At 43.9% G+C, this 72,089-nt stretch overlaps 2 protein-coding genes across 2 annotated transcripts; both read left to right on the top strand.

Annotated features, from left to right (window-relative positions):
- Positions 1 to 35,797: 35,797 nt before the first annotated feature.
- LOC124698324 (zinc finger CCHC domain-containing protein 2-like) lies at positions 35,798 to 37,618 on the top strand. The gene is given in 3 exon segments (XM_047230814.1): positions 35,798 to 36,195; positions 36,198 to 37,099; positions 37,193 to 37,618. Coding segments are annotated over 3 exon segments (1,395 nt in total). The 5' UTR covers positions 35,798 to 35,876; the 3' UTR covers positions 37,367 to 37,618.
- A 15,275-nt stretch (positions 37,619 to 52,893) lies between these two features.
- LOC124702423 (putative GTP diphosphokinase RSH1, chloroplastic) lies at positions 52,894 to 63,145 on the top strand. Its single transcript, XM_047234564.1, has 24 exons — positions 52,894 to 52,953; positions 53,051 to 53,280; positions 54,582 to 54,767; positions 55,265 to 55,330; positions 55,444 to 55,536; positions 55,642 to 55,773; positions 55,890 to 55,991; positions 56,393 to 56,470; positions 56,547 to 56,618; positions 58,001 to 58,108; positions 58,192 to 58,289; positions 58,805 to 58,865; positions 58,963 to 59,025; positions 59,106 to 59,162; positions 59,247 to 59,348; positions 59,441 to 59,599; positions 59,715 to 59,846; positions 59,922 to 60,008; positions 60,083 to 60,154; positions 60,633 to 60,719; positions 60,789 to 61,239; positions 62,217 to 62,278; positions 62,450 to 62,518; positions 62,599 to 63,145. The coding sequence occupies exons 1-24, from the start codon at positions 52,923 to 52,925 to the stop codon at positions 62,689 to 62,691; spliced, it is 2,691 nt and encodes an 896-aa protein (XP_047090520.1). The 5' UTR covers positions 52,894 to 52,922; the 3' UTR covers positions 62,692 to 63,145.
- The last annotated feature ends 8,944 nt before the right edge of the window (positions 63,146 to 72,089 follow it).

Raw genomic sequence — 72,089 nt, 5'->3', positions numbered from 1 at the left:
CATCATTTGAGGGAACATGATGTCAACACCCGGCTTTTTAAGTCCGGATGCCCTATTACATCATACATCGCAATCCCAGGAAGATTGTTTTTGCGAGACATAATAGTAAGTCGTTCAGAGTCACCATTTATTACAACACATAAGGTCTTACAACAAGGGATCACATGATCCAATATTACACAAATAGATTGTTCAACATCACAAATAAGTAGCGGAAGCGTAGTAGTAGTGGACTATATGTTCCACAGGCAACGCTTGACGTTAGAAGACGATCCTAGTTATCGTAGACATCCTGCTGTCCGTCATCCTGATACTGTTGCTCCTCTTCAAAGTCTAGCATTTGAATAGCCAGGGCAAAGCCATGAGTACTTTTAAAGTACTCGCAAACTAATACTAAAGTAAACATATTAAGTGTAGTAAGGGGTACTAAGCTCTAGGTTTATTTGCATAAAGCCGAGTTTTTATTTGATAAACATTTAGTAAACCCCCATTATTTAATAGACTAACTCAAGTGGGAACATTAGTGTCATTCCCACAATTAATTTGGGATCCAAGTCCATTCACCATTCACCTTCATCATTTCAACATAAATTCTGATAACGGAAATAGTATGGCCTTTCCAACTGTCCATAACCGCAGACACGGCTATTCGAATAGGTTTAACACTCTGCAGAGGTTGTACTCTTGTGCCACAACTTTTGATTACATCCGTCGAGGATAACCTCGAATCATTGTAACTCAGTACGCGGATCATCAACCATAACCTTTCACTTATATGTCCTAGTATAGGCACCTCTCCCCATGAGCTTGGCCCCCCGGTGAGAACCAACTGTTAACCCGGGAACTGCACAGGGCTTGGGTCGTACATTCACCTCATATTCACATCACTTCTCATATACGGAGGCAGCCTCGGCATAACCCCTATGATGCTTGTTTAGAGGGAACCCATACTAAAATACACAAGTTTCTAGTTAAGCCCTACCCATAATCAGGTATTGTGGGGGTACTTGTATAATTGGAAAGGTATCGCATTCAAACCCATATCAGGTTTATATCAAAAATCACCATCTTCTCTCGGGTCATATTCACCTTCAAAGTCATTCAATGGAATGAACCATCATTCCAAGGTTTAAACTTCATTTCAAAGTCACATGTTCCCATCTAGAGTAGTCCAATTTTAATTGATTAGCACTAGCAACTATTTCATGAGGGGTGCTATCTAGCTTGGAGTGGTGTTAATCTAAACCAAGTATTGTTCTACTCTAAACCAAGTGAATCATAAATCAAAAAGTACTTTGAAATAAATAAGCCAAAGTAAAAATAAGTAAAAACATGGGATAGGTAATACATAAAAGTAAAATGTGAGGGTGCCTTTGCTCTTGTGGAGCTAAGCACTTGGGTTTAGCAAGGGTTAGCTTGCCTTGAGCTGAGTAGTGATCAAAGTTCTCCTCTTCTTCTTGGAAGTAAGCCTCCTCCTCTTGATATTCCTCGTTACTAGCGTCTATATACGAATACGAGGTATAAATACTAAACCAAGCTCACATACCATACTAGAAACACTTAAAAGAATTCTCACACTAATCTTATCATCAATCACACATGGCATGGTGGGTTATTGTATGATTTCTTATTATTAAAATTAATTCCTCTTATTATATTTATTTCTTAACTTTGGTATGTAGCTCCTTAGAGAAATTTAGTTCCTCTTATTACCTTATATTAAGATTTAATCTCTTCATGTAATAATCAGGTATGAAATATAGGTTGACCCAAGGTCAACATTTCATATCTATTATATGTGAGTGTATAATAGTTGAAGTACTATACTTCACATAGTTTTAATATTTATTATTTAAATGAATTAAAATCTCTAAGTAATGGCTATCAGAGGTTCATTATTCTAAGTCATCCCCTCTGGTTGTATTACTTAGGATCAAAGTTTAAATGAGAGGATAGCTCTCATATTAATTATTGAATTTAAATTCAAGTGGAAAATCACTAGAATTGACTACATAGCCTTTTTATTTCATCTTGTCCATGATCATGCAAATAACATATCTATATTATTGCATAATCAATTAGAGTACATCATTTGTGATTTATTAGAATTGGAAACAACTCAAAATCAATTTTGGTTGAATTTTAAATTAAGTTTCAAGTTGCAAAAGTCCCTGACTTGTTATTTTTAACATTTAAATTCTACTACGAATTTGGAGATGGGGCCAGTGACATTAGTTAGATAATTTCATGGGCTTTCCAATGATATAAAGTTTGCTAAATTTGGTTTGGCAGATTTCAAACTATTCAATTTTTACTAAACCATCTGCAGCACAATTCAAAATAAGTTTAAACCTATTTTTGAATCGTGGGCTTGGGCGGGAAACGCTACTGGGCCGAAACGGAGTTTAAAACTACTCGCGCGGCCCATCACGCATCTGGTGCGAGTGGGCTGCCTGACGAGCGGGGGCCACCCGTCAGTGGGTCACCACGCAGCGAAACGGTATGCTCGATTTCGACCGTAGGATCTGGGAAGCGATCGACGGCTTGTGAGCGTCGTCGTCCCCGGCGGGATTCCGGCGAGCTCACGGCGTCAGTAGGGGGTCGGAGAGTGTACCAGGCCGTTGCAGGGGTCTGGCAGGGTGCGCGGAGAAGTTGTCGTCGACGAGGAAGCTACTGGGGCAGTGGTGGCGCTCGGGGAGGCTCCAATCGAAGCAGGGCTTCCGCGGGCTCCGGCGGACCTCAGCTTCCAATTGCTGCTGCTCCGGCGAGGTGGTGCTCAATTGAGGTGGGGAGAGTGTTCAGAGAAGGGAGAGGAGCAAAGTGTGTGAAGAAGTTGTGGGCTGAGGAGCTCTATTTATAGAGGGCGATGGTGGCCGTGAGGTGCTGCAAGGGCGCGGCCATGGCGTGGCGTTTCCGGCGAGCGAAAGGGCAAGCGAAGGACGGCATCTTGTAGGCGTTGTCCTGGCGATGCTCTAGGACTAGCTGGCGCAGCGAGGGGACGAAGGAATCGCTCGAGCGCTTGCAGTGATCATTACGGTACCCGCTGTACCTCGCCGGCGAGGACGACGGTGAAAAGGCCTCTGCGCGTGCTTGAGCATGTCTAGGCGCTAGAGGGTGTGGAGTGGCTACTCGACGCGGCGATAGGTATGCAGGAGGAGGACGGTCGCGCTCGAGCGCGCGACGTACTGGCGCGTCCAGTGCGCGGTGAGCGCGCGTGCTGGCGCGTCCTGGCATGGTTTGGACACGGGCGTTCTGGGCAATGCCGTGCAATGGCGATCGAGTGAGTGGTACAGGCTTAGTCCTTATGCATCAGAGATGCTCGCAGACATGGAGAGAAAGTGAGAGGGAGGCCAGAGAGAGTTTTGGCCAAAGGTGGCCGGCATGGCCACGGCATGGTTTGTTTTTCTCACTTTTCCACTTTCCCTAACCCTAGCAAGTACTCAACTCGATGCAGGGGTCCTAGAGATAGCTAATGATCACAAGTTTAAAGTGGTTTAGTGAAGAAACCACTGGATAATAGTGTGTAACACAATTTGGGAATGATGCCTGCAAGGTGTTTGTTAAAATGGCCGCATGAACTTTTTATTTGAATTTTGAAATTATTTTTGGTGAATCTCTTTTATATAATTAAAGTGAAGTATTGGTGGTGGTGGCACTCAATTTAGAGTTGTTTTGCAAAATGTCAAAAGTGACATGATCTTCACTTTATTTCAGCATCCCTACTTGTCACTTTTATTCTGGTCAACCTAGTCAACTCTAGCCATGGTGGTCAACATCAAAGTTACTCACCTTGACATGGTCTTGGATGACAGGGTTTTGTTTGACCAAGTTTAGTTTAGGAATTGAGAAATACAGAGGGGTAAAGTGGTGAAGAAAATATTTTTGGTCCAAATGACCATTATCATATGTATGTAAGATTTTTGATTTCCTTGTGTTTGATTCTTGATCCAATGATGTAATTGTGTTAGTTTATCATATTGAAGTATTTTAGAAGCAAGGAAGCAAGCAAGTATGGCCTAGGTTGAAGAATTGCAAAATGGCATATTATGTATGTAAGTGAAATATGGGTTTTTCCCATTTTCTTTATTTCTCCTCAATTTAGGGTTTGGTGATCTTGATTAGGGTTCACATAGTAATAGTTCAACATGCTAACACTCATCATGGCAATAGCACATAGATAACATACTCAAATGCACAAAACTATATGTGGCACTATATGCATGTAAAAAGTTTTTGTTTGTTGCAAATTTTGAATAATTGAAACTCTCTCTTGATTTTATTATTGTTGAAACTTGGGATGTTACAAACCCTTCCCCCTTACAAAAGATCTCGTCCCGAGATCTTAAAGAAAACTAGGTACTAAAGAGATTGGGGTACTCAGTCTTCATAAAGTCTTCTCTCTCCCAAGTGGCTTCTTCTTCGGTGTGATTACTCCATTGGATCTTCAGGAACTTGATACTCCTGGTAAGAGTGGTTCTGAATGCTTCCTCCAGGATGCAAATAGGTACTTCGCGGTATGTCAGATCTGAGTTGATATCCACAGTTCGATGGTCGATGTTCTTGAAAACCTCGGTCTTCTCAGGTACCTCTAAGCATTTCCGGAGTAACGAGATGTGAAACACATTGTGCACCGTGGACATTTCTTCGGGTAACTCCAGTTGATAGGACACTTCCCCTCGGCGACTCAGGACTTTGAAGGGTCCGACATATCGGGGTGCAAGCTTTCCTTTAAGCTGGAATCTCTGCATTCCTTTAAGGGGGACACTTTGAGATACACGAAATCTCCGATCTCGAAGGTCATCTCTCGGCGTCTCTTGTCGGCGTAGCTCTTCTGTCTTGATTGAGCGTTCTTGAGGTACTCGCGGATCTTGTGAACCTTCTCTTCAGCTTCTCGGAGAATATCTGGTCCAAAGACTTGACTCTCTCCAACTTCCGACCAATTCAGAGGGGTACGGCACTTCCTTCCGTACAGGGCTTCAAAGGGGGCCATTTGTAAACTGGCTTGGTAACTGTTGTTGTATGAGAATTCTGCGTACGGTAAGCAGTCTTCCCACTTGGATCCATACTCCAACACACATGCTCTCAGCATATCTTCCAATATCTGGTTGACTCGTTCAGTCTGTCCATCCGTCTGTGGGTGATAGGCTGTGCTGAAGTTCAGCCTAGTTCCAAGTCCTTCATGTACCTTCTGCCAAAATCTGGAGGTGAATTGGGATCCTCTATCGGATACTATTGACTTTGGGGTTCCGTGCAGGCTGACTATTCCTGAGATATACAACTCTGCAAGTCTTGGTCCTTGGTAGGTGGTCTTGACGGGGATGAAATGGGCAACCTTGGTCAGTCTGTCGACCACTACCCAGATAGAATCATTCCCTTTACTAGACTTGGGCAATCCGGTGATGAAGTCCATTCCTACCGAATCCCACTTCCATTCGGGAATCTGCAGGGCCGTAGCGGTCATGCGGGTCGTTGATGTTCGCCTTGACTCTCTGACAGATGTCACACTTGGCGATGTAACTCCCGATTTCTCGCTTCATCCCATGCCACCAGAACTGTTCCTTCAGGTCCTGGTACATCTTGGTACCTCCGGGATGAATAGAATACAAGGTGTTATGGGCTTCCTTCAGAATAACCTGTTTCAACTCCGAATTTGACGGCACGCACAAGCGTCTGTTGTACCAAAGTACTCCTTCTTCATCTACGGTGAATCCTGGTGCCTTTCCCGCAGTTATTTGGCTTTTGACTCCGTCAATGCTAGCATTTCCCTTCTGGGCTTCTTTGATCTGACTAATCAAGGTGGGTTGGAGTTCAATGCTGGCGAGAAATCCTTTACTAACTAGCTCCATCCTAAACTGTTCAAACTCTTGGTGAAGGCTAGGTTGCTCTTCGGCGATCATGGAGTTCAACTGACACGGCAGTCTACTCAAAGCATCTGCTACCACATTGGCCTTGCCAGGGTGATAGTGGATTTCCATATCATAATCCTTGATTAACTCTAACCATCTCCTTTGTCTCATGTTCAGCTCCTTTTGAGTGAAGATATACTTCAAGCTTTTGTGATCCGAATAGATCTCGCATCGATTACCCATGAGGTAATGACGCCATACTTTCAAGGCTAACACGACGGCTGCTAGCTCTAAGTCATGGGTCGGATAGTTCTGTTCATGCTGTTTCAGTTGCCTTGACAGGTATGAGATCACTTTGCCTTCTTGCATCAACACACATCCAAGACCAATCTTGGAGGCATCACAATACACATCAAATGGTTTGGTGATGTCCGGCATGATCAGTATTGGGGCTGAAGTCAGTCTGCTCTTGAGCTGTTGAAAACTCTCCTCACACTTGTTCGTCCATTCGAACTTCTTGTCCTTTTTCAACAATTGGGTCATTGGTCTGGCTATGCTTGAGAATCCTTCAACGAATCGGCGGTAATATCCCGCCAATCCGAGAAAAGCACGGACCTCAGTCTGGGTGGTTGGGGCTTTCCATTCTGCAACGGTCTTTATCTTTGAGGGGTCAACGGCAATTCCTCCTGCGGACAAGATGTGTCCCAGGAATCCGACTTCCTTCAACCAAAACTCACACTTGCTGAACTTGGCGTACAGCTAGTGTTCCCGAAGAGTATCTAAGACCATTTCCAAGTGTTGCTCATGTTCTTCTTCGGTTTTGGAATAGATAAGGATGTCGTCGATGAAGACAACGACGAACTTATCCAGGAAGTTCATGAAGATCTTATTCATGAGATTCATGAAATAAGCGGGGGCGTTGGTCAATCCAAATGACATGACATTGTACTCATACAATCCATATCTGGTGGTGAAGGCAGTTTTGGGGATGTCCGATGCACGGATCTTCAGCTGATGGTAACCTGTCCTAAGATCAATCTTGGAGAACACGGTGGCACCGGTCAACTGGTCAAACAAGTCTTCTATTTTGGGCAATGGATACTTGTTCTTGATGGTGACGTCATTGAGCTTGCGGTAATCCGTACATAAACGAATCGCACCATCCTTCTTGTCCACAAACAATACGGGTGATCTCCAGGGTGATGCACTTGGTCTAATCAAACCTTTGGCTAACATATCATCCAGTTGTTTCTTTAGTTCTACTAATTCTGCCGGGTTCATACTGTAAGCTCTCTGGGCTATAGGTCCTGTTCCAGGGATTAACTCGATGATAAACTCGATATCCCGATCCGGGGGCATACCGGGTAGGTCATCGGGAAACACATCAGGGTATCTACAGACGACCCTGATTTGATCCAAGGTAGGTTTGGCTAAACTCTGGTTGCAGGTAAACTTTCTGGGTAGTTTTTCTGAGATGTGCTCAACTAACACCCCGGTGCTACTAGTCATGGTGATGGCCTTCTTGGCACAATCAATCAGTCCATGATGTTTAGACATCCAGTCCATACCCAGTACTACTTCCAAACCTTTTGTTCCCAGAACAATCAGATTGGCATAAAAGTCTATTTCATGAATTCTCGATAGGAACATCTTTGCAAATTTTTCTAGCCTTAGTGGTTGATCCGGTATTTGCACTACCATGACATGCTTCAAACCGATGGGTTGAATCTTACTAGTGCATGCAAACTCTTCCGTAACAAATGAATGCGATGCTCCGTAATCAAACAAGCACTCTTGCAGGTATTGAGTTAACAGAGAACATACCCAAGCACGACATCTGGGGCTTCCTGAGCTTCTTCCGCACTCATGTGAAAGAGGCGGCCGCTACGGTTGTTCGGGTTGTTGGGGGCGAACTTCTTGTTGTTGGCGACACGGCGTTGCTGCTGAGCAGGCCCAGTGGTGTTGGCGGCCATCTTGGCGAGTCTCTGGGGACACTCTTTGGAGTAGTGCCCCACCACGCCACACTCATAGCAGTTGATGGTGGACTTGTCCTTGGGGGCGACAGGGACAGCGTTGCTCCCAGTCCTTGGAGCAGTGTTGGTGTTGGGGTTGGCAGGGGCTCTTGTCGGAGCGCGGTTGAAGTTGTTGTTGTGGTGGACGAAGTTGTTGTTGTTATGATGCTGTCCTCCCGTCCTGGGGTTTCCTCCACTCCGGTTCTGATAACCGAAGCGCGACATCTGTGCCGGTGGCCTGTTGTTTCTGGGGGTGAATCCTCCGCTTGAGCTCGGGCGAAACTTGGAGGTGTTGCTGGGCCCACTCTGGTGCATCATGCGGCGCTTGCGGTTGTCATTGGCTTGGTTCAACTTGCCCTCCATCTGGATGGCGGAGTCAACAAGGGCTTCGAGGTCAGCAAAAGGGATGTTGACAAACACGGTCTGCATCTCATCGTGCAGTCCGTTCAGGAACCTCTCCTTCCTCTTCTCGGTGGTGTCAGTCTCATCCGGGGCGTACCTTGACAGGGTGAGGAACCTGTCGCGGTATTCTACCACGGTGAGATGGCCTTGCTTTAACTCGCGGAACTCATCCCGCATCTTCTTGATAAGCCCCGGTGGCACGTGATACTTGCTAAACTTGAGCTTGAAATCTGCCCAAGGCATGATTTGCCCCGCATTCAATGCGCGAGCACTTGTCCACCAGGCACGTGCAGGTCCTGCCAAGTAGTGTGTCGTTGCCTAATCGACGATACCCCGGAGGAGGGATCCTCACGAGGGGGAGAAGAAGTAGGGGCCATAGGGCGGAGTGCACACGGGACGGTGGTACGCGAGTTACCCAGCTTCGGAACACCCGCACGATGACGAGGCCTACCGCTCGCTTGTCCGGAATTATCCGGGCGCTTGCGCGTTGTTACAATGGTTGTGGTTGTGCCTCTAGGGCTCCCGGGATCCGGCTTATAAAGGCGCACGGATCTAGGGTTTACACGGAGAGTCCTAGCCGGATTACAGATTGCCTAGTCTACGTTACATTATCTTGCCGTGTACGTCAAGGATCCGCCTTCCCTATACGTCGTACTGGATTCGGGTTCCTCATGGGCCTCCACGGATCCGGGTTCCTCCAAAGGTCGGTGCGGATCCGGCTATCTGATCCTGGGCCGGACTTCATCCTTCATGATCAACGAAGCAATCGGGCCGCCCGATGGGCCACATGCCACCATCACCGTCTATGGGCCACCCGGGCTTGCCGGATCTAGGCACTGTCGATGGTACACCCATGAAGTATACCCACAACAGTAGCCCCCAGAGTTCTCCGAGTTTCTCCTGCAGCTTCCGCCATGCTTGCACCTTTTGATCTCCGGCATTCATGGATGAAGCGCCGTCATCTTCTTCCCCAATCGCGAGCTCCTTCGTCAAGCGATTGTATTCTTCTGTGCCTATTGAGGAGGCATCGTCGGAATTTGCGCTTAGGTTTCCGAGGATTGATTCCTCAGGGTTTCCGGCTTCCTCTTGTCCCGGAGCGTCGCTGTCTCCGACTGCTTCTGGCAGATCCAGAGCTACGTTGTTTCCGGGTGCCTCAACCTGCAAGGGATCGGCCTCGTCCTGGTGGAGAGCGTCTCCTGCGGTATGGGCCAAGAAGTGCACGAAGTGACACCTTTGCTTCTCTAACACCTGGGAGACCCAGGCGGATCCGCATTGGTCTTCCACCGTTTTCTCCTGCTCGGGGCGGATTGGGTGGGTTTTGATTTTTCCCGATCTAAGGCGGAACCTTCCTTAAGAAGCGCCTGCGACTCAGATCGGATCTTCGCAACGGCGTCCAGCTCAGCGGCGGACGCGTCGGCGTCACTTACCGAGTGCGTTTCCGTCGGAATCGACGGTCTCGCCGATGAAGATGTGGATGCCGCCGATTGGGACGATGGAGAGCTTGACGGGGTTTGACCTAGCCGGAATCCGAATTCGTCCGGAGGGACGATCGGAAAATTCCCGGCGTAGAGTACGCGCCCCACAGCGATCGAGTCGTCGTAGCTTCCCATGGCGGAGCCCTCCCGGTTCCGGCCTCCAGACGCCTCAGGCCCCACGGTGGGCGCCAACTGTCGTTGCCTAATCGACGATACCCCGGAGGAGGGATCCTCACGAGGGGGAGAAGAAGTAGGGGCCATAGGGCGGAGTGCACACGGGACGGTGGTACGCGAGTTACCCAGCTTCGGAACACCTGCACGATGACAGGGCCTACTGCTGCTTGTCTGGAATTATCCGGGCGCTTGCGCGTTGTTACAATGGTTGTGGTTGTGCCTCTAGGGCTCCCGGGATCCGGCTTATAAAGGCGCACGGATCTAGGGTTTACACGGAGAGTCCTAGCCGGATTACAGATTGCCTAGTCTACGTTACATTATCTTGCCGTGTACGTCAAGGATCCGCCTTCCCTATACGTCGTACTGGATCCGGGTTCCTCATGGGCCTCCACGGATCCGGGTTCCTCCAAAGGTCGGTGCGGATCCGGCTATCTGATCCTGGGCCGGACTTCATCCTTCATGATCAACAGCAACTGGGCCGCCCGATGGGCCACATGCCACCATCACCGTCTATGGGCCACCCGGGCTTGCCGGATCTAGGCACTGTCGATGGTACACCCATGAAGTATACCCACAACATAGTGGGTGGCAAACAGCACCTTGTCATTATCTTCCACTCCGGCAACCTCAAGATTGTTCTCCATTGTTTGGAGCCAATCATCAGCATCAAGGGGTCCCTCCGTCTTGCTAAACACCGGTGGGTTGGTGTTCTGAAAGTTCTTCAGCTTGGAGCCCGGGTGGTCATGGTTCCCGTGGCCTTGGTTGTTCTGTGCCAGCTGTTGCAGAGCAGTGATATTGGCCTGCCTTTCAGCGCGTTCAGCCTCTCTATCCTCCATCATAAGCTGCAGCATCTACACCAGCGCATCCTGATTTGCGTTGCGATTTGGAGGTGCCATCTGAACAGAGATATGGATCATAAGATGAGAGGGAAATGTCTATGGCTCATTTTGGGAAGTAAAAATCACATTTATTTTAAAACTTGATTCATAAGATAATAATATTACACACCACATAGTCATGAAGGTAGCACTTATTACAAGCTAACAATCCGGAGGGTTTGAAGAACTGATGTCTACGGGTGCTTCTATTCTTGTAGACAGTGTTGGGCCTCCAAGAGCAGAGGTTTGTAGAACAGCAGCAAGTTTCCCTTAAGTGGATCACCCAAGGTTTATCGAACTCAGGGAGGAAGAGGTCAAAGATATCCCTCTCAAGCAACCCGGTAATCACAAAGCAAGAAGTCTCTTGTGTCCCCAACACACCAAATACACTTGTCAGATGTATAGGTGCACTAGTTCGGCGAAGAGATAGTGAAATACAAGTAATATGGATGTATATGAGTGGTAATAGCAATCTGAATAAAATATGGCAGCGAGTAAACATGCAACAAAACAGTAAGTAAACGGTGTTTGCGGTATTGGAAACAAGGCCTAGGGATCATACTTTCACTAGTGGACACTCTCAACATTGATCGCATAATAAATACTTCTTCTCATATGTGCTACATACACTCTTGTTTGATAATGAACATCATTCGTTGCGTAGGATTACACGAACCCTCAATGCCGGAGTTAACAAGCTCCACAACATTCGATATTCATGTTTAAGTAACCTTAGAGCATAATAGATCTTTGCAAGATAAACCAAGAACTAACATAGTGCGCGCACTGTCCACATTACACTATGAAGGAGGAATAGATCACATCAATACTATCATAATGATAATTAACTCCACAATCTACAAGAGATTATGATCATAGCCTACGACAAGAACCACACGGTGCACGCACTAATCACCTTTACACACGTGGAGGAGGAATAGACTACTTTAATAACATCACATGAGTAGCACACAACTAGTAGCGATACAAAGTTCATCATATGGATCTCAATCATGTAAAGCAGCTCATGAGATCATTGTATTGAAGTACAGAGAGAGAGATTAACCACATAGCTACGGTAGAGCCCTCAGCCCCGGGGAGAACTACTCCCTCCTCATCATGGGAACAGCGATGGCGGTGAAGATGGCGGTGGAGACGGCTTTCGGGGCAATTCCCCGTCCCGGCGGCGTGCCGGAACAGAGACTTCGTCCCCCGAATCTTGATTTCGCGATGGCGGCGGCTCCGGAAGGTTTTCCGTATCGTGGCTCCCGGTGCTCGGGGGTTTCGCGACGGAAGCTTTAAGTAGGCGGAGGGTCAACGCGGGGGCCACACGAGGGGCCCAGGAGGTAGGTCGGCGCGGCCAGGGCTCGGGCCGCGCCGGCCACCCTTCCCGGCCGCCTCGTGGCCCCACTTCATTAGCTCTTCGGTCTTCCGGAAGCTTCGTGCAAAAATAGGACCCCGGGCGAAAGTTTCGTCCAATTCCGAGAATATTTCTTTACTAGGATTTCGAAACCAAAAACAGCAGAAAACGAGCAATCGGCTCTTCGGCATCTTGTTAATAGGTTAGTTCCGGAAAATGCATAAATATGACATATAATGTGCATAAAACATGTAGGTATCATCAATAAAGTAGCATGGAACATAAGAAATTATCGATACGTTGGAGACGTATCAGCATCCCCAAGCTTAGTTTCGCTCGTCCCGAGCGGGTAAAACGATAACAAAGATAATTTCTTAAGTGACATGCCATCATAAACTTGATCTTACTATTGTAAAGCACATGAGATGAATGCGGAGGTTCGAAGCAATGATGAAGATAATGAGTAAACAAATGAATCATATAACAAAGACTTTTCATGAATAATACTTTCAAGACAAGCATTAATAAGTCTTGCATAAGAGTTAACTCATAAGCAATAAATTCTTAGTAGAAAGCTTTGAAACAACACAAAGGAAGATATAAGTTTCAGCGGTTGCTTTCAACTTTAACATGTATATCTCGTGGATAATTGTCAGCACAAAGTAATATAACAAGTGCAATAGGTAAACATGTAAGAATCAATGCACACGAGTTCACACAAGTGTTTGCTTCCAAGATAGAAAGAATAGGTAAAGCTGACTCAACAATAAAGTAAAAGAATGGTCCTTCAAAGAGGAAAGCATCGATTGCTATATTTGTGCTAGAGCTTTGATTTTGAAAACATATAGAGAGCATAAAAGTAAAGTTTTGAGAGGTGTTTGTTGTTGTCAACGAATGGTAGCGGGTACTCTAACTACCTTGCCAGACAAACCTTCAAAGAGCGGCTCCCATTTTATTTTATTTTTGGGTGGCACTCCTTCCAACCTTTCTTTCACAAACCATGGCTAACCGAATCCTCGGGTGCTCGCCAACAATCTCATACCATGAAGGAGTGCCTTTTAATTTTAGTTTTATTATGATGACACTCCTCCCCACCTTTGCTTTCTCAAGCCATGGCTAACCGAATCCTTCGGGTGCCGTCCAACAATCACATACCATGGAGGAGTGTCTATTTTTGTTAATTAATTTGGGACTAGGAATCCCATTGCCAGCTCTTTTTGCAAAATTATTGGATAAGCGGATGAAGCCACTAGTCCATTGGTGAAAGTTGCCCAACAAGATTGAAAGATAAACACCACATACTTCCTCATGAGCTATAAAACATTGACACAAATCAGAGGTGATAAATTTTGAATTGTTTAAAGGTAGCACTCAAGCAATTTACTTTGGAATGGCTAAGAAATACCATGTAGTAGGTAGGTATGGTGGACACAAATGGCATAGTGGTTGGCTCAAGGATTTTGGATGCATGAGAAGTATTCCCTCTCGATACAAGGCTTAGGCTAGCAAGGTTATTTGAAGCAAACTCAAGTATAAAATGGTGCAGCAAGACTCACATATAAACATATTGTAAGCATTATAAGACTTTATATCGTCTCCTTGTTGTTCAAACACCTCAACCAGAAAATATCTAGACTTAGAGAGACCAATCATGCAAACCAAATTTTAACAAGCTCTATGTAATTATTCATTAATGGGTACAAGGTACATGATGCAAGAGCTTAAACAAGATCTATATGAGCACAACAATTGCCAAGTTTCACATTATTCAAGACATTATACCAATTACTACATGTAGCATTTCCCGTTTCCAACCATATAACAATTAACGAAGCAGTTTCAACCTTCGCCATGAAAATTAAAAGCTAAGAACACATGTGTTCATACGAACCAGCGGAGCGTGTCTCTCTCCCAAACAATCATTTATTCAAACAAAAACAAAAACAAAAGCATACAGACGCTCCAAGTAAAGAACACAAGATGTGACTGAATAAAAATATAGTTTCAAGAGAAGGAACCTGATACTTTGTCGATGAAGAAGGGGATGCCTTGGGCATCCCCAAGCTTAGATGCTTGAGTCTTCTTGAAATATGCAGGGATGAACCACCGGGGCATCCCCAAGCTTAGACTTTTCATTCTTCTTGATCGTAGTATATCATCCTCCTCTCTTGACCCTTGAAAACTTCCTTCACACCAAACTTCAAGCAAACTCATTAGAGGGTTAGTGCATAATCAAAAATTCACATGTTCAGAGGTGACACAATCATTCTTAACACTTCTGGACATTGCACAAAACTTCTGAAAGTTAATGGAACAAAGAAACTCATTCAACTTAACAAAAGCGGCAATGCGAAATAAAAGGCAGAATCTGTCAAAAACAGAACAGTCCGTAAAGACGAATTTTAAGATGGCACCAGACTTGCTCAAATGAAAAAACTCAAAACTAATGAAAGTTGCGTACATATCTGAGGATCACGCTCGTAAATTGGCAGATTTTTTCGAATTTTCTACAGAGAACTGAGCCCAGATTCGTGACAGACAGCAATGCTGTTTCTGCGCAGCGATCCCAAATATAACATCAACTTTGTCATAGAAACTTTACTTGGCACAAAAACATGATAAGGAGAGGTTGCTACAGTAGTAAACAACTTCCAAGACACAAATATAAAACAAAGTACTGTAGCAAAATAACACATGGGTTATCTCCCAAGAAGTTCTTTCTTTATAGCCATTAAGATGGGCTCAGCAATTTTGGTGATGCACCCGCAAGAAATAGTATTTGAAGCAAAAGAGAGCTTCAAGAGGCAATTCAAAACACATTTGAGCCTAACATGCTTCCTATGCAAAAGAATCTTATACACAAATGAATTCATGAAGAGCAAAGTGGCAAACATAAGAGGATAAAACACGAGTAACTTAAAGATTCTCAACATAAAGAGGGGAAACTTAATATTATTAAGATGCATATAACCATATTTCCCTCTCTCATAATAACTTTCAGTAGCATCATTGATGAAATCCACAATATACCCGTCACTTAAAACATTCTTATCATGGTTCATATGCATAGAAATATCATTAATTTTGGCATAAGAAGAGTTATTCTCATTAATAGTAATTGGAGCAAGATTATTATCAAGAATTTGAACATGGTAAAGAAGTTGCATATTAAAAGAATTGTTTTTGGCAAGCCCATCATAACTATGACAAGTTTCATAAGGATAATTGTAACATGTGTCATATACATCTCTATAGCAATTATCTAAACCTGAATATGTAATATCATCATTTTCACCAAAAGTAGATGTCTCAAATACAGGATCTTCAAGCACAACATCCCCGAGCTTAGAGCTTTCAATATCATCGTTTAAGGGGACATGAATAATGCTATCATCATTAATTTCATAATCAGTACCAAAGAGATTTTCAATATCAAAGGCAGCGTGCTCATCCAAATCATGATCACTAATATGGGTAAAGGGTATAGGAAGATCATCGTACTCGGATTCATTATCGTAATAATCATTAGGAGCAACATACTTACGGTTACCTAGCGTTATCTCATTCACGCGGGGATACGCCGTTACCTCTTTCTTTTTATTCTCCTTCTTCTTCTTCTTCTTCTTCTTCGTTCCCTTCTTCTTCTTCTCTTCTTCCCTCTCCTCGCTTCCTTCTTTAGGAGGAAGAGGCTTGAAGGGTGGCTTGTCCGCATAACCTGATTTTCTTTTAGAAACAATAGAAGAAACTTGGGAAGATCCCTCCTTTTCATTAATTAGTTGAAAACACACGACGGTCCTATCATATTTTGGCAAGGTGTCATCTTCTAAAATATTTTGTATGTAAGTATTTGTATGGCAATTATTAATGCGAGTAAGAAAGACAACCATGCAGGACATCATCAATATCAAGATCGTTAATATTTAACAAAGAAATTTTTCTTGATAACTCTTCACACTTCAAAAATAAGGTAAGTTCATCGTGCTGATTAGGAATAATTTCATCATCACAATACAAATTTGCAGCACTCATGGGGTTTGAATTATCATTGGAGGAACATTGAAAATTAAAATGACCAACTCTATGGCAAAGTTCACAAATAAAAGGATAGAGGGCACACACTTTTTCTCCAAGATCATCTAGAGCTCTAGACCACTTTCTAGTTTTTTCATTTACGTGATGGATACAATATTCATCTGCTATTTGATTAATTCCACAAGGTCTATGTATTCCACAAAAATTAACATGCTTATAGGAAATAGCATTCTTAGGAGTTTGAGCATGCTTATTGCAATCATTAACAACAATGTCATTCTTCATGCAAGCCTCTTTAAAAGGTTCATGATACTTATCAAAATTCTTTTTAGGCAATTCTAAATGAGAAGCAAAGGCTTTATAAAGATTTACAGCAACTTGAGAGTCAAGCCCATAAGTAGCACTCATATTTCGAAATTTATCGGTATCCATAAAAGTTTCAATGCATTCATAATCATAATTTATACCTGACTCTTTACCTTTGTCGTTCTCCCAATCTTCGGCGTTCTCCTTAATCCGATCAAGAAGGTCCCTTTTAAACTCTTCTTTATTGCTCGTGAATGATCCGGAACAAGTAGTATCCAGCAAGGTCTTATCTTGAAAAGAAAGTCTTGCATAGAAATTATCAATGATGATATTACTCGGAAGCTCATGATTGGGGCATTTGAGCATTAAAGTCTTCAATCTCTCCCATGCTTGGGCAATACTCTCTCCATCATGAGGCCAAAAATTATATATATGGTTTCGATCTTTGTGAATTTCACTTGGAGGATAGAACTTGGAATAAAATAGAGGCACAATATCCTTCCAATCAAGAGAGTGCCCGTCCTTCAATAGTTTATACCAATGCGCCGCTTCACCAGATAGCGATATAGAGAATAGTTTCTTCTTCACTTCATCCATAGAAATACCCGCACACTTGAATAACCCGCATAATTCATGCAAAAACAAGTAAATGATTACTAGGATGGACAGTTCCATCCCCTTCATAGCGGTTATCCATAACACGTTCAATAATTTTCATAGGTATTTTATACGGAATACTTTCAGCAGGTGGATTTAAAATATCGAAGCATCATTAGAGTTATCGCATATGGGAGATAAAGCATTATCAGAGCAAAATATTTCTTCCAAAGCGGAGGAGCTAAAAATATTATTTTTATGTAAACTAGCTTCCCCAAGCTTAGACTTCTTCATAGCATTAGCAGTAATTGCATTCATACTAATAACATTGCTACTATCATGTAAATAAGGTTCCATAGGTTTTTTAATTTTCGCATCAAACCATCCATGTCTTAAATCAGGAAATAGAATAAGAAGCTCACTAATTTTTTTGTTGTTTTCCATTATGCCTAACTAGTGAAAAATAAAAACAAGAAACAAAAAGATGTAATTGCAGAGTCTAAAGGAAATAGCTTCGAGTACACACACAATGGCGTCAGAAAAGTATCGTACACGGATCCGGAGTGTGAGTACCTTTTACCTTTCCTCCCCAGCAACGGCGCCAGAAAAGTGCTTGATGTCTACGGGTGCTTCTATTCTTGTAGACAGTGTTGGGCCTCCAAGAGCAGAGGTTTGTAGAACAGCAGCAAGTTTCCCTTAAGTGGATCACCCAAGGTTTATCGAACTCGGGGAGGAAGAGGTCAAAGATATCCCTCTCAAGCAACCCCGTAATCACAAAGCAAGAAGTCTCTTGTGTCCCCAACACACCAAATACACTTGTCGGATGTATAGGTGCACTAGTTCGGCGAAGAGATAGTGAAATACAAGTAATATGGATGTATATGAGTGGTAATAGCAATCTGAATAAAATATGGCAGCGAGTAAACATGCAACAAAACGAGTAAGTAAACGGTGTTTGCGGTATTGGAAACAAGGCCTAGGGATCATACTTTCACTAGTGGACACTCTCAACATTGATCGCATAATAAATACTTCTTCTCATATGTGCTACATACACTCTTGTTTGATAATGAACATCATTCGTTGCGTAGGATTACACGAACCCTCAATGCCGGAGTTAACAAGCTCCACAACATTCGATATTCATGTTTAAGTAACCTTAGAGCATAATAGATCTTTGCAAGATAAACCAAGAACTAACATAGTGCGCGCACTGTCCACATTACACTATGAAGGAGGAATAGATCACATCAATACTATCATAATGATAATTAACTCCACAATCTACAAGAGATTATGATCATAGCCTACGACAAGAACCACACGGTGCACGCACTAATCACCTTTACACACGTGGAGGAGGAATAGACTACTTTAATAACATCACATGAGTAGCACACAACTAGTAGCGATACAAAGTTCATCATATGGATCTCAATCATGTAAAGCAGCTCATGAGATCATTGTATTGAAGTACAGAGAGAGAGATTAACCACATAGCTACGGTAGAGCCCTCAGCCCCGGGGAGAACTACTCCCTCCTCATCATGGGAACAGCGATGGCGGTGAAGATGGCGGTGGAGACGGCTTCCGGGGGCAATTCCCCGTCCCGGCGGCGTGCCGGAACGGAGACTTCGTCCCCGAATCTTGATTTCGCGATGGCGGCGGCTCCGGAAGGTTTTCCGTATCGTGGCTCCCGGATGCGGGGGTTTCGCGACGGAAGCTTTAAGTAGGCGGAGGGTCAACGCGGGGGCCACACGAGGGCCCAGGAGGTAGGTCGGCGCGGCCAGGGCCTGGGCCGCGCCGGCCACCCTTCTGGCCGCCTCGTGGCCCCACTTCATTAGCTCTTCGGTCTTCTGGAAGCTTCGTGCAAAAATAGGACCCTGGGCGAAAGTTTCGTCCAATTCCGAGAATATTTCTTTACTAGGATTTCGAAACCAAAAACAGCGAGAAAACAAGAATCGGCTCTTCGGCATCTTGTTAATAGGTTAGTTCCAGAAAATGCATAAATATGACATATAATGTGCATAAAACATGTAGGTATCATCAATAAAGTAGCATGGAACATAAGAAATTATCGATACGTTGGAGACGTATCAAGAACCCTTTCAACAATCTACGATACATGGGACGGATACAAAGGACCGATACATCTTATACTACGCAAGTGCTCAGAGGGGGATGGAAGCTATCCATCGATGCGGAGCGGGAAGGTGGTGTCCATCCCGGCAGGCAGGTGCTGGTAGAAGTCCTGGTCTCCTTCTTCCTCCTCCTCGTAGTCGTTGTCGTTGCTGACATAGGAGTAGCCATCCCCTTGGATGTCTTCCCCCTCGCCTTCTCCTTCCAGGATCTGCAGCTGCTCCGCCTGAGTGGAGATGGTCTCCTTCAGGACAGAGATCTTGGTCCTGAGGCGGTGGATGGTGGAGTCCCTCTTCGCAACCAGCTGGCGAAGAGTCCTGCGCTCCTTTGCGATGACCTTGATGGTCTCCGCATACTGGTTCAGCTGCTGCTGAGTGTGGTTGGCGGCGGCGCGGGAGTTATCCAGCGCAGACCGAGTCTCGAACAACATGTAGTCGTGGTGATCCACATGGTGCCTCAGCACGGGGTGGTATGGCAGGCTGAGGGGCAGCCCAACAGAGGAGTGCCTTGCGAAGTGCGCAAAGCGTTCCCCTTCAATAGCCACCGAGTTTTGCCCGCACAGACGAGCGAGAGCCTCCTGGAGCGCACGGCGAGTCCATCCACCCGGGTGTTGTCTCGGAGAGAGAACTGAATCGGCGGAACATGGGTGACTCCGGCTTCCCGGGAAGGTTAGCCATGATGAGCCACCGGAGCTGGCCGTTGGCTTGGTCAGCGATCTGGCCTCCGTAAAACACGGGAGGCGAGCGTCCGAGGAACTCGGTGAGAGCAAACAGATCCCTTTCAAAGATCAGATCCCCACCGTTCGCCAAGTCGTACACTTGGGTTTGGATGAAGGGCTCCGTCGGGATGATAGGCTCCATCTGTAGAGGGAGTGATAAGCAAGTTAACAATTGCAAGTGTTCAAAATTTTAAGTAGTAATACATGAATTGGTTATTTTTGAAAAAGATCTCAAAGGTAAGGGTATGATTGTATTTTCATAACTATTTCTTTAAAAACTAAGTTTACCGGACGCCCATTCTAACTAGGGTCTCCTAAGGTCAAACAATGGCTCTGATACCAACTTGTCAACACCCGGCTTTTTAAGTCCGGATGCCCTATTACATCATACATCGCAATCCCAGGAAGATTGTTTTTGCGAGACATAATAGTAAGTCGTTCAGAGTCACCATTTATTACAACACATAAGGTCTTACAACAAGGGATCACATGATCCAATATTACACAAATAGATTGTTCAACATCACAAATAAGTAGCGGAAGCGTAGTAGTAGTGGACTATATGTTCCACAGGCAACGCTTGACGTTAGAAGACGATCCTAGTTATCGTAGACATCCTGCTGTCCGTCATCCTGATACTGTTGCTCCTCTTCAAAGTCTGGCATTTGAATAGCCAGGGCAAAGCCGTGAGTACTTTTAAAGTACTCGCAAACTAATACTAAAGTAAACATATTAAGTGTAGTAAGGGGTACTAAGCTCTAGGTTTATTTGCATAAAGCCGAGTTTTTATTTGATAAACATTTAGTAAACCCCCATTATTTAATAGACTAACTCAAGTGGGAACATTAGTGTCATTCCCACAATTCATTTGGGATCCAAGTCCATTCACCATTCACCTTCATCATTTCAACATAAATTCTGATAACGGAAATAGTATGGCCTTTCCAACCGTCCATAACCGCGGACACGGCTATTCGAATAGGTTTAACACTCTGCAGAGGTTGTACTCTTGTGCCACAACTTTTGATTACATCCGTCGAGGATAACCTCGAATCATCGTAACTCAGTACGCGGATCATCAACCATAACCTTTCACTTATATGTCCTAGTATAGGCACCTCTCCCCATGAGCTTGGCCCCCGGTGAGAACCAACTGTTAACCCGGGAACTGCACAGGGCTTGGGTCGTACATTCACCTCATATTCACATCACTTCTCATATACGGAGGCAGCCTCGGCATAACCCCTATGATGCTTGTTTAGAGGGAACCCATACTAAAATACACAAGTTTCTAGTTAAGCCCTACCCATAATCAGGTATTGTGGGGGTACTTGTATAATTGGAAAGGTATCGCATTCAAACCCATATCAGGTTTATATCAAAAATCACCATCTTCTCTGGGTCATATTCACCTTCAAAGTCATTCAATGGAATGAACCATCATTCCAAGGTTTAAACTTCATTTCAAAGTCACATGTTCCCATCTAGAGTAGTCCAATTTTAATTGATTAGCACTAGCAACTATTTCATGAGGGGTGCTATCTAGCTTGGAGTGGTGTTAATCTAAACCAAGTATTGTTCTACTCTAAACCAAGTGAATCATAAATCAAAAAGTACTTTGAAATAAATAAGCCAAAGTAAAAATAAGTAAAAACATGGGATAGGTAATACATAAAAGTAAAATGTGAGGGTGCCTTTGCTCTTGTGGAGCTAAGCACTTGGGTTTAGCAAGGGTTAGCTTGCCTTGAGCTGAGTAGTGATCAAAGTTCTCCTCTTCTTCTTGGAAGTAAGCCTCCTCCTCTTGATATTCCTCGTTACTAGCGTCTATATACGAATATGAGGTATAAATACTAAACCAAGCTCACATACCATACTAGAAACACTTAAAAGAATTCTCACACAAATCTTATCATCAATCACACATGGCATGGTGGGTTATTGTATGATTTCTTATTATTAAAATTAATTCCTCTTATTATATTTATTTCTTAACTTTGGTATGTAGCTCCTTAGAGAAATTTAGTTCCTCTTATTACCTTATATTAAGATTTAATCTCTTCATATAATAATCAGGTATGAAATATAGGTTGACCCAAGGTCAACATTTCATATCTATTATATGTGAGTGTATAATAGTTGAAGTACTATACTTCACATAGTTTTAATATTTATTATTTAAATGAATTAAAATCTCTAAGTAATGGCTATCAGAGGTTCATTATTCTAAGTCATCCCCTCTGGTTGTATTACTTAGGATCAAAGTTTAAATGAGAGGATAGCTCTCATATTAATTATTGAATTTAAATTCAAGTGGAAAATCACTAGAATTGACTACATAGCCTTTTTATTTCATCTTGTCCATGATCATGCAAATAACATATCTATATTATTGCATAATCAATTAGAGGACATCATTTGTGATTTATTAGAATTGGAAACAACTCAAAATCAATTTTGGTTGAATTTTAAATTAAGTTTCAAGTTGCAAAAGTCCCTGACTTGTTATTTTTAACATTTAAATTCTACTACGAATTTGGAGATGGGGCCAGTGGCATTAGTTAGATAATTTCATGGGCTTTCCAATGATATAAAGTTTGCTAAATTTGGTTTGGCAGATTTCAAACTATTCAATTTTTACTAAACCATCTGCAGCACAATTCAAAATAAGTTTAAACCTATTTTTGAATCGTGGGCTTGGGCGGGAAACGCTACTGGGCCGAAACGGAGTTTAAAACTACTGCGCGGCCCATCACGCATCTGGTGCGAGTGGGCTGCCTGACGAGCGGGGGCCACCCGTCAGTGGGTCACCACGCAGCGAAACGGTATGCTCGATTTCGACCGTAGGATCTGGGAAGCGATCGACGGCTTGTGAGCGTCGTCGTCCCCGGCGGGATTCCGGCGAGCTCACGGCGTCAGTAGGGGGTCGGAGAGCGTACCAGGCCGTTGCAGGGGTCTGGCAGGGTGCGCGGAGAAGTTGTCGTCGACGAGGAAGCCATCGGGCGGTGGTGGCGCTCGGGGAGGCTCCAATCGAGCGGTGGCTTCCGCGGGCTCCGGCGGACCTCGGCTTCCAATTGCCGCTGCTCCGGCGAGGTGGTGCTCAATTGAGGTGGGGAGAGTGTTCAGAGAAGGGAGAGGAGCAAAGTGTGTGAAGAAGTTGTGGGCTGAGGAGCTCTATTTATAGAGGGCGATGGTGGCCGTGAGGTGCTGCAAGGGCGCGGCCATGGCGTGGCGTTTCCGGCGAGCGAAAGGGCAAGCGAAGGACGGCATCTTGTAGGCGTTGACCTGGCGATGCTCTAGGACTAGCTGGCGCAGCGAGGGGACGAAGGAATCGCTCGAGCGCTTGTAGTGATCATTACGGTACCCGCGGTACCTCGCCGGCGAGGACGACGGTGACAAGGCCTCTGCGCGTGCTTGAGCATGTCTAGGCGCTAGAGGGTGTGGAGTGGCTACTCGACGCGGCGATAGGTATGCAGGAGGAGGACGGTCGCGCTCGAGCGCGCGACGTACTGGCGCGTCCAGTGCGCGGTGAGCGCGCGTGGCCGGCGCGTCCCGGCATGGTTTGGACACGGGCGTTCGGGCAATGCCGTGCGGTGGCGATCGAGTGAGTGGTACAGTGCTTAGTCCTTATGCATCGGGGATGCTCGAGGACATGGAGAGAAAGTGAGAGGGAGGCCAGAGAGTGATGCCCAAAGGTGGCCGGCATGGCCACGGCATGGGCTGATCTCTCACTTTTTCACTTTCCCCAACCCTAGCAAGTACTGAGCTCGATGCAGGGGTCCTAGAGATAGCTAATGATCACAAGTTTAAAGTGGTTTAGTGAAGAAACCACTGCATAATAGTGTGTAACACAATTTGGGAATGATGCCTGCAAGGTGTTTGTTAAAATGGCCGCATGAACTTTTTATTTGAATTTTGAAATTATTTTTGGTGAATCTCTTTTATATAATTAAAGTGAAGTATTGGTGGTGGTGGCACTCAATTTAGAGTTGTTTTGCAAAATGTCAAAAGTGACATGATCTTCACTTTATTTCAAGCATCCCTACTTGTCACTTTTATTCCGGTCAACCTAGTCAACTCTAGCCATGGTGGTCAACATCAAAGTTACTCACCTTGACATGGTCTTGGATGACAGGGTTTTGTTTGACCAAGTTTAGTTTAGGAATTGAGAAATACAGAGGGGTAAAGTGGTGAAGAAAATATTTTTGGTCCAAATGACCATTATCATATGTATGTAAGATTTTTGATTTCCTTGTGTTTGATTCTTGATCCAATGATGTAATTGTGTTAGTTTATCATATTGAAGTATTTTAGAAGCAAGGAAGCAAGCAAGTATGGCCTAGGTTGAAGAATTGCAAAATGGCATATTATGTATGTAAGTGAAATATGGGTTTTTCCCATTTTCTTTATTTCTCCTCAATTTAGGGTTTGGTGATCTTGATTAGGGTTCACATAGTAATAGTTCAACATGCTAACACTCATCATGGCAATAGCACATAGATAACATACTCAAATGCACAAAACTATATGTGGCACTATATGCATGTAAAAAGTTTTTGTTTGTTGCAAATTTTGAATAATTGAAACTCTCTCTTGATTTTATTATTGTTGAAACTTGGGATGTTACACATGAATAGTGCTAACATCATTACTTTCATAATCGGTACCAAAGAGATTTCCAATATCAAAGGTAGTGTGCTCTTCCAAATCATGATCACTAATATAGGTAAAGGGCATAGGAATATCATTGTACTCAGATTCATTATCATAATAATCATTAGGAGCAATATACTTACGGTTACCTATCATTATCTCATACACGCGGGGATATGCCGTTACCTCTTTCTTTTTATTCCCCCTCTTCTTCCTCTTCTTCGTTCCCTTCTTCTTCTTCTTTTCCTTCTCCTCGTTCCCTTCTTTAGGAGGAAGAGGCTTGAAGGGAGGCTTCTCCACATACCCTGATTTATTTCCAGAAACAATAGAAGAAACTTGGGAGGATTCCTCCTTTTCATTAATAAGTTCGAAACACACAACAGTCCTATCATATTTTGGCAAAGTGTCATCTTCTAAAATACTTTGTATGTAAGTATTTGTGTGGCAATTATCAATGCAATAAGAAAGACAACCATGCAGGACACTATTAGTATCAAGAGCACTCATATCCACTAGAGAAGTTTTTCTCAATAACTCTTCACACTCCAAAAATAAAGTAAGTTCATCATGCCGATTATCAGTGATCATGTTATCACAATATAGATTTGCAGCACTCATGAGGTTCGAATTATCATTGGAGGAGCATTGAAAATTAAAATGACCCGCTCTATGGCAAAGTTCACAAATAAAAGGATAAAGGGCACAAACTTTTTCACCAAGATCATCTAGAGCCCTAGACCACTTTCTAGTTTTTTCATTCCTATGATGGATACAATATTCTTCTTCAATTTTATTCTTTTCACAAGGTCTATGAACCCCACAAAAATTAACATGCTTATAGGAAATAGCATTTTCAGAAGTTTGAGCATGTTCATTGCAATCATTAATAACAGTTTCATCCTTCATGCAAGTGTCTTTAGAAGGTTCATGATACATGTACCAATTTTCTTTAGGAACATTAATATGAGAAGCAAAGGCTTTATAAAAATTTGCAACAACTTGAGAGTCAAGACCATAAGTAGCACTCATATTTCGAAATTTATCAGTATCCATAAAAGTTTCAATGCATTCATAATCATAATTTATACCTGACTCTCTACCTTTGTCATTCTCCCATCCTTCAGTATTCTCCTGAATCCGATCAAGAAGGTCCCATTTAAACTCTTCTTTGTTACGTGTGAATGATCCAGAACAAGCAGTATCCAACAAGATTTTATCTTGAAAAGAAAGTCTTGCATAGAAATTATCAATGATGATATTACCAGGAAGCTCATGAATGGGGCATTTGAGCATTAAAGACTTCAATCTCTCCCATGCTTGGGCAATACTCTCTCCATCATGAGGCCAGAAATTATATATGCGGTTTCGGTCTTTGTGAATTTCACTTGGAGGATAGAATTTAGAATAAAATAGAGGCACAATATCCTTCCAATCAAGAGAATGCCCATCCTTCAGCAGTTTATACCAATGCGCCGCTTTACCAGACAGCGACATAGAGAATAATTTCTTCCTAACTTCATCCATAGAAATACCTGCACACTTGAATAACCCGCATAATTCATGTAAAAACAGTAAATGATCTCCAGGACGGACAGTTCCATCCCCTTCATAGTGGTTATCCACAACAAGTTCAATAATTTTCGTAGGTATCTTGAAAGGAATATTTTCAGTAGGTGGATTTAAAATATCACAAGCATCATTAGAGTTATCGCATATGGGAGATAAAGTATTATCAGAGCAAATTTTCTCCCCTAAAACTGGGAAGCTAAAAGGATCATAAAAACTAGCTTCCCCAAGCTTAGACTTTTCGATAGCATTAGCAGTAATTGCGTTCATACTAATAACATTGCTACTAGCATGCAAATAAGGTTCCATAGGTTTTTTAATTTCCGCATCAAACAATTCTAACTCAGGAAAAAGATTAAAAAGCTCACTAAATTTATTGTCCATTATGCCTAACTAGTGAAAAATAAAAACAAGAAACAAAAAGATGCAATTGCAGAATCTAAAGGAAATAGCTTCGAGCACTCACACACCGGCAACGATGCTAGGAAATAGCTTAGTAGTCGGAGGATGTGAATACCTTTTACCTTACCTCCCCGGCAACGGCGCCGTAAAATAGCTTGATGTCTACGCACGCTTCTATTCCTGTAGACAGTGTTGGGCCTCCAAGAGCAGAGGTTTGTAGAACAGCAGCAAGTTTCCCTTAAGTGGATCACCCAAGGTTTATCGAACCCAGGAAGGTAGAGGTCAAAGATATTCCTCTCAAGCAACCCTGCAATTAAAATACAAGAAGTCTCTTGTGTCCCCAACACACCTAATACACTTGTCAGATGTATAGGTGCACTAGTTCGGGGAAGAGATAGTAAAATACAAGTGATATGGATGAGTATGATTGATAATAACAATCTGAAATAAATATGGCAGCAAGTAACATGCAGTAGAACAGTAAATAAACGGTGATTCGGTGTTTGGAAACAAGGCCTAGGGATCATACTTTCACTAGTGGAGACTCTCAACAATGATCACATAATAAATAAATAACTTCTCCTCACTTGTGCTACTTTCAAACACTCTCTTGTTGGATAACAAACACCATTCATTGTGTAGGGCTACAAGAGCACACCTCAAGCCGGAGTAAACAAGCTCCACAACATCCGGAGTTCATATTAAAGTAACCTCTAGACTGCATAATAGACCGTTGCAATTTAGACCGAGTACTAACATAGCATACACACTCGTCACCAATAGATATGAAAGGGGGAATAGATCACATCAATACTATCATAGTAATAGTTAACTTCATAATCTACAAGAGATTACAATCATAACCTACGCCAAGGACTACATGATGCACACACTGTCACCTTTACATCATGGAGGAGGAATAGACTACTTTAATAACATCACTAGAGTAGCACATAGATTAATAGTGATACAAAGATCATGATCACATAAAGATCACACCATGGCAGAGAGATGAACCACATAGCTACCGGTAGAGCCCTCAGCCTCGGGGGAGAACTACTCCCTCCTCATCATGGGAGACAGCAACGACGATGAAGATGGCGGTGGTGTCGATGGAGATGACTCCGGGGTCAATTCCCCGTCCCGGCGGCGTGCCGGAACAGAGACTTCTGTCCCCCGAAACTTGTCTTCGCGATGGCGGCGGCTGCGTAACTTTTCTCGTATCGTGGCTTGACTTTTTAGGGTTTTTGCCCCTCGAAGAATATATAGGCGAAAGGGCAGCATCGGAGGGGTCCCGAGGGGCCCACACCATAGGGGGGTGCGCCCCCCCTTGGCCGCGCCGCCATGTGGGGTGGGGCCCCCTTGGCTCCCCTCTGGCTCTCCTTCGGTGCTCTGGAACATTCCGTGAAAAATAAGGCCTTGGGCTTTTGTTTCGTCCAATTCCAAGAATATTTCCTGTGTAGGATTTCTGGAACCAAAAACAGCAGAAAACAGGAACTGGCACTTCGGCATCTTGTTAATAGGTTAGTTCCGGAAAATGCATAAAATGATATAAAGTATGAACAAAACATGTAGGTATTGTCATAAAACTAGCATGGAACATCAGAAATTACAGATACGTTGGAGACGTATCAGTGCGCCGCCCTATCGCCGCCCCCTCCGTATACGCACGTTTTTTTTTGTTTTTTTAGGAGAGAGAGAAGGGGCGCCGTCGCACAACCTCGCGCGTATACAGAGGGGGCGGCGCACAACCGCCCCCTCTATATTACAACCTATATATAAAAATAGTTATATGTTTTTATTAATAAACACTCTCGTTCGCTCGCAGCCCTCGCCGCCGCCCTCGCAGCCCTAGGTGTAGAGCCGCCGGCAGAGCGCCGCCGCCGCCCTCTCCGCAGCAGATCGACCGTCGCCGCCCTCGCCGCCCTCTCTGCAGCAGAGCAGGTAATATGTGCCCTCCTCACCGCCCTCGCCGCCATTGATCAGTTCATTTACTTAATTAGTTTTTACTACATGCATGTCTTCAGGAGTGACATATGGGAGACGATAGAGCTGACCCGATTATGGAAAACTATGACGAGGAAGCAGAGAGACATATAACCGCCATCATAAACGGCGATATTCCTTATGTGCCGGAAGAAGATGAAGAAGAGGATGTCTCTTCTTATCTAAACCTTGACGGTGAAGGTGAAGGTCGACAAGGTGATGATGAAGGAATGGATATTGTCGATGGAGGGCAAATGTCGACAAACGACAATCTTGAATTGCAATTAGCAACCACCTCCGGCGAGGTATATATATGCGTTAAGCCTCTGGTGATACAAATTTACTGATTTGAATAAATATGTATTAACGCGACTCTCTTTCTTTTTTTAGCCCTCGGCCGGATCGTCGAAAAAATCAAGTACAAATAAGCCCCGTGGCAAAACCAAGACGACGAGACAAGGAGAAACATTGACCATCGATGTTGTCAATGAACACGACAGACCGATGGATCCCAAAAAGAACTATACAAATTTTATCAACCAATGCGGAATCGTTGTTAGAGACAACGTCCCGGTCATCCTCCAGGAATGGAATGAGCCAAAGAAGGCACGTGTTGGTTTCAAATTTGTCGACAAGAGAACGAAAAAGGATTGCTGAAGAAAGCTTATGGAACATTTCATTCTACCTCCGAAATTTAACAAATACGATGAAGAGGGTAACGAGGTTCCGGGTGGACGTGAGAGGAGGAGGCTAGTCAAAGAGTTCGCTCTTCAGAAGATGGCCGAAGCATTCCGGAACTTCAAGAAAACTTTAGCCCGTGAGTATGTCGCGCAAAACAAGACTCCGGATTTCACATGACAGTATGAGAAACTGAAAGATGATTGGCCCGAATTTGTGAAGCAAAAGCAATCGGAGCATTTCAAGGCCATATCGGAAAAAAATAAGGCAAATGCGGCTAAGAAAACGTACAATCATATTATGGGGCCAGGAGGATACCGCCTTTCGGAGCCTAAGTGGGAGAAGATGGAGAACGACCTGAGGGAGCGAGGAATCCCTCTAGGTATAGAGGGATGGAACCCAAAGGCCAAAAGCTGGTGGTACGGGCATGGGGGATCGCTAGAACCGGTGACAAGGAGGTGTGTTCACCGGAAGAAAGTGTTTACTCCCACCCAAGCCCTTATTGACGCAATGACCCAAGCTCAAGAGGGGAAGATCAAGTTCAACAGAGAGAACGACGCGCTGACATTAGCCCTCGGGAATCATGAACACCCAGGACGTGTACGAGGCAAATGTGCCATTCCGTGGAAAGTAGGGTTTCCCCAGGACAATGACCCGTACAATTACATAAGCCGTAAGAGAAAGATGGAACGGGATGCAGATCGTATGGGGAGGATGGAATCGGAACTATTTGGTTTGAAGGAGATTGTGCATGAACTAGTAAAAGAAAGATCGACAGGGCCGCATGAAGATCATGCAGCGGATATCGGAAGCCGGCAGCAGAGAAGCAGCGTGGCTTCCACGGAGGCCCCGGCTGGTGCTAATGCACCCCTGCTAGCCCCAGCTGGTGCTAATGCACAGACGATCGAAATTACTGCACCGAAGCCTCGCTACCCCGTGGACGATGTACATGAGATGAAAGAATGTGAGCTGCATTATCCAATGGGTAACATTTCCATGAAGATAGCGATCGGCTCCGCTTTACCTTGTACACCTGGAGCACTCCACCACAACAACCCCATTCCAGATGGCTATGCTCGTGTCACGGTGGAAGACATAGTCCAAGGGTGCGAGGACCTGGAGATTGACTATGCTACACCCGAAGGGGATGTGAAACTTCGAGATGTCAAGCGCCAATTCGTTCTATGGAAAAAGAAGTACATCAAGTTTCCAGGCGAGGCGCCAAGGCCACCGACCCCGAGGAATCACCCAAGTCTAGCACCCTTCGGTGGTGGTGGGGGTTCACGTACACCTCCTTCACGTCAGCCGACGCCGACCCCCAATCCACCTCTGGCGGGTAAGCAGCCGCCGCCCCCCAGTCCACCTCCGGCGGGTACGCCTCCACCCAGTCCACCTCCGGCGAAGAAGCAGCCGCCGCCCCCCAGTCCACCTCCGGCAAAGAAGCAGAAGCAGGCGGTTACGGGGGACAACAAGGCAACCCCCTCCTGGACTATTAACCTGAAGCCTTATGTACCTAAGACCACAAGGGTACCAATGCCATCACTGAAGCCTCTCCTCCCGAGACCTTGGGAACTTAGTGTCGAGGAAACCAACATGGCCGCGGCTGCTCACCATGAGAAATGGAAGGCGGATATCAAGGCGAAAAAAGAGCCTGAGCCCAAGCCGGTATTTACTGAGAAGCAAAAGAAGTGGGCTAAGGATTTTTTGATGACACCGTCCCAAGTCCAGCAGAATCTGCGAGACGACTATGGACGTGAATTTCGTAGGCAAGTAGCAATATTGGAGAAGAAAGCCTCGGAGGAGAAGGAGAAGAAAGCCTTGGCGGAGAAGGAGAAGAAAGCCTTGGAGGAGAAGAAAGAAGCAAGTAAAAAATACGGGAAACAAGTTGCCCGGCTCGGGGAACAGAAAAAACAATCAACCCCCCCCCCCCCGCTCATAGTGAAAGCCGGTCCTTCCGCTATGACGTCGTCCTTCAGAGCCGATATGGATAAGGACATGCAACTATTGGACCCCGCTATCCTATCAGCTGCTAGAGAACAGGGAATGATTGTAACAGCGGCCAAAGAAAAAGCGGCCGAGCTCGATATGACTCTTCGTGCATTGTTAGGCCTTGAGGAGGCGCCAATAAGTGAGGTAACATTTACATATGTGCGGAATGAGCCTCTCGTCGAGCCTGCGCAGGAAGCGAGTCTACCAACACAAATGAGAAATCTGCTACGCTGGTACAAGGATTTCATAAAAAATCATCCCGACGAAGAATATATTTATGCGGAAGTTAGAGAGGAGCACCACTTCAAAGAGTACTGTGTACAACTTCACATGAGTGAATTGTTCCAGTTATTCAATCTGCGCGAGCTCGACAAATCTATCCTGAGTTGCTACGTTCTGTAAGTGATTTATTTCTATAATTAAATCTCTACATCATCTCTTTCATTGCCTGCACTATATTGTATTAACTATATTCTTGTGTACGCTATTATGCAGAATGAAGCTTGGGGAATGCAAAAAGAGGAACATCCTTGATGTTGGATTCATTGACCCACATATCGTTAATGGATATGTGTTAGAAAAACACCCCAAAGACATGGAGAGAGACCTGTACGAGTTTTTTACAAAGCAGGAACTCAAAAGTGATATTCTATTTCCTTACCATTTTGGGTGAGTGTTTCTATCTTGTGCACATTCTCTTTTGTTTACTTCATGTTATGTCTAATCGATGAGTTGTTATGCATGACTGTGCATGTAACGTGTCCACAGGTTCCACTGGATTATGCTAATAATTCAGTTTGACAACTCCAGAGTTCTCGTCATGGACTCTCTGAATATGCATACAAAGAATTGGATCGGCATAAGATTAATGCTGCAAAAGTAATTATTTTCAATCATTTGCGCACTATATCGATCGGCCTCTTTCGTTCATTTCCTGATATCAAGTAACTAATAACTCCCTTTGTTCATTTAATTTCTTTGCCATGTAGGTTTTGGAAACGGTTCAAAGAAGACATAACCGGTGAATTCAAAGATGAGCTAGCATTTAGAAGGTTAGCTAAAGTGGATACTCAGCCACCGGGGACCAGTTTATGTGGATACTATGCTTGTGAGTTCATCCGGGGACTCACCTCTGAGCGGAGGGCTCAGGATATCGATTTGCAGATGCATGACTTGCGGAGGAAGTTTAGTCCAGAACCTCGCTTCCGACCAATTCAAGAGGAATTAGCAGGATTTTTGCTGAGGGAAGTCCTCCATCATAAATGAGAACACTATTATTACGAGGATTAAGAACTTCTGCTGCCGTAAATTGTATATGGAAACTTGTTTGAAGTTGTATATGGTCACCCGAGATTGAATATTATATATTCCTCTTGAATTCTTCTTGTTTGAAATTTCAATTTTTTTTGAAATTTTACATTCATATGCATCAACGTGTAACGTGTATATAGTAGCGTAGTGTAATTAAAATGAAACACAAAATAAAATATAAAAAAATGAAACACAACAAAAAGAAATCAGATTTAGGGGGGCTAAAACCCTAAACCTGCGGAGACCTTTAGTCCCGGTTGGTCTGGCCAACCGCGATTAAAGGTCCTCCGCCCCGATGGACGCCTGCCGCCCACGTGGACGGGCCTTTAGTCGCGGTTCGTAAGCAACCGCGACTAAAGGGGGGACCTTTAGTCTCGCATAATTAATTCCGGTTGCGCAACGGAGATTAAAGCCAGTTAACAACCGGGATTGAAGCCCCCTTTTCTACCAGTGTGCACCCCTCAGATCAATATAAGTTTTATATATAATAGGATATGCTATGTTTCTATTCCAATAAATTATACTGGACTTCTACTCCTTACTTTATGGAAGCTAGACATTTTCGTAATGGGTTGAGATTTTTGTTTTCATGAGTTTCGCTTTTGCTATTGCTTGATATAAGAATTTTCTATTATTTATGGTTTTGTGCTATATATTGTTCAGTTACTACATTGTGGTCTATGATACTTTTGCTCTCAAGTTGAGCAATTTGCCAACATAAGAAATCATTTATGATGTAGTACATATATGTACATATATGTACATATATTTACTTATAGCTAAAGGTTGACAATAATATTTTTTGCCTTCATAGCTAGGTATTTTGGGTGCAGGACGAGATGTAGTTGCAACCAGATTACCAGACCATGCTTGGTTGCAGGTATCAAGACTTTGAAGAGAAATTGTGGAAGGTATATTGAGTTTTCAGAGAGTCTAGGCATTTGACTAATTGTTCTTTATGTATCAGCAGTATATTTGATATTTTTCTCTTAACAAAGCTAAATTAGAATTGCAACTCTCCACAGAAGTCAACATTTGAAGTACAGTACAAGTTTTTGTTCTTTAACGGGAGATTATTGACGGAATTACACTTGCTTCTGTCCCGAAAACTAAATGCACCATGGCTTTTACATTTCATCTTAGGTCACTTGCGATCGATTGAGTAATCGTCACTACAAACACATAGTTGCGTTGCGTTTCTACAACATCTGAAATTTTAGCTCCAACATTTTCAATTCAATTTCATCTCTATTTCTTTCTTTCTTTATTTCGTTGTACATGTTGTTTCCAACTATTTATATAATGCAAAAACTCCCGCAGCAAGGCGTAGGGTATCATCTAGGTGTTACGAATCCACTCTGCCTTTTTTGGAAAATTATTTCCTTTTCTATTTAAAGAAAACCTTTTATTTCTACCTTTACGTACAAAGGAAACCTATTTTCTATAGCTCTAAAAATTCTTCAAAAATTGGGGAACGTCCCCTAGGTATCATATAGCCAATATTTGAAATGAGAGGAATGCAGTATTCTTTTAAGCACATCAAGCACCCCCTTGACCAACATCACATCAACAATCAAAGAGGAGGCAACAATTTGGCGACTTGAAGGAGCCAAACACTTGAGTAACTTGATGTTGGGATAGTTTCTAGTCCCATTCTTTTGTAGCTCATGGCCATCACACCTTTTTTTTTTGCGAGTGAAAGACTTATATATTAAACAGGACTTGCTCTTACAGAGAGATCCACAGGAAAAGAAAAATAACACAAAGGCCCTTCTTCTTCTCCACCTAGATCCCGACCTCGCTGGAGATCCAGATGCGCCGGTGGCGCGCCGCTGCCTCTGCTCCGCAAACCTTGGATACCGGAGCCAGCTCCATGGCAGCCGGGAAGTCGCCGACGAACCAACTCCGAAGAGTTGACACCCAGGACCTCCAACTCCGCCGCAAGTCTTCGCAACTTCGTCTTCCACGCCATCTTCAAGGTCCAGATCCGCCGCCGACACGGATCTGGTTGGAGCTTGACGAACTCGCGAGATCCGGAGATCCACGAGCTCAGGGAAGTCGACCTCGCCACGCCAAAGCTCCGAGAAGCATCGCCGCAAGAGGGAACACAGGTCGACGGCAAAACCCACTCCGGTGACGCCTCCACCTCCACGACGCCGCCAGCTGGGGACCAAACAAACCCTACCATATATACAGCCCGGGAGACAAGGTTCCCCCGCCCTCCCGCCGCCGGAGCGGCCGCTGGAGGACGAGGAAACCAGGCCTCACCGGGGTACGCGGTGGATTGGCTGGTGAGGTTCAGAAAAACGCCTCCGCTCTGTTCGCGAGAGAGAAGGGACGGTCCAGGGTCCGACTTGTGTTTCGTAGCTCATGGCCATCACACCTTCATCCCATGTTCTGTAAATGTTGGCCATTCGCCCCTTGTATACTCTTTTGACCCCTCTAATGTGTTTCATCATCTCATATTCCATTCTCATGTTGTTGCCTCTCACCTTTTCGGCATTTCTCTTGTCATTCTTCTTCATGAGGTTAGGATATTTGGTTTGAGATTAAGTTTGACCGAGGATGCCATACATGAGGTTAGGCAAGATTTTTTTTTCCAGCAATTAGGTCCCACATGTCATAGCAAACAACACCATAAGGCCGATTTAGGGGAAGACATGATGTGCAGGAACCATGAGAAGATCCTACAACGTTCTTTGTTTTGGGGCTGACACGTGTTGGCTTCTCGTACGTTTCGTGGGAGGATGTTTCCTTCGCGAAGGTTGATCTCTAGGTAGTACCCTTACCTCTTTTATACGACCCACATGAATGGGCCTCCTTTGAGGAATACCAGATCAAGAGATGAATGCGGTTAGGCAATATTACTTTCCCAACAATTAGGTCCTACATGTCCTACACTATGTGAGGCAGGATTCCCCTAAAATTGCCAACTTGCGACTCCCATTCTGTTGAACTAACATTAGGCAAGTTACCAAACAACACCATAACGCCGATTTAGAGAAAGACATGCCGTGCAGGAACCATGAGAAGATCCCACGACGTTGTGGACTGTCCACTCCAAAAATGAGAAGCTGCCTTAAAAAGCATAACGCTGAACAATTGGGACAGAAAAAGTTTGAATCTCACCGACGAAAATTAGTCCCAGCACAAACCAATAAAATGAGGCCCAACAACCAGGCCCGACAGCGCACACTTCCTGGCGGCACCCACCTATAATGCTTCCCACCGCAGCTCCCATGGAAGCAACGAGGCACCAGAAAATACCAAAAAATAAAAATAAAAAGAGAGAGGAGAGCCACCCCCCATCGCCTCGTCTCTCCTCTCCCCGCAGATCTTCCCCGTCGCCGGCCACCATGAACTCCTACTCCGGCGACCGATCCTCCTCCCGCCCCACCACCACCACCTCCTTCGACTCCTACAACTTCGACTTCGGCGCCAACTCCTCCCGCTCCTCCGCCTCCCGCCCCCTCCGCGACCAGCGCCCAGGCGGCGCCACCAACCCCTCGCCGAGGCCAGCCGCCGCAAACACATGGTCGCACCAGCCGGCCAAGACGTCCTGGACCCACCAGCCGTCCCCCGCCGCCGCCTCGGCGCTCGGATCCGGGCCCGTCTCCATGGTCGGCGACATCTCCGGCCGGAGCTGGGGCGCCACCGCGCCCTCCTCCGGCATCGGCCTCCCCAGTCCAACAACCCCAACCTCTTCAGCGACCTCCTCGGCCCCGCGCTCGGCTCCACCCGCGCCCAGTCCAACGCGCCGCTCAGATCCCAGCCCTCCAGGCCGGCAGGCGCCAACCCTAGCACCAACAGCGCTCCCTTCTCGATGGGCGGCATGGCGAGCACGCTCCCGAAAACCACCGGGGCGCCCATGGCCTCAGCTGGCTACGGGGTTGGTGGCCGGCCGATGAAGCCCGTGGGCATGGCGTCCGCTGCCGCAGCTCAGCAGCCCATGGGGCAGAAGAAGGATCCCTTCGGCTCCATCGATCCCTTCGCGCCCAAGCCTATGAATGCCGCAAAGCAGCCAGGCTCGGTCAAACCGGATCAGGGATTTGCCGCGTTCCAGGGCGCCGACGCCGGGTTCAGCGGTTTCCAGAGTGCCAGCGCTGGATTCAGTAGCTTCCAGAGTACCCCGAAGCCTTCCAGTGTTACTCCTCCACCTGCACCCGCTCCGGCGCCTGCTGCGGCGGCGGCCAACTCTGGCCTGGATCACTTTGACACGCTGTTCCCTTCATCTGCACCAGCTGCGAGTAATGGTGGTGGTGACATGTTTGGTGAGATGGACGATTGGGTCGACGTGGAGTCGGACTATGTTGCTGGTGGTGATAGCGGTGGCACAACCACAGAGCTGGACGGGCTACCAGCACCACCGTCTGGGTTGACGGCATCTGCTGCCAAGGCAAAGGGAATGGATAATTACAAGGGTGGGCAGTATGCTGATGCTATCAAATGGCTGTCCTGGGCTGTTCTTCTCATCGAGAAGACTGGCAAAACCGCCGGCATTGCAGAGGTGTTATCGTCAAGGGCCTCGTCTTACAAGGAGGTCGGCGAGTACAAGAAGGCTATTGCCGACTGTTCCAAGGTATTCTAATGTCTCTGTAATGTAATTGTTAAACTCCATATCTACTGGGAAGCCTGCCCTGTTTTATTTATGCTGGTTTTATGTACTGTGCAGGTGCTAGAGCAAGATAAGGAGAATGTGTCTGTGCTAGTGCAGCGGGCTCTCCTATACGAGAGCAACGAGAAATACAGGCTTGGGGCAGACGACCTGCGTTTGGTTCTCAAGATTGACCCCAGTAATAGGCTCGCCAGGAGTATGATTCATCGGTTGAACAAAATGGCTGACTAGGGATTTTTCTTCAAGTTCCCTTATGTACTATCACTGTAATCCATCCCTGACATGGAAACTGTGAGTTACTTCATATTGTTTTTACTACTATACTTGTGGCTTTGGGGGAATCATTTGCAACTGTGTTGTTATGAATCACCATCATGACATCTTTACACAGTATATTCTTTGATTGGTATTGTATGATCATATATTGTATTAAACTTATTTCAAGAGTTTATGTGTTGATATGAAGCCTTCATTAAGTTCCAACTTTTTCCATGTTAGTAACATCAGGATATTGGTATGACCTTGCTATCGGAGATACAAATCTTTTGCATAAATGGTGATGTTATTTTATACCTTGATGAATTTGCCTGTTCTTTATGTCAAAATGTTCTCAAGCATTTGTATGTTCAATTAACATTTCTCAAGCCTTGGGTCTTAACGCGAGGCTTAATTAGAACATATAGGTTCTGGGAACATTGTATTTTTGGCATCATCTATATGCTTGTAAGATGTGAATGCTGCTTCCTCTATGAATTGTAAATGTAGAAGTGTACCTTCATAGTTGTAGTGTTACATATTTTGAACGCTTGTGCGTAACTGATAGTTGTCTAGTTATAACGAGTTTCTATTGCCAATGTTATTCCGATCTCCAGAGTGTGAAATTATGATTTTGACCAAAATGTATACTGCAGAAAGGATCAAGCTAGCTTTCATATTTGAAGATCATTGTGTCAGTCACATACATGCCAATAGCAAATATTGTATGGTGTTATTTTTGTGATGAAATAGTTGTTTTGCAGTCGACGAACATTTATTGTTGACTTCTTTTCATGAGCTAGGGAAAAGCCTTCTCTGCTAACTCCAGGGTAGATGTACTGCTAACCAGGGATGTCGAAATTCCGTGCTATGCCAATAATATGTTGCCCAAAAATTTGTTAGGAAGGAGGCTATTGAAAAGTTTTTCTTTTATGACTATAACTAGAAGCACGGAGAGCTCCCAACATTTTATTTTTGTAGGTACTAGTTTTGCTAATTAAGCTTGCTGTTTGTATCACTTGACATGGTCTTCAGCATGGTGATATTCCCCAAGAGCGTTATGGGCAATATTACCAGAATTGCTGGCATGCTACCTCAGTTATAATTTTGGCTTTAGCTTCATTAGACTGCACATGTGGCCCGCCTATGCATATATCTATATATCAGAACTAATCCATTGCATTAAGCTTGGTGATAGTGATAGTGTCAGCTTGTTGGACCTTCTTTTAATACTAGTATACTACCTATGTCCATAAAAGGATGTCGCAAATTTGTTTCAATTTAGATGTATCTAGGCACTCTTCAATATATAGACACACGTGAATTTAGACAAATCTCGGACATCCTTTTATGGACAGAGGGAGTAGTTGTAGTTAATTGTGGACTCAACAGTTATTCCGGTCATATAGCTCTACTGGCTCTTTAGGTATTTCTTTGTCACTTTTGAAGTAACGTCACTATTGATATACAAGCTCATCTGAATTACTCCCTCCGTTTCACGAAGGTTATCTGAGATTTGTCAAAATTTGGATGTATAACCTTGGCGGGAAGGAGGGAGTACTTAATCATCAGAATAACAGTGGAGGATTACGTCTGAATTACTTACTGAGAAGAAGAGAGAGAAAGAGTACTTCTGAGTTAATATCGTGTAGATTGAAGTGATTAAACACTATTTCGACTAGTGATGTCCTTGCTGCGTATCACCGCTGATCTTATTTGTCTGTAACAAGGAGATCTCTTGCATTCGTGGTCTTGGATACAACCTCACAACGGTGATGTGAACCCCGTACGATCTTCAGTTTGTAGAAGTACACATGTTAGCCTCTTGACAGTGCGGTTCACCGTTGTGTGCTGCACTTCTTCAGGCTTGGGCAGTAATGAATCCGTGAAGACCTGGCCCCGTGAGCATATGTCCACGAAAGCTATGTTGGGTCTCCAACTTGGCAGTTGATAGCGTTGATCTTGGTGGTTCTGAATTCTTATCTCAATTTCTGTCACAAGGTTTTCGTTCCTGTCTTCCTGAAGACCATAAAACACTTGGAAGACATGCGTTGTTCGTTTCTCGTGTATTCTGTACACAAAGCCAAGACGAGAAGTCTGACGGTGAAGAAGCAGAGGACAGATTAGAACCGTTTTTGGATTGACGCTGTTGGCCGGAGATAGAGTACTTACTACCAACCCGGTTCTCTTATCCAAAGCAGCAACAGTTTGACTCGCAAGAGCTGCCATGGTGAACCGGTAAACCACATGCCGTGCGCGTTCTTGACATTACGAACCCATGAGACCAGCACGTCTGGCTCAGTCGACGGGACGTGACATCCAGGAATCATTCACATTCCAGGATTAGCTAGCTGCCTCGTGTCGTGCCGTGACCACATTACATTACCACGAGCCGACGGCTTTTGACCAGCATGCATGATACGGCCGGTTCGGTGCGGACCAGATCATACTGCTCCCTCTCCTAGATTCCGAATCCGATAGCCTTTGTCGGTGCTGGGGCGGGGCTAAACTATGGGCGTTTAGCCGGTAGGAACGGCAACGAGATGGAGACGTGGAGTTCGGTCACCTCGCCGACGCCGGCCGGAGTGTGAGCTTAGCGCAGCAGTGAGCGAAGCCACGCTCTTGTTCAGGGCAGACATCTGGGCGATCACGCTAGGCTCTTGGCCGGCCACTTTCCTCTCTGACGAAACCCGGCCAACTACGATGATCTTAGGAGTAGGAGGGACAGGAGGGTGGTGCTTGTCACGCTCCGTCTGTGAGTTGGCAGCACAACACGCGCTGCATCTTGAATACCCGTTTTAATACGAACCATGAGAGAGCCATACATTTCTTGTTTACTTAGAACCTTTTGGATAACTGAGTATAAGAAAGAGTTTCAAGCATGAAAATTCAATTTTAATATTGGGTGCATATGCTCCTGCAGTCCTGCCACCAGACAAAAACATCTATAAATGTAAAAAAAGTTCGAAACAAAAATTTGACACGCATACCTCGAAATTCTACATGTGCACCACAAGTTTCGTGGAAAAACAACATTTTTCTGTGTATTATGTAAGAAAGATAAAGAAAAAAAGTCTTGCAAGAAGCTCTTTTTGGCACCATTTTTTTTACCAACGAGACGAGAAATATCGGTTTTCCCTGAAACGACTTTGTAGGGCGAATGTTTTTGTTTAATTTTTTGTCGACTTTTTTTGTGTCATGTTTTGACCATTTTCAAAGTTTATTTCAACATCGGGAGCAAATGCTTCCTGGTGCCAAAACGCCTCTACCAAGCACATGGACCAGGGCACCGGTCACCAGCATCCACGAACGCCGCCGGCCGCGCGGACATCGCCGTCTCACTAACCGAGGCCGCCGCCACGATTCCGGAGCCCCCACCGAGGAAGCCACCGGGAGGTCACCCTCGCCTACGGCCCAGCCAGGGGCGGGCCATCGGAGGAAGGGGGCCCTTCGAGCAGCCGCCATGGTCATGGCGATCCCGGCGCGGAGATCCTCCATCTAGAACCACGCGTGGGGCCAAGGGCTCAGTTCCCCGCCGCCTCCTTCACCGGCGTCGCGGGCTTAGCCCGCCGACATCTCTGGGGGCGACGAGGAGGGCAGGAGGGGGAGGAGGAGACGAGGCGGCGCGGCTAGGGTTTCGCCCCCTCGGTCGCCTGGAGGGGGCGACCCGAGGAGAGCGAACGAGGTAGAATTATGTATCGCCATTTGCTTTTTGGGTTCAAAGGCAATCCATAGGAAACACATGCATCATACAATCCAAAGAAGCCAAATGAACATTCTTATACTTTTACCGTGTTTTACAATCCTCTACTTTTAATGAGCAAACCTGTTCGATTCCTTTGTTTTTTTTCTTGTCTTGTGTTTTCACTCCTTCGTTGCAAAGAGCCCATCTACCCACAAATGAATAGCTAAATTTCCCCCACAGTGAAACCGACACCGGTAGGGAGGCGCCACTGTGTTCCCACCACCGGGCCACTAGCCAATGCAGTAACAATGAAGGAGGGGGTTAAGCTATCGAGTATCTTGTTTTGAAAACAATGTTAAGTATTAGACAAAATATTCAAACAAATTTGCATATAACTGCGTGTACATATAAAACCAACATTTACATCCTATTCTTTTTTAATACTCGAAAAATACCGAGTGTGGCGTTATGAAAGACGAGCTACATGTACCTCTTTATTTTCAAAGATTCAGAATTTTTATTTCAAAGTTCCAGGAAAGTCTAGAACAAAATCCTAGAGTCAGCCAATGATCTATGCTACAATGATGCCAAATCTCAACACAAAATTGATTTATACTCTCGGCTACATGAAATTGACAAAATATGGCAAATTTAATAGTGTTGAAATATGCACTATTTCTCCTATAAATGTTCAAATACTACCCGGCCATGCAAGCCATCTGAGAGGGGCACATCAATCCTGGTCGCACGTTTGTGAAACCCACCTCCCACTTTCTTCCTCAGCCGTCCGATGTGGTGAAATTTTTCTCACCAGTTGCTTCTCTGGATGAGTCTATGACGGTTGGGCCCTCTTGTGAATGGGGTCCCGTGGCTAAGAGAAGAGGGCAAATGATTCGCGTTGCTCGTTTTTTCCAATACAGTGAAAACCTAGACTACCACGATTGGTTCCACACCACCTCTCGTCCCCCAATCCGCGTACTCAGCCGCCGCCTCCTCTCCTCCTCCCCCAATTCGTCCGCTCCCCGAGGGCAGTGCCGGAGCTCGCCGGACGGCCGACATCCTCTCCTCCTGCCAAATCTCCGCATCCTCTCCTCCTCCCCAATCGCGCGGCGGACGAGGTCCACGGGAAACTCGTCGTGAAGCAGCAGGATGCGGTTGAGGTCGAGGCAGACGCGTCGGTGGAGGTTCAAGGTGCTCGACGGGCTCATCTAGAGGGCATGTGCCATGTGGTCATTGATCTGCTGGTGCACGTCCCGGAGGAGGCCGTCGGCACGGGCGGCGAGGTCATCGTCGTCTTCCTCTCTTTCTCTCAGATTTTATTTCCCTATCACGTATTTGGTTTCTCCATTTTAGCAGATGCGAGCACGGGCAAAATCGCCTCATGTCGCATCGATCTCTACCACCCCTCGTCCCTGTCGCTGCTGCTACCGGCGAAGGGCGTCGACCCCAACCGCACACCTTCCCCGTCGCGTGCCTTGTCCCCGCTCGCCGAGAAATCATGGTCTTTTAGAAAAATCATGTGAACTCATATATTCATGCACTTACATATTCTCCGTTTAACAAATACTAAAGACACCTTTGCCTAATGCTGTAATGGTATCACACATGTAGGGAGTACCAATGACATGTGCAAAATGAATACAGAGTAATCAGCCATATATACGCGCTACACATGCTTTTATGTAAACCAGGGGCCTCCCTACATGGGTGATGCCATTCCCATATTCTCTCGTTTTTCCTTTCAATTGCAACTTCAGTATTTGTTTAACTGAGAATATACTAAGGTGAAGAGTGAACTGAATCATTTTGAATTTGCTGTCTTTTTAGCGACTTACATGTTTTTTACAATTTTACTTCACCGAAGTCATATATCAAGAAGTTACGGCTCATCAGCAAAGTAATGTATCCAAAGATTACCAGTTTATTGTGCTTTGAATCAATGCAGCTTCTGGCTAATTGTATCATATAGTCGATTTATATATTACTTGGTTGAGCTACACTTTTAGATTGTCGTTATTTAATCCATGTTAAGGTAAGGAAGTTTCTCCAGTGCTTCTTTCTTCTAACTGATATCTTCCGAACATTGAGCTACAGTTTAAGGCGATAAGTGCAGTTGATTTTAAGCTCATGATTGAAACCTTTTGCAGGAAAATCATGTGTCCTTCTCGGGTTGGAGTTACTTAGATTCAGAATTAAATATTCTTGGAGATACCAGAAACATTCGCGATTAATGGCACAGAGAATAGACAGAGATACTGAAGATCTACTGTAATAATATGAGGTAAACATGATTGGTGAATTACTCGTGCTACTTTTCTTAAATGACATGATACATCAATCTTAGATTATTGTCGCTGCATTACTTGTAAGTTGCTTGCAATATTGTTTGATTTCTTTTTTCGTAACAGAAGTACAAGACCCTTTATAATATCTCGCATGGCAATGAAATAATCAGGGTACTTTTATTCGAGTATGCTTGATCCGTGAACTCGTAGGTGAAATTTTGTTGTAAGATTGCCCAAAACTTTCTGCGGATAATACTGTGGCCATGCATATCTGGATAGATGCCCTCGCAGATTGTTCTAGGTATATAAATATTTGCTTGGTTTTGTTATTTGTTGTTTATAAAATATTTTCTCATGTGAACATTCGGCTTGAAACACATATCTCCATTAATTGTGTTACTTAAATTTAAAGCCACTCTAGATAAAGTTCTCTTTACATGGATTGTCCTTATATTTTCCCTCTTAAAGCATATTTGAAATGAAGATCTGATGTGCAGTAACTCAAATCACTGTGACAAGGAGGATGTTGTGCGTTCTTCCTTGGTTTACTGATGGTGCTTCTTTGTTTGGGTTGGTGCAGGATAGTGGCCAAGTTTCTTCTATGTGTTGGTGATATTAGTCATGTCCTCGATGCTTGGAAGATATATAGCGATCTGTGGGGGTAGCAGCCGGATGTCTACGAGGTAAAAAACTGGGCGTGTGAAAAGGAAGCTGAAATTTCGTTTGCTTTAAAAACTAGGCGCATGCGATCCATTTCTATACTTTTGCTTTAATATCGTTTTTGCGGGATGAAGCGGGATGCCACATTGCCAGCCTATGATGGCCTGTGAAAAGGAAGCTGAAAACTGAATTTAGATAATATTTTTTCTGAATATTTCCCATTTTAGAGTACATATGTCCATCTTATTCCTTCCTCACTAATTTAATTCTATTTTGCAGCCAGGCTTTGGATGTCCAGGAGTTTCTTACACCCCAGCATTAGTGTTCGTGGAGTCCATCGTTGTTGCAGGTATACCCATTCTCCCCATCTCTATTTATCCCCTTTCTTCTCATGTATATTGGCACAATTTGCTCCCTAGAATCTATAGTATGCAATATGTGCTACTGACCAAACATTTGACGGTTTGATGATGAACTATAATAATCAATCCATTTCATCACATGTAGCAACTTCTTGCGATTTGAATATTTTATTTTCAAAAGGTGAATATTTGCAAGCACAGTGTGGGCATGCGTGTGAGCAATTGAAATTCCACCTCGGAAAGAGCTTTTGTCGACTGAGGTTTGCGTCGCCGTAGAGTTGTGACACAAGTCGATATGTGCTAACTGCTAAAGATATACTGAAACTTGACTTTTATGAGGCATGTTTACAAAAAGGATTTCAAATTTATATTATGACCCTTTCCGCAAGAAATATTCCTATTTCGCACCTACCTAATAAGCAAGCTCAGTTGACCTTCATGGGGCCAAAAGTGAGACCTGAGTAGATGAATATTCTTATTTTGCACCTAGCCATATCATACTGGTAAGCAAGCTCAGAGTAATTCTGTGAGCCGGGGACCTTGATAGATGGATATGCCTTTTTAAGATGCGTGTAGGTAGGTCACAACTTTGTTTTCTGTTATTTTTAATTATTTGTCTCCGAAGATGAACTTTCTTTTGCAGTTAGTTGTATTTTTGTGCATTTATGCTACCTAAAGGAAACACATATTATGGACATCATGGTTTATATATTTAGTTCTTTACAGAATAGTAAATCTTGCATATATGCAATTTTACTCCTTGGTGCTTGCACATCCATGAAATCCATATCCATGAAATCTGGATGTACTGGATTCCACATGCTGCATGCATAAGTTTGGTTCTCTCTTATATAGAGTCCCCAGTTTTGTTCTCACGGTTTATAGCATTACGAACAAGTATATTATGGCAATGAGTAGTTTCATTTTAAATTTGTATTATTCATGTTTGCTCCGGTCATATATGTTCTTCTCATTATAGCATTGCATGTATTACTCTGTTTTACTATCAAGGTGTGTCTATTGTTCTACACAGCTGGTCACCGTCAGTAGCTAGAGATTTGTCTGATACTTGCTTGTGACAGCTTCTACTTACTCATTTCCCTGTGGGTGGTGGCGGCAGTGACGACTTGGTTGGAGGGGATGCGGTAGGAGGAGGGCGCAAAGGGGCGGGAGGGGTGGCCGCCGGGAGGCGGAGCCGTGCCGGCCACCGCAAGTGAGGAAGAGGATGGAGCTTGGTGCAGCAGAAGGGGAGAGCCTCAAGGGGTTGGAGCGACGACTACTCCGCCCTCGCCGCCCCGCCGCCACTCCTCCCTTGCGCAGCCCGTCCACGGGTTCGGCGCCGTCTCGGAAATTGAGGAGCCGGTCGGCCCGCTCGTGGGCGTGGCCATCGGTGTCCGGCCGTGCCGCTCGACGGCCGTTTCTCGCAACGTAATCTTTTCCCAAACCTCAGCCCCTCCTCATCTTCTCTCTCTCCCTCCAACACTCTGATTTTTAATTGCTATAATTGATGTCATTTCTTAACACCATGTGTTCAGGTCCGAGGAAGAAGAGAAGGAGGATATCAAGCGAGGGATGTTGGGCTCTAATGGTTGGAGGTAGCCATGACTTCCAGTGGTAGCCAGAGAGGTCGTTTGGCTGCTTTGTATATGGCACAAGGAGGAAGGGAGCTGGAGACGACGATGGAACCAAACAATCCTACATCAACAACATAACCAAACAATCCTACATCAACAACAGGTGCTCCCGAGCGATGGCGGCGGCGGCAGGGAGCGCGCGCCTGAGCGAGGAGGGGGTTTGAAGTGTCCGTGCCGAGCAACCTCACCGTCTCCAACCTATCTCGCAGTGAGCAACGAATTTGAGACTTGTTCTTGGGTTTTCTGCAGCTCGTGGAGCGGGTCCGAAGCGGTTGGGTAGCAGCCCTCAAATTAGGTGGGAGTTGCTTATCGTACAGCCAAGTAGGGTATTAGCTTGATGGTCTATTTTACAAGATAAAGCCGAGTGCACATGTTTAGATTTCTAATTTTAATTCGATAGTTTTTGTAGTGCATAGCAGAGCAAGCAACCGGGCGCGCCGCCGCTGCCAAGGAGGCGCCGGAGGAGGTGCCGGAGAGGGAGGCTCGGGGCCTTGCGATGCGTCGCCGCGCGGCCCGAAGGAGGTGGCCGAGCGTAAGGCTGCGAGCGACGGCGAGGCCGCCACGGTGGAGCACGAGGCGTCCGGCTCCATGCACGTACCATGTCTGTCCCGGCCTCTATTGTTCCCTCGTGCTTGACCGTCGAAGTGCTCCTAGATCGGATTCACTCGATTGGAACGGTGATGCCAGCCCGCTGAACTACGGGTTGTCCGCCGCGCCCGCTGGCCGCAGGCGACGACCAGGTTAGACAAGTCGACCCCCTCCGTTCTCGTTTAGCTGTGTTTCATGTTTGTAAGTTTGCTATGCAGCAGCCACTGTCCCGTGGATGATTCAGAGGTCTGTGTTCTGTTATGTCCCCTCCCTCTAATTCGTTAGTGTCCAATATACATTCATTAGTGTCCTGTTAAATTTTGTGCATGTAGAATTACCCTTGTTTTATGGGAAGTTCATTTTTGTTAGGAATTTAAGTAAAGCATTTCCATATTCTTCCATTATAATTCTCGTTGTCAGTTTGTCACCTTCCATTGGATTTTTTTTTAACCCAGTGCTTTGTGTTCGGCAGCATTGATGCGGGAATACTGTGGGGAAGAAGATGCATCATCTAGGAGGAAGATCAGCATATAAATGCTGAGCTGAAGTTCAGACACCACGCTGACTATATTCCCAGGCGCCCACGTCCACGGACATGGAAGGGGCTGCAGACGGTTAGTTGCAGATTTCTATCTGTATGTTTATTCCTTCCTTAGTAGTTCTCTTTGACGCTTCAGTGCTTCTATTAAAATTAGTTTGTTGTCCTTACAAAAGAAGCAAGATTAGGTGGGTGTGCTACAAAAAAAGGATTGTTGATCCGCATATCCAGCCAACTTTTGCTCATCAGTTCGCTCTGCATAGTAACTAACTGAGATTTTCCGTCTCAAAGATGATGAGAGAGATGAAGTGTGAACAATGTCGTTTTGCTTTAAGAAAACTTTTATATATTTGCACATTTGCACTTAACTCAAATGAATATATGGTCTGATAAATAATAGGTGTGCTCGAGCCCAGATTTTCACTGTCAGTAACAATGGTTTGTGCGATGCTTAGGAGTAGCTTTACAGCTCTCTCTAAAAATGAGTAGCATTGCTGAGACAGATGTGAGCATGGGTGAAGGCAATGTATCACTCTTATAATTCACTCTACTGTATTGTGCAACTCACTAATTTTTGTATTGTATTGTCCTGAAGTATTTGGAGTTCAGTTCATAATTTACCTTATTTGTGTGGTATACAAGATTCAGTTGTTAATATCTCCATGCCCATTTATATTGCATAACTAAAATGAAAAGGTTAAAGGAATCTTTCGAACAAGTTTATTGGTTGTTTACTTTATAAATAGTGTCTATCACTGAAAAAAAATTAGAGAATTCTTTTTTGTTTTCCACCAGGCTGGTGGATGACGGCGGTGGCAGTGGGTGGATGCCGGTGGCTTCAGCTGATGGACGACGGTGGCCTCCGCCGCCAAGCGACCTGTAGCAGGTACGAGCTCGTGTTGTCTTGGTAGCGCAGCGTGGCTGCACCATTGAGATTCTGATATGGAACCTGCTGGAAATTACCTTGAGTCGAAGTTACTAATAATGGAGGTCTTTCAACTTGAATTCTGTTTGGCCATTTTCACAGTTGTATGCATTAAGATAGCTAGATACATTTTATTCTTGCATTGGAAAATTGGTTAGCTGGATACAGTTGTTTGGACAAGGAACACAAATCATAATATGGTTATGTTTCTCTAAAGCTATTTTTACTACTGTATTGTAGATACGTTTTCTTTGTTCTGTATCAATCTGTCAAATCTATAGATTACCTGCCTCTGACTAAACCAAGGGAAATAACCATAGAAGGACAAATCAACTTAAATTATTTTTTTATACAGATCTATATGGTTTTTAATTTATTAGTTTTTAATGATAGAATTTTCAAAAGGATTGAACACCAATCGAAAGTTGTGCTCTGTTTAGAGAAGCAGGGATTATAAACCTTCCAATTGCCCCTTTTCTTCTTTATTATAGGATTTTATAATAAACTACCTTTCACCTTCCAATTGCTCCTTTTGTTCTTTATTGTTGGATTTTCTAATAAACTACCATTTGTGTTTCTTATTACTTTTCAGGTTTATTGGTTTTGGTTCAATGGAAGAGCTCCCAGCTTATGAAGGTATTATTATTGGTTTCTCCACTCCTGTTTCTATGCATTTTTGTTCGTTCTCGAAATTGTTGTTTTAGAGATGCATACATTTCATGTTTGCACTCTAATTAATAATAGCTCATATCAGCTCTCAGGAGGAAGTCTTTGTACTTCCATCATCTTTCATGCTTACTACATTTTGGTTTTTTATGGTTTGTGCTCCTATTGAGAATGGGTAAATGCTTGATTTTGGTAAAAGTAGGTGGTTAGTTTTATTCTCACTTGCCTCCAGCTTACTCGCTGGTACGTGTCGGCACACAATGTCTTTCTTTTTCATGTATATTTTTGCTTTTGAAAAAAAATGTTTTCGATATGAGCATGGTTATTGATTCAGTGTTAGTTACCGGTGTTAAAACCTTATCTTCTATGGCATATGTGTGTTCTGTTCTGCTGCACGAAATAACGATTCTCAGTTAGAGTAATTTTGCTGCCTTTGCCGAAAGTGATGAATAAATACCGCCTTTTACTGTGCATGCAGATGGATCCATAGAAGGAGAAATTGTGCCATTACAATGATGGAAATGCCATAATACATGTGTTGATCTTGAATCACATTATTAGTAAATTTCTGTGGAATCATCTGAGAGCTTCAACCCATTCATAGGGGCTTCAACCTGATCCGATCATCTGGTCGTTTTATGCAGATGTTGTTGGCTGCCGATATTTCAATAGCAATTCCACCAGCTATGTTCCGTAATGTACATAGGAATTCCGTATAATGTAATTTCACCAGCTATGTGTTATGTGATACACTTATGACAAGTATTAGATGAACCGGACCTATATATGTTAGAATGTATGTTATGCATAGCTAAACCGGGAAGCTATCATGAGGCTCATCGTTTAAAGCCAATAAATCTCAATCATATATGATTACAGTACAATCCTGGATAAAACTTATGGTTACCATATTATCTTGCTTTTGCCTTTGCGCCGGGGCGCAACGGGAAGTTATCAAAGTAGTTCGTGTGTTTATTTTGGGATCCTTGTTAGCCGATGACATTTAAGGAAGGAAATCATTCTTGTACTGGATACTTGTGATGTGTAATATCATCCATGTCTTAGATGTGTTTATCAATGATATGCCTTGTCGGGAGAGAGGAAAAGCAAGCAGCGGGGTGGCTTTTGCCCCTGTACATGGGACCTACTACCTTTCCAGAAAATGGAGGAAATAGATGAAAATGGCTTCTCTCACATGGCATCTTGCACGAATCTCCAACGATCCAACATCAAAGAGTACACCCACACTCATGTTTGGGTGTACAAATGTATTTCCGTTTGAAGAATCTGCACTATGCTCGTTATGCTTTTAGTCATACTTAACATTTTGTCCTAGCTGGGCCCTCACTTTTCCCCTTGACCCCAGCCTCCCTCTTTTTGGCATAAAGTCATAGATATTATCATAACTTTGCTGCAATATGTACTGTAGATTTAATCCAGACTGACATAGGGTTCTTACTCTTCCATTTTAGGTTCATTGAACAACCTGCCGACACATGGTTGTTACTCTTCTATGTTAGGTTCAGTGAACAATTTGTGTGTGATCATGAATTAACCCTTCGGAATTTTAAGATGCAAGCATAATTTATAAAGGGCAAGATGTCCTGGCAGAATTATTAACTTTCATATTTTGTGTGTAATAAGACCTGCTTGTTGTGCTCACTCACTTACGTTTCAGGTCTTCATGCTACATTAGGTGTTCTCAAGGAAAAATACTCGTATGACAGTGTCTCGAAAGTATGTATATATGTCAGTGTTATATATATTATAGTTCATACCTAAGTTGTGCATGAAGTGATATTTCTTCAGCAAAAGTTACCTGACGGTATTTATTTATTACAGTGTATTTGATATATAAGGAACCTGAGCACAAAATAAAATGGCTGATATGTGGCATGCATCTAAGGTTGTTAGATGTTTCCGTTTTTTAGTTCCATAGATGAGAAGACGCGACTCAGGATGTACTCCTTGGACACGAGACAGACGCGCGGCCGGGCCGCTTCAGCGCTGCCTGCAGCCTTGGGCAAGCTCAGCCTTGGGCAAGCCGATATCGTCACCGGCGCAGGGCGGCGTGCGCTTGAGATTCCACTCGAGATCGACCGGATTCGACCGGATTTTGTAGTCGGTCGAGTTGTAGTGTTCAGGAATCAGAACTTGTGAGGTTGTTAAATTTCGGAGAAGATGTAAACTGGTATGAGTTTCAGAATTATATGGCCATATGCTCTGTAATTTTATCCTAAGGCTGCTAATATACGAGTTTCAGATTTTTGTGCACTACCCAGGCTAGATGGAATGGTGTTCAGTTAGACAAGATAGATGATCTTGCTTGGTAGCTTATCATATGTACTGTTCCTTTTGATTTTACTTGTTGATTTTTCCTGGCAGACCTTCTATAAACAAGATGGTATATGTCCTTGCCATGCTCTATGAAGAAAAGGGATTCCATGTTTGTGCATGTGGTATTCTCTAAACTGTAGTTCTCTCTTATTTAGCACAAACTTAACTATCTCGTGATGTTTCAGGCATTATTTTCTATGGTTTACCACAGTAGTAAAAATGTTGTTTGCAGAATAGTTATTTGTCACAGTTTATCCTGCGTGGAAGTTGTAATTAACGACTCCGGGCCCATTTTTGGCTGAGATTTTGGTTTTGGCAGTGGGATGTACACCTAGCTTAGCATGTACATCTTGAATCAAAATGGCAAATACATCTTGAATCAAAATGGCAGGTACATCTTGACATGGTTGTTTATCACATGCGTGATTTGAGGAAGATGCACGGTTTTTCATCTTGAATCAATGCTGAGTTTCGGTTTAGTCATTGCTTATTTCGGATTATTTCTGACAAAACTTCATAATGTGCAGACATCCACGTGATAGATTGATGATTTAGTTTTATAGCATACGTTGCTTACCAATGTGGTTCCGGTAAAGCCTGACATGTTATAGAAATTGTGAAATATTTAATATCAATGGACAATACCAGGAAATGGGAAAACAAAATCTCATGGCAAAAATGGAAGGCAAATATAGTAGAACCGTGAATACTCTCCGAATTAACTTTGAATGACCAATACATGAAAGATCGTCTTACAACTATTTTGGTATGAAACATCCTGTATAATTCTGTAAAATTTATAGGGATAAGAAATAAACACCATATTTGATGCGTATATAGCAACTCAAGACATGAACAATCACCAAAAATATAGATTAAAGCACCGAAATAAATTATTTATTAAATTACCGTCCTATAGGTCAGCATCCATTGACATATTAATGCGCTTTCATTTGCACTTGCGCGATAGCGCAACGGGTCATCTAGTTCACTATAAAAATTGTGAGAATTTGTTATTTTTGTGTAGCCTAGAATATGGAGCAGTTTGTATTGAGATTTTACATCATAGGCTCTCTCTAGAATTTTGATTTGGATTTTTTTTAAAACTTTGAGATACAAATTGTTTATGTGTGCAAATAAAGGGCCATGTGTAGTTCGGCCTCCGTCTTAAGTTTTTCGAAAATACCACATTACTTCCTTTGTTTTAATAAATAGGACTTATAATTTTATTCAAAAGTCATATAAGGCTGCCTCGGTATATATCTTCTGCAACAAAAACATTGTTCAACACGAGCTAGGCGTGCACTAGGCGCTCCTTTCCTACTCTGCCCATCAATGCTCACGATTATTACACGCACGAAATAACCGATGAATATTCCTCCTCACAAGCAAGCACCTTCTTGCGCAAAGAGAAACTGAAAAAGATGAGGCGCCGAGCTGAGCAAGTAGCTAGTGGAGACGGGAGCACTACGATCCAGTGATCCACACCATTTCCTGCCCTGAAGCCAGAAAAAATCGACCTAAAAAACCTCCAACATTTTCGCAAAAATAAAGCATGAAAACAAAATAAATCGAGGAACAAAAAAGTAGAGTAGAATGTGAGACCTGCATAGGGTGAACCCGGAAAGGCAGAGCCCTATTTTACTTCACCGCGGCCGCGCGGCCCTTTGTGTTGTGTGGCCTCCGTCTCCTGTTATCCCTTCTCCTTCCTCCCCGGCTCACCCCCGCGCGCCTCCCTCCTCCCCGGCAAACCCCCCGCCGCCCGCCGAATTCGCGCGCCGCCGGAGCCCGGGCCGACCCCCCAGCCGCCGGCCGCTGCGCCGCCGATGAGATTGGCCGCCGCCGCGGCGCCATGCAGCCCCCGACGGCCGCTGTGACCACCGGTACGCCCCCCCGACCCCTCCTCCCGGAACCCGGTCCAGTTTCCGCTAGGTTTTGGGCCTCCGGAGCCTGACGTTTTATTTTTGGTTGTGCGCGCAGCGTCGTCGCTGGACTGCGCGAGCTCCTGCAGGTCCTCCCCCACCTGGAAGCGGGGCGGCGGAGGCGGGAGGCCCTACGAATGCAGCGTCCTCTCCTGCGCCTGGAACGCCCCGCGCGCGCTCACCGGCGCGCTCGCCAGCACCGCGCAGTGCTCCTCCTGTAGCCACGCCGAAGGCCTAGGCGCAGGGAGGCGGCGAGGGCGGCCGCGCCAGAGTAGCAACAACAACACGGTGAGTTGCTTCCTGCCCGTTTAGAGATTCTCTGCTACATAACCGTGCTGTTGACACAATTTCGGAGTATTTGTGCTACCTAGTACTCTAGGTCTAACAACTTAGTGGGAATGGATGTGCGCTTATTACTAGTGGGTTGCCCCATTTTGGTGGAGTTAGTGAAACTGCTCTAGCCTCTAGTTGCGAAATATCAAAACCGTCAAATACGTGATACCTCTAGAATTTAGGTCAGGGGCCATCGTCAAGTACCTCGTTGCAAGGAAAACCTACATCTGTACGACATGATATCTCCTTATTACATGTTCCGTTATTATGTATATCCGTATATGTTCCGTCAACAAACACATCTAGTACAAATTTCTGTTGAATATATTAAAAAATTACTTCCCTATGGACATATGTGTGCTGTAATCAGTAATCACCCTATCTAGATCACCTCTCTTAAGATAACATATTACTAGTGTTTTTAAGACGACATATTAGTAGTATTTTTAAGATGACATTATGTTTTTTTTTTTTTTTGAAATATACTGATTACTTTTATGTGGTCAAACTGAGTACTTTTGTGTTTTAGGTGAGTAGGTTTGATTGCACGTGTTTTCTTAAATGCGATAAATCTGGTAACGGAGGGAGGGGGTTGGTATTCCTTGGAGCAATGGGGCTAATATCTTGTTTCATTTACACCATAATGAAAGCATGAAATTCTAAAGAACCTGAGCCAGTGGAAATGTACATATATCGAGAAGCTAAGACACATGTCTATCCAGAAGAGCATGTTCTTAGCTACCGCAAACTACAGGTGCATTATACAACAGTGCAGTGGCGGATCTAGGTTCATAGTATTGGGAGTGCCACAGGTTATATGAACATCACAACTTCAATACTCCCTCAGGTTCAAAATAATTGCCTAAAAATGGATGCATCTACCCACTAAAACATGTCTAGAATTGTAGATACTCCTACATCTATTTTTGGGCAATTATTTTGAACTAGAGGGAGTACATTTACTCAATTTTTGTGAAGATTACATACCGATAGTATATTTTAGTGTAATTACTATCACAATTCCAACAAATAGTGTTAAATTATGTAAATGCCTAGTGTATTATACTATTTTGGTGTAGACTATTTTGCATTTTTGAAGGGGGTTCCATGGGCCATGACACCCCCCACTACATACGTCTCTGTAACAGTGGTGCTACTTATCACGAAATAGTTAATTTTGTGAGTTTCTAGCATCTCACACCGAAAGTTGGTCACTGTGTACATTGGTTACATCTGAAATGTTGTAATGATTTCAGTTAGTGCACACCACCTGGGGAGAAGACATCAACAATGGAAAGCTGGGTCATGGTTCATCGGCTAGTTTTGTTTCCTCTGGAGAAAAGTTCAGATCTTGGTCAACCCATGTGAATCCTGCGTGGAGGGTTTCCTGCCATTCGTCATCTGATCAGTTCAGCCTTGTTTCTCCAGAAACGTTGTGGGAGGTGTGTCATTCAACCACAAAGCTCAATACTCTTTGCTCAATTTTGGTGCATATTTAGCTTATACTACTCGTGCTCACCAAGGATTACGAGTCGAGGAGTCGAGCCGAGTCGTTGGGGTACCGACTCATAGACTAGTCGACATGTACTTCAGCAGTAGCTAGTACAAAGTAGTGCTCACATGCCTCTTATTATAAACCAGCTGAAGATGAACTATTAATTGTTTTGCTCTATCATCATTTTAGTTTGCTCACTGCTTTATGACCATTTCATGATCAGATTTTAACAGTTAGAATATTAGCAATCTCTACATAACAATTAACTCAAGGAAGTCAACAATAGTTTCATGCCTGGGTGTAACACCACATGTTCTTCCTTGTTACACTTCATAATATTTAACAAAAGGAAGCAATGACTTCTTCAGATTTCTTGGTTTCTGTTCAAAGCAAGATTGAATTTGTCTATTGCATGTTATAATTGTTAATACTATTACATGACAGAGTCTCAGACCAGCTATCTCATACCTTCAACCAGAAGAACTGAACTTTGTACATGACGCTCTTAAGGTAATCTATATTTGATATTGTTCTTCCACGTGGCTTCCAAATACTGTTCTAGTACTGACTCCTCTGGGAGGGCATCAAGAGGCTGCATCATGATAGCTTATGGTCTTATGCAGTTAGCATATGAAGCACATAATGGGCAGAAACGCCGGAGTGGCGAACCCTTCATCATTCATCCCGTTGAAGTTGCTCGCATTCTTGGAGAGCACGTGAGTAGTAGTATATCATTGTAACTGTAATGACGTATTTTCTCAAGTTTCCCTTGTATGAACATAATGAAGTTAGGTTTTTCTGTGCTCCATGGATATAACTAGGAACTTGACTGGGAATCAATTGCTGCTGGTTTATTGCATGACACTGTTGAAGATACTGACATGGTTACTTTCGAAACAATACAAAATGAGTTTGGGGCAACAGTGCGCCGTATTGTTGAAGGGGAAACAAAGGTATACTTTTATCTCACATTTTCATGTTTTCTAATTGTGTGCTATAACTGTAAAACTTACACGATTTAGGTATATTGACTTCAAGGGAATCATAAACCTGTTTATGAAAAATACAGGTGTCTAAGCTAGGTAAACTTCAATGCAAAAATGAGGGTAGTTCAAAACAAGATGTCAAAGCTGAAGACTTAAGACAGATGTTTCTTGCAATGACAGAAGAGGTATTTTCCCGAGATATACTGTTTAATTGCCAGCAGTTTTAAAGTATTTAGTACCCCCTCTGTCCCAAGATGTAAGGCGCCCAAGAATTAGTTAATAGTCAAATCTTATTAACTTTGACCAAATATTTAGGAAAAAAGTATCTACATCTACAATATTGAATGGACAACAACAACATCAACAACATCAAACCTTTTTCCCAAACAATATTGAACGGATAGGTTAAGAAAATATACTTTATGGTGAATCTATTGATATCGATTCAGTATTGTAATTGTTCATATTTTTGTGTATAAACTTGATCAAACTTTGAAAACGTTGACTTTTGAGTAATTCTTAGACGCCTTACTTTTTGGGACGGAGGGAGTAGTTTCCTAACAAATGAATGAACAATCTTCTGCAGGTTCGTGTAATCATTGTGAAACTGGCAGACAGGTTGCATAACATGCGTACTCTTACACATATGCCTCCGCACAAGCAGGTAAGTTCTTATTTCCATTGGTATAAGATCTAGCTATAACTCAGTTTCACCTTATTGTAAGGACTGCCCTTTCCAGTATGCGATAGCCATGGAGACGCTGCAGGTCTTTGCACCCCTAGCAAAACTGCTTGGGATGTATCAAATAAAGGTACGTGATGCGTACTCTATAAGATAATTTCATTATGATAATGCTTCTTTTATGGCGGGAGGATATCTAGTGTTATAGCCTATGATCTGATACCATGAACCCATCAGCGATGGATCTATAAGGGTAGGCCATAATCAACTCACTGATTTGCATCACCTCACCTGGAACATTCGGTTTTGTCCCTTTAAAGTATCTCATCCTTGCAATATCACCTCAACTCTGGCTCCCCATTCATCCAGAATCCCCATCCACGTCCCATTCGAGTTCTGGAATAACTAACATAAGTGCCTAACTGGAAATTTATAGATGTGCTAGTAAATAGTTTTGTATTGGGAAAAGGGGCACATATAATACCTTAAGCTACAGAGATATTTGGAGCAGATATTTGGAGTAAACAGAAGGAAGAAATCACGACCAATGGCGTTGAACAATACTTGCTGAAGAGGCTTCGATAAAGGCAGGGTGTTTTCTGCATGTCCGCCAATAAGGGACTGAACATCACCAGGATATAATCCTGTTGCTACATGCAAGATCAAATGGCCCATGTGCCATGTATACAATTGTATAACTTAAGGCCTCATATCACTAGGAACGTTCTCTTACTGATGTGTTGTTTCTGAGCAGTGCATTCTACTTTGCTTGTTACCAATGTCTCTTGCAGTAGGCCTGCTATTTAAGAGATAGAAGCCTTCATGTTTGTCTATAAAACTGGAAGTTGGACAAGTGGTATAGTTTGATTATTGTGGATATGGAAATTATCAAGCTAGTCTTAGCAACTGTATCTGTATGATTGTCGTACAACCTTGTTCTACCAAACATGATTTCAATCTCAATTTCTTACTTTCAAGAACATCAAGGGCTGTGACCTCCTATTTAATATGCCTTTGACTCTCTTGTGTTACACTTTCAAAAGTTATTCTGGAATTACTTGAAGGAAAATTCGATCCTAGACATTTTGCTTTTACCTCTGTTGAATGGCAGATTTCACTTATTTCACCACAAACTTGCTTATACACATGTCTTGGGGAGCTCTCTGTTGACCTTCAAGTCCAATTGCAAAACTGGGCATCCAGCTCCTTGATTCCTTTTTAAACCCGACCGTTTTTTCCTCTGACAGTGGTTTTTGGGGACTTCAAATGACTTACCGCCAAAGCTAAGGGACCAAACAAATGTGTTTCCCTTCATCTTTCTAATAAATCAGATGTTTATATAGGAGTATATTGTATAGTTTTAAAAAGTGTTTCCTTATGCTAATTCTTTTGATGTGGCATACTCCATGTAATGATATAATGTCTATGCTAAAGTAGCCTGCTGATTCTTAACTTTTGTGGACTATTAGTTCGTTGGTTCTTCCATTTGATGACTAGCACTTACCATTGCAGTCTGAGTTAGAATATCTGTCCTTCATGTACATGAATCCTGGTGATTTTGCTGAACTAAGGAAAAGAGTTGAAGACATCTTCAAAGCCCATGAACAAGAATTGGAAGAGGTACTATTTCGATATAGCACTAACATGTTTTTGCATGTAGAGGTGATGCTGTTTCTTTATTATTTTGAGATCTTCAATTCCAGGCAAATAGAATCTTAAAGGAAAAAATTGCTGAGGATCAATTTCTCGACCTTGTGAGTGTCGAAACAGAAGTGCGCTCTGTCTGCAAAGAAGTTTACAGGTAAGTAGAGCAGACATGCTGTTCCATTAAGTTAAAATAAGTAATCTCTTTAGACTTGTCCTTGCCTCCTTGGTTAAAGTAAATCGGTTTTTCTTACATGAGGATATTTAGACTGCAGAGTCTCCACTTTAATGCTATGTCTGCTTAGTGATGTATTTTTGGTAAGATGCTGATGTGCTCAGCTAATTTTCTTAATAATACTGATCAGTTCAGTTCAAATGAGGCATACTAGTCGCTGCGCAATTTCTTGGTTTAGATGTTATAAAGAAGAAAAAATAAACTGTTTTTGCAACTGTGTTGGATTACTGACAAAGCATCAGTTCACAATGTGTCACAGTTACAGTCCTTACAAAATGCTGCATAATTATTTATTCATTGTCTTCTCATTTGCATTGCAACAAAAAAGTAGAACAATGTGTGGCTTTATTAGAAGGTATTTATTATGGCTGTAAGTTTGAAAATAGCAGTAAGTTTGTTTCTCTTATGGGTTGTTTATTATTTGGATAATCTTGCAGCATTTACAAAACCGCTCTCAAGTCCAAGAGTTCAATAAATGAGGTAAACCAGGTTGCTCAGGTACGATGTTCTCAATATCTTTACATGTGATTATCGATGCTCAGTTTTATCATTCTTATGGATGTCTTAAAAACATGTCTTTATATTATTGGCTCAGCTGCGAATCATCATAAAACCAAAATCCTGCAATGGCGTTGGGCCACTCTGCACCTCACAACAGGTAATATTACATACCATGTATTAACTTGTTTATGCAGTTAATTTATCACTGACGTGCCAAGTATCTTCGATTCAATTCAGATATGCTACCATGCTCTTGGTCTTGTTCATGGCATATGGACACCTATACCTCAAGCCGTGAGTTATCTGCTTTATGTTATTCAATGTTGTTTTGACCTATGATGCGTTTATCATTTTTCTAAAACTCAGCTATGTCGACAGGTTAAAGACTACATTGCAACTCCAAAGCCTAATGGCTATCAAAGTCTACATACTACAGTAATACCGTTTTTAAATGAGAGTATGTTTCATTTGGAAGTTCAGGTAATGTTGCCTATTTTCTGCGAAATTTAAACTAGAGAATTCAACCATAAGATTTATTTTAAGATATGAATAACTTTCGAACCGTATTTCAGATAAGAACAGAAGATATGGATCTGATAGCGGAAAGAGGCATTGCTGCACACTACAGTGGAAGAGGGGTAGTTTCCGGGCCTGTGCGTCCAGGAATATCTAGTGGAAGAAATTTAGATGGGAAAGTGATCTGTCTTAACAATACAGGCTTTGCTCTGAGGGTATATATTTTCTTACTTAGTATAGTGGCACTGATTTATTGAAGCTTGCGCTTCACACTTTCTTATTATATCTCTTTATTTAAGAAGTCCTTAATTGACTTGTCTTCTTTGATAGATTGGTTGGCTCAATGCAATCCGTGAATGGCAAGAAGAGTTTGTTGGTAACATGAGCTCTAGGGAATTTGTGGATACTATCACCAGAGATCTTTTGGGAAGCCGTGTCTTTGTTTTTACACCTAAAGGCGAGGTAATTACTGAACTTGGAACAGAAAATGTATTTTGCTTGGGTCAGTCACTTGGCTAACTATGTTTTCATTCTCAGATTAAAAATCTGCCTAAGGGGGCCACTGTGATCGATTATGCATATCTGATCCATACGGAAATTGGAAACAAAATGGTAGCAGCAAAGGTTAGTTATGGAGAAATTAATAGTACAATTAAACAAATAATCATATATAAGGGTGCTCATGTTCTTCTTTTCAGGTGAATGGTAATCTAGTTTCGCCAATCCATGCACTTGCGAACGCTGAAGTAGTGGAGATAATAACTTACGATGTCAGTATTCTCACAGATTCCATGCTTTATTTTCCTATTACCATTTTGGCATATTTAGCAACTTTTGATTTCATATTTGGTAGAAATAGGCTTACTATGAAAACTTTGTGCTAACTGGAAGGCTGCGCTGAATATTAATTTCATACAATTGTGGTTCTGAAATTTTATTCCAGTGTATGACCATATTAGGCCTTGTTCGGTTAATCCCCTATGCAGGTGGATTGGGGTGTATTGAGGGGTATTTTGACTTGTTGGGGATTGAAACCACCTCAATACACCCCAATCCCCCTCAAATTAGCTGAAACCGAACAAGCCCTAATTAAGAAGTTTGTCTCGTATTCTTCTTTCACTTGTAGTTCAGCTACCAAATTGTTTACCTGCTACAGGAAAGCTATACTGCAGCAGTTTTATCGATGTACATATAGTATATCTTATATCTGGGTAAACTAGACTTATATGCTTTTTTTCTCTATTCCAGAAATTATCCAGTAAATATGCATTCCAGCGTCATCAGCAGTGGCTACAGCATGCAAAAACCCGCAGTGCTAGACACAAAATTATGAAAGTATGTCTCATCAATATTGATTTCTTACATTATTTGATGGCTGCAGTAACTAATTGTTTGCTTATCCAGTTCTTAAGGGAGCAAGCCGCTCTTTCTGCTGCTGAAATAACTGCGGAGGCAGTTAATAGCTTTGTCGCTGATCTTGAAGATGAAAGTGACAGTGAGCCGTTAATTCCAGCCACACAAAATGAGGACTACAGATTCAATTGGCAGAAGATATTAAGTCCCAACAAGTTATCCTTTGCAAATAAAAATATTGATGGTTTTTTACCTGTTAACAATGTTCACACTCCAAAGGTTAATGGGAAGCACAACAAAACTGTTAAGGAACTGGGCATAAAAATTAATGGCTCAACAATTCGGGGTGATAGCTCCACTGGGTTCATGCACCCTGGCATCTCTGCCTGTACGGAGGTTTTCGCTAGTTTGGATCATTGGAAATGTGGTAAAATTTCTTCCTGGCACAATACAGAAGGCAACTCTATCCAATGGCTTTGCATAGTGTGTGTTGATCGTAAAGGTATTACTCGTTTACTATCTAACTATTTTCTAAACTGAATATATAAGATTAATGTCTCTCTACCCTCAGAAGTGTAATAGGAGTACTAAGGTTCACTGCAACTATGCTAATCTCAACTTTGTGCACTTTATGCATAACTGTTTGCCATGTTCCTTAACCAGACTAATCTAATGTACATTCTGTCGCTTCCTTGCTGTAGGCGAACACATGAATTATTTGACACATCAGTTAACTTGTACCCCCTCTGTTCAGTAAAATAAGCCATTTTCTTAAAGTCAAACAATGTAGAGTTTGACCAAGCTTATAGAGAAATGTATTGAGAATTATGAGGAGTGGTGTTTTGGCACATGGGAGCATATGCTCCCTTTATTTTGAAATGTATGTTACACATGTTTTAAAATTTCAAAAAAGTTGAAACGAAAAATTGGTACGTACATCTTCACATGTTACACGCTCACAAAGTAGTTTCATGAAAAATCGACTTGTCGTGCGGCTTGTGTAAAAAAGGAAAAATTCAATGCTTAAAATAAGGCTTTTCAGAAGACAAAATTTCTCTTTTTTATATAGACCACAAAAAATATTGATTCCTCGCGAAACTTGACGAACACACGTATATTATGAAGATGTACATGTAGAATTTTTTGTCAAAATTTTTCGACAGTTCGAACATAATTTTTTGGTATAGGGAGCATATGCACCCGGGAGCCGAATTGAATTTCCGTATATAGATATAATATGAAAATGTATGTCATGATGTATCTGATGACATTGATTTGGTATGTTAGATGTTGATATTTTTTCTAAAAAGTTGGTCAAAATTTACATAATTCGACTTCTGAAAAAAATTATACGCCTTATTTTATGGAACTGTGGTAATAGTATCTGTTTTCTTGCAACTTCTTATGGTTCTATGTTGTTGTTGAGCTTTCACTACAAGCATTAGTAAAACCATTTCAATTAGTATTTTAAATGCACAGGGATGATGGCAGAAGTTACATCAGCGTTAACAGCTTGCGGAATTACCATATGTTCTTGTGTGGTAAGTGGACGGGGCTTCCCTCAATGATTTTAAATATTCATTTTTTCTGTGTACTCAAGTTAGTTATGAAGTAACAACACATCATTTTTCTTAGTTTCCTAACTTCTACTAATCCCCCAGTCCTTGTAATTGCATTCGGCAATGTTTGACCATGTAAGCTGTGCATTACAGGCAGAAAGAGATAAACGAAGAGGAATGGGTGTGCTCTTGTTCCATTTCGAGGGCACTGATGAGAATGTGGTACACTCCCATCGCTGACTTGTATACATATTAGTGTTTGAGTTCTTTACAAGTGTATTCAACCTAAATCACAATGGCAGGTCAGTGCATGCTCCAGTGTTGAGATGATTCTTGGTGTTCTTGGATGGTCTGCTGGGTGTAGCTATAACCCGTTGGGTGTTCTTGAGTGCTAGTGCATTTCAAGCAATCATGCTGCATAGTGCACCTTGATCTCCACCAAAACCGAGACAATTTTGGAAGCACTAACGATGAACCTGTCACTCGATGTTCTAGGAGCAGTCAGATCCGGATGATGAACAGGCAACCTTTGGGTTTGTCAAAGCAGACAGAGTGGCAGCAGGGGGGAACTAGAACCAGATGGTACCATGCTTCATTCTGGAAGCGAAAGAGTGTACATAGCTGAGCGAGTAGTAGTATACTTTAGTGCAGGGGTTGGCTGGGTTTATAAAAGAAGCCTTCAAAATAAAGGCTGTCGCTTTCTCTCTCTTTTTTTTTGCCCTTCGGTGGGTTGCATATATTAGTTGCGTACTCAAATGTGTAGCTAGAGTTTTGACCTGGAATGCCAGTGCCTCAAATTTTGCCCTCGTTATACTCATGAATATGATGTACTACTATGGTTGATGTGAACTCTTGAAGGTTTCGCTCTTTAGTCAGTAGGCTTGCATAAATAATAAAAGAACGATGAATGGGATGGTAATGATCAATATGAATCATATGATGGGAGAAAGAAAAGCAAGGCCAACAAGTGGAGCAACAATTCTGTTCCTGTATGCATCAGGGAGGTCTTCTCGAGATAGCGGCCAGACTTCAGACATAACTTGCCAAAGCTGGCGGGCATGGGGGAAAAGCATAAACACATGAAACTAGTCTTCATCTTCCATATCACACACTGGACAAAGACTCAGTGTTGCCACTCCTCGCCAAGTTGGCTTGTGTTGAAATAGCATTGCAACAGATCTTTGACGCCAGCATTTTCATTTTAGGTGGTACCTGGCAATTTCATATGCTCGTCCTGTTTGGCCTCGCTCCGTCAGGGCTGTGCACTCATGGCCCCTTGGTCTTGCCTCTGCATGCTTGCATTCAGAGCTAAGCAAAATATGCCTCTCTTCTCTGAGTGTCAGGCTATGAAGTTCACTGTCGTTGCGGCTAGAAGTCTGAATTTTGAGTGTCTCCTTGATATCTTCTTGCACGGAATACTGCTACAGGCGTTCTGTGTTCCAAGAACCATCTGGCTCAAGAAATTCTGCCACCCAGCGATACCTACAGCGCCCTTGCGGTGATCGCGAGACGTGGTTGGCATCCTTGGGGATCCACTCACGCCAGGCGCTGATTTGTGCACCATTATCGACCTACCAGATTACCCCCTGTTTAAGCAGTCCGGGTCCTTACTCAATTGCGTGCCAGGTCGTCGGTCCATGAACCATTCCCCGTGAAGACCGTGTCGATCAGGGACCAGTAGGGAAATATTTGGCTTTGAAGCACAGAGTGTTTGGATACTGAATAAGCCTCCAAGCTTGACGCGTAAGCAGTGCTTAGTTGAAGAGACGCATGTCTCGAAAGCCAACAGTACCATTGTTTTTCTGACGCAGCGTTTTGTCCCAGGCAGCGCAATGTGTTTTTCTCTTTCCATCCTCCTCATCCCACCAATATATCCTAGTCATTTTCGTGAGCACATCACATAAGCCAAGGGAAACTTGAAGACACTCATAACATATACCGGGATGGCCTTGACAATTTTTTTTTCGAGAATACACCCTGAAAGGTGTATCAATCACATAGAAAAAAATCAAAGAAAGCAAATTCGCGCTAGGATAGCCTTGACAATTGCTTTGATTAGAATCTCCTTAGCGACATATGATTTGTGATTGTCATCCCACTCCACAAGGCATTTAGCTTATTTGGCCTGCTGACTTTGGAATTTGCCTCTACACATTCTCCCACCTCGTGTTGGTAATCCAAGGTATTTAGTCTCAAAAGTTTCTAGTGTCACTTGTAATATTCCTTTAACCCCCACACGCCTAGCAAGGGAACAAGAGTTACCAAACATGATACAGTAGAACATTTCCTAGGGTTGATTAGTTGTCCGTGCTGGAGGCATAGAGATCCAGTACAGCCTTAATTCTGGACGCTTGCTCCCTTCGTTCTTTGAAGAACGGTAAGCTATCATCTGCAAAAAGAAGGTTAGATTATCCAGGAACACGACGGCAGATTTGAACAGGAACTGGCATAGAGTTATGTTTAGTCACGTGTTTAGGCCTGCAATATTATTATCGCTAGGACCTTGTTGCGTTTGAGTTATACCTGATTCAGTATTGTTGATTCATGTTGTCTGCATAACACACACGTTTTCGCGGGACTTTCCAAAACATCAATACGAACTTAAACTCTAAAGCAACACGTATTAGCATTACCTATGCGTCTCCGAAACTGAACGGCTGCCGCCTAGCCGGATCCCGAAACGAACACACGTACCCCGCTCTCTCCTCCTATAAGAAGGCGGCCTACCGCTCGGGCCAAAGCCAAGCAACCTGCCAAAGACGTTCTGCGAATCGACCTGACCGCCATCGGCCATCGCCATGGCATCCAAGTGCTGTGTGTGCACGTCCTTGGTTGCGGCCGTCTTTTTGGTCGGCTTCGTGCTCCTTTGCGTCTCCGCGGTGCCCAGCAGGGACTACGGCGTCACCGTCGACTCCGTCTCCGGCCTCGACCTGCCGCCGTCCAAGGACCTCGCGCTGGACCCGCGGTTCAACATCACCCTCCGCCTGGCCTCCAGCAACCCCTTCCGCCACGAGTGCATGGACGCCGACACGTACGTGCAGGTGTCCTACCGCTGCGTCCCGCTCGCCGCCAGCGCCGCCGCGCCGCACCGGCTCTGCGTGGGGCCCAAGAAGTCGACGAACGTGCAGATTGTCGCCGAAGGCACCGGCGTTCGCCTGCCGGGCTTCCTCATGGACAGCCTCGCGGCGGATATGCGGAGCGGGACGGCGGCGTTCGAGGTCAGGCTCAGGCAGTCTGGCAGCACCTGGGTGGCGTCGTGCGGGGCTAGGAGGGCCGGGGATGGCGGCGCTAGGTGCGGTGATGATTGGGACATGTGCACCCACCACGACCATACAAGCAGCAGCAGTAATCCGGTTTTCATCCCTCCTCCGATCTTCATACCTCCAGAAGAATAGTCGTCAAGTTTAACATGGAAGCCATGGAGATGCAGTCCGCGCAAGATCACTTATCAAGATGTGTTGCCGATGTTTTAGACTTAATTATAGGTTAACTTTCGCAAGTTTTTGTAATAATTTTGATTCAGATAATTTTTAATGTGTTCCGCTAAATTTTTATATTTTTTTCGAGAAAGTGAATATATTAATATCGCGAAGATTCCAATTACACCCAATCTCTGAATGCTCTAACAGCAATATGTATACACACAATCAAAAATGAAAGAATATTATAGAAAAGAAAAATCCTGCTATAATAATCTATTCTTGTAGCAGTGAACCAAACACCACCAAAACAACAACATGAATTCATATTGTCCAAAAGCCGACACCTCCGAGAAAGGGACGCGCCATCATCCACAGATCATCGGTTTTCACAACGAGAAAGTCCACGCTCACAAAACAATACTTTCAATATAGACATTGTCAGTCACAACTAATTTAGACTCTAAATTTCCTATGTTGTCGCCTCCACTTGCCGATGTTGCTGCTCCAAGTCACGAATCACCAAGGCAAAACCTCGTCACCACCAGGACGCGAACCACCATACCTAGTTCTCAGATCTCGGCTTCCATACCATGCATTCTTCGCGACTTCACCATGGAACTAAAGACATATCCCACGATGACAACAAATTGAAGACCTTCATCGCTCCCTATGAAACCAAAAGGTCAGAATAAACATGGTTGGGTGCGACCAAATACCATCCAATTAGGCAATCTCCAGGCATGTCGTCCATTGGAGTTCGCCGGTGGAGCCTTCCGAAACTCGACACTGCGGCCAAATCAATGAAGACATGCACCAAGCATATATTCGTCATGTCGTGAGAGGGATCCTAGGACTGCCTCCTTTATTCAAGACGTGCCAACAACCCCCACGCCACCCGTCGAAAACCTGCAAGATCCTTCGCACCAAATAAACCATATTAGCAGCCTAGTGGGCTAGGCCAACAACGAGAAAGGTGACGACAGTGTAGGGTCGACCCCCACCGAATCCGGCCCTACCATGCAGCGAAGACCGAAGAGGGCCGGGGAGGCGGCACGGGCGGCCCCCAGATCGACATCTAGGGTTTCCATCACCACCCGTCCCTGCATCTCCACCCCGGGAGTGGACCTTCATCACAACCCCGACCAGGGGTGCCGCCTTGGTCATTGCACGATGACACGCTGGCCATCTCCGCCCCAGCAGCGTGGCCATCCCTCCCCACACCACCTTCAGCTACTGGGCCCACCGCCACCATGGAGAGGACTGGCGGCAGCGGCGGCATGAGGAGCAGGTGGCGGGGAGCTCTGGCGGTGCGTTGTGTCGCCCTGGGGTACGACATGCGGGGGTAGGAAACTCGCATCTGTGATTTTCAACTTCGTAAATGTTTATATATCTATGTGTTTAGCATCCCATGTAAGGTAGGTGTTAAATATTATTTTATGATGGTTTTACCGAAGTTTCCTATGCTATGTACTACCTCCGTCTCACCAAAAGTGTCTCAGCTTTGTTAAAATTTGAATGTATCTCTCTACTAGATTATGTCTAGATACATCGAAAATTTAACAAATTCGACCGGAGGGCCGAATAAGGAATGAACCAAACTGTGTGGGTCAAAAAAAGGAAGAATTTTTTTGCCAGGACCAAGAAACAAAAGTAAACTTTAGCCGGACCAAATAAGGAATTCTCTCGAAAATGAACCCCGAAAAAATTTCCTCTTGCTCACCTGCCACGAGGGGTTTAGACTGCATCGGAAGTAACCACATTGATAGCTAACACAACTAGTAATGTTGCTAGAACTACTATTACTTACGATTTCCCTTACACTAGTCGGTGGGGGTTTGGCAGATTCCATCGATCGCCATTTTTTTTTTTTTTTTTACATATGAGCTCATAGGATCTATGCATTCTTATCCAAATAATTTCATATTCATCACAAGTATGCAAAGACTATATATTTGTAATCACAATTTGAGCCACGGGGATGGATATTTGGTGTAAGCTATGTTACTCCAAAGAAAGACAAAGTCGGGGGTGGGTGGGATATGCTACACGGCCATTGTGGTAGAGATATATTCGGTACACATGTATTTCGTAATTTACAATTTGTAATTCATCTCTTACCTTATCTCTAGATGAGGTTTCTTGTCTTTCAAGTTTTATACCTTATATATACTCGAACATTAGTCTCAATACAACATCCATCATATTTGGTCAACCTCTCTCCTTCTCTATCATTCTACATGGAATCAGTCATAAGTTCTTGACCTAGCCGCCATGACACGCTACCGCGCCATGCCGCTCCCAGGAAGACCGATCTCCATGATCTACTCGGGGGGCCACGCAACCCGTAGGAGGGTTCGTTCGCCGAACGTTTGATCGGCTGCCCTTGAGTTTTTTTTCTCGATCTGTAGATCGATTTTTTTTTGTCCGCCGATCGCTCGACCGACGTTTTATTTTTTGATTTACCGATCATAGATAGGATTGAAGCATTCGAGGTCGAAGCATATTGAGGTACGTTATCATTGGATTCGAGATGTGTTGAATTCCAAGTAAATGCAGATTGAGAAGGTGCACATAGATGACAATGGGGTTGATAAATTGACCAAGGTGGTGACAAGAGGAAAGCTCAAGGTATGCCGTCGGCTCGCCGGAATGACCGTCGGTAGGCAGTGAGACTGATACGGGCATGAAGGCCGAGGCGAAGCCCAATTTCAGGACTCCACCTAGCTAGTTATATTATTTATTGTATTTTATATCTATGGTCATATGTGGGCCAATTAGGGTTTTTAATAAGATCGAGTTAGTGTTGGTTTGGGCCTGTCCAAACCAACTTAGGGAGGCCCACTAGGGCTGGCCGTCCACCCCCTCATATAAGGGCGGGTGCGGCTAGGTTTTAGGGTTAGAACTAGTTTGAGTTAAGTCTAGACGCTACCGCGTGTGTGCTTGGCGAAGCATCCCTCCGGGGACGACGCCGCCGTTTATCTATTATAGATGCTCCAGAGGTTCTTGTGTTCATCAAGGATTGTAGTGCTTTGGTCTTGAGGCATGGTGATCTCCATCACGTTGCTTGCTGGATTTATCCCCTACTTCAGGTTGCGTTCCGCGCGTAATTGGGAGTATCTATCTACCCGGATTCTCGCTGTGAAAGATCGGGCAACACCCTAGGAGGATATGTTGGGATTCCCTTATCATGTGGTATCAGATTTCTGGGTTGTCACGACGAGGTTGTGTTGATCGATCTCATCGGAACGGTTTGCATCGGAGGATATTTGCTCAAAGTTGAAGGAGGTTGAGGTGGAGGAAGTTTTGTGATGTTGGGGCGCAGTTTTTCCACCGTCTCGGGCAGTTTTTGCTGGCAAAATCGCAAATTTCGAGGTTTGGAATCGGGAAGAAGATGCAGTTTCGGACAACATCGGGTGCCCGGCTCGGCACACTGGCCCCACCACCGGCCCACCTGGCCCCAGGCATGGACAGACCGACCCCACCACCGGCCGGCCCGGCAAAAACCGGCATGGATGCCGGTGCACACCGGGACGATGTCCAGGGGGCTTCGCCCATCCGCCTGGTGCCCAGCAAGGCCAGACCGGCCCCCAGGCCGGACCAGCCGGCGCCCAGGCCAGACCGTCCGGTTCCCAGGCCGGCGCAACCATCTTTTAGACCGACGACTCAGCTATCCAGGCTGGCCATTCAACAGTCTGCCGTGACGGATTCGTTTCCAGGCGATGTTTTTGGCATACGGTGTTCGCGTGGCAAGAAGTCCAGTGTTGTTTTCAATGACTATCTTGACATTAGGCTGGTAATACAACGTCATGCATCCAATTTTCGTTGGTATCTTCACCATTTGGCGACAGTTGAGGAGTATGAAGATTGGGAAAAGAACATGTAACTGGGTTTCAATCGATGTCGCATATACAATGGGAACTTCAGTGGGTATGATGCATATGTTCTTTCTCACCGGCGTGTGGACGAGGAGTTAGACCATTGGTAGTGTGATGCGGTTGAAAGAGGAGAATTTGCTGGTACTTGGGAGGACTTCAAAAAAATTCTTCGTGATGATTTCGTGTTACCATATATGGATGCAAGTGAGCAGCCGTCCGGAGTTGTGCATGTGCAATAGAGAAAGTTGGCAAGTGCATAGTTCCTATTCAGGAGGTTGGTCCAGACAGTCACTGAGGGCAAGGTGATATCTTCAGAGGAGAAGGAACCTGGCTCTGATACCATGGGCACTACTGTGACTATGGAGGAGGATGTACCATTGAGTGTGCTGAATATGCAACTCAAGAAGGTACAAGATGATGCTTGCAAGAGAGTTGACAAGGGTAAGCGGTGGAGTTTGTTTCATACTCAGTGCATTATAAAGGACAAGGCTTGCAAGTTGATGATTGATGGTGGTAGCTGTACATAAGCAATGCGATGGTGGCAGCATTGGGGTTGTCAACATGGCGTCTTCCTGAACCTAAACGTCTTGAGTGGTTGAATATATGTGGTATGCTGAAGATTACTCATAAGTTGTGTGTGCCATTTACAGTAGATGATTATGTTGATGAGATAGAGTGCGGTGTGGATTGCTACTTGGACGTCCATGGCAGTATGATCGTAATGTGACAAATGCTAGGAGATCAAATACATATTATTTTATGCATGGTGGCAAATAGCGGACTTTGAAGCCTATGGGTGATGATTATATCAAGTCCGATGTGGAGTTGGTGGTACACAAGGAGAAGTTGCACAAGCCTAAAGTGCAGCATGAGGTGCATGATGTTCCAAGCGTCGATGTTGGTGATGTTTCAGCCATGCCTGTAGATGACAAGTCAGTTCTTGTTGGTGACAAGCCGGATGAAGCTAATCCTATTGTTGATGAAGATGTTGCAGCATGTGCTACAATTTTAGTTTGTGTTGATGCCAGTATACAGACTGATGATGTTTGTGCTGATGGTGTTTCATTACATGGGAGGAGTGGGAGGCGAGCGCGTCAGTGGAGATAGTGGGCAGCGGCACTACCGTGCTAGGAGTACTGCAGTCCAGTTTTCCACGACACCGCGGATGCATAGAGGCAATGATGGTTGTGTTCGACAACTTTTTTGCCCAAGCATTACTCGTTTGCAGGGTTGCACAAAGAGAGTTCATATTCAGCAACACAAGGTTCCATCAAAATCTCACAAGAATAAGTTATTGGCGCCGAAGTCCAAGCTCATGTGTAGAAGAAAGGAGGCGCCAAGTGTTGTATCGAGTCAAGCACGCTGAGAGGGAGGATGTGGTGTGGTAGGCATGCAAGACTTGAAGACGGCGAGGACGTGTGATGTTCATATCATGTCACCTTTTTCCAGAAGACCCTCACACATTGAGGACAACGCTTCTTGAAGGGGGGAGGATGATACGGGCATGAAGGCCAAGGTGAAGCCCAATTTTAAGATTCCAACTAGCTAGTTATCTTATTTATTGTATTTTATATCTATGGTCATATGTGGGCCAAATAGGGTTTTTATTAAGTTGAGTCGGTTTTTGCTTGGGCATGTCCAAATCAAGTTAGAGAGGCCCACAAGGGTTGGCTGGCCAACCCCCTCATATAAGGGTTGGGACGGCTAGGGTTTAGTGTAGAACTAGTTTGAGTTAAGTCTAGACGATATCGCGTGTGTGCTTGGTGAATCATCCCTCCGGAGACGGCGCCGCCGTTTATCTATTATAGTTGCTGCGAAGGTTCTTATGTTCATCAAGGATTGTCGTGCTTTGGTCTTGAGGCGTGGTGATCTCCATCACGTTGCTTGCTGGATTTATCCCCTACTTCAGATTGCGTTTCGCGCGTAATTGGGAGTAGCTATCTACCCGGGTTCTCGCTCTGAAAGATCGGGCAACACCCTAGGAGGATTTGCTGGGATCCCCTTATCAGAGACTCTCTATGATGAAGGGAGGGGGAGTTTGTTTGGCCGCATCCCCCCAGATGACATGTGTTAGTAGCCCAACATCATCCCATAAAGTCCAACGCGTATCAATCGTTGATCTAGGTTCGCATATAACCGTTGTGTTGCATCCTTGAGAGGTAGATAAGGAGAAAACCCTAGCCACCCTTGGTGGCTACGAACAGAGTGAGAGAAAGAGCAAGCAAGAACGTGGCTGCTGCTGTGAGAGGGTGAGAGAACACACTAGAACACCAACAAAGTGAGAAGAGAGGAAGAAGATGAAGGAAAGGCGATTTTTGTCCAGATTTCTAAGATATGATCGGTCTGTCTTCAAGCTGGTGTTTGGAGGCTCAAACGTTTTTGGATCGGCCCCAAACTCGTGAGCTTGTTCCTTACTTTGAGTACTTTAATCTGGTTAGCTGGTTTAAGATTTCGGTCAGTGGAGAATCAAATTTAAGAGTGGTGAAGTCAGTTTGG

This window comes from Lolium rigidum, chromosome 3, assembly GCF_022539505.1.
Source record: "Lolium rigidum isolate FL_2022 chromosome 3, APGP_CSIRO_Lrig_0.1, whole genome shotgun sequence".
In the NCBI taxonomy this organism is placed as follows: domain Eukaryota; kingdom Viridiplantae; phylum Streptophyta; class Magnoliopsida; order Poales; family Poaceae; genus Lolium; species Lolium rigidum.
Note: the sequence above shows the minus strand (reverse complement) of the source record. Positions and strands in the feature narration are given on the sequence as shown.

What these genes read in the sequence shown, in the direction of transcription:
- LOC124702423 (XM_047234564.1), top strand. Translation starts at nt 52,923, where the DNA reads ATGCAGCCCCCGACGGCCGCTGTGACCACCG. An exon ending in TGTTTCATTTGGAAGTTCAG is followed by an intron (nt 59,349 to 59,440) that starts GTAATGTTGCCT and finishes ACCGTATTTCAG; the next exon opens with ATAAGAACAGAAGATATGGA. An exon ending in TTTTTACACCTAAAGGCGAG is followed by an intron (nt 59,847 to 59,921) that starts GTAATTACTGAA and finishes TTTCATTCTCAG; the next exon opens with ATTAAAAATCTGCCTAAGGG.